Below are 72,089 nucleotides of genomic sequence, written 5' to 3' on the forward strand. Positions count from 1 at the left end.
GCACACTCTGAGCACACTCTGAGCACACTCTGAGCACACTCTGGCACTCCAGAGTGAATTTATGAACACACCCTACCTACGTTGCTTTAGAATTTTCACAAATGCCTTAGAATGTTTGGGAATTACATATACTAAGAATTTATGAAAACGTGAAAATGACAATATCGAAGTGCTTGCTTGTCAGAAAGTGTAATTGTCTTCCTGGTGGTGTACAGTATATGAACAGATTTTATTACGATTTCATGTTGGTATAATGCAGTCAGTTCCACTTTAATATTTAATTGAGAGGCAAGGGGAAGGGAATGGATGAAACAAAGCAATTATTTGATCTTTCACACCACTGGCCTTCAGTGTTGTTGGTGGTGGTGAAGAATCTGCCTACTGAGCTCTAGGGATACGTATAGGTCCCAAAATAATACAAAGAGTGTGACATCCCAGCCACATCTGTGGCTCTACCCAACAGACATTAAAAATGCCACTCCGCATCTTCACCAAGTGAGATCAGGAACCGGCAGTTACAGTATCTCCCAATGTTAATCCAATAAATGAATCAAGGAGTTTGTTAAAGCTTTCAGTTGACACGTTGGTAACCAAGTCATTTTTGGAAAGTGAGTCTATTTCAGGATCTGAGTCACAAATTGTTAACAGAAATGTAATTATACCTTAGTTAGCAGCTACAGTCTGTGCACTTAACTGAACCTACAATAGGGATGATTGATCTGGAAAACCCCTTCCAAATGGGGTATCCCCAGTCCCAAGAGAACCATTCCTTTACAACCACAAGCACTTCTGGAAACCATCACATATTCCACTGCTTTTCTTTTTTCCATGTCACGCCACAGTGGCAGCAGCATACTGCTCAACTTCATTCATACTGGTGTGAATTGGGAAAGGCCTGCTCAGTAACTCCCTCCTTGGCCCCTTTCCCCACTGCGCCACGCCAGGCCGCCACCCACACACTCAGAGAACTGTCTCATGTATTTGCTGAGAGCACCACATGAGTATGAAAACGACCTGGGAAGTTACTTTTTCTCTTCATGGTTTGCTATCATGAAATCAAACAGTAACGCGATCTCTGTCAGTCACAAGGGGTATATCTCTAGTCTAAGTTCAAGATGAATCTATCTGTCTGGCAATGACTTGTTGGCATTTTGGTGTCTGGGATAGACAATAAGAGTCATGGCCTTTTGAGTCATGTCTCCTCATTTTAGTACAAAGCTATTAAAGCATGACTGTCATGCCTTGGTCTTAGTATTTTGTGTTTTCTTTAATTATTTGTTCAGGCCAGGGTGTGACATGGGTTTATTGTGTTGTCGTATTGGGGTTTTTGTAGGCATTGGGATTGTGGCTGATTAGGGGTGTGTCTAGCATAGGCTTGGCTGCCTGAGGCGGTTCTCAATCAGAGTCAGGTGATTCTCGTTGTCTCTGATTGGGAACCATATTTAGGTAGCCTGGGTTTCACTGTGTTTTCGTGGGTGATTGTTCCTGTCTCTGTGTAGTGTTCACCAGATAACCTAATTACAGCCTTTCTCGTTTCGTTTGTTGTTTTTGTATTTATTTAGTTATTTCATGTATCGCTATTTTTTCATTAAAGAACATGAGTAACCACCATGCTGCATTTTGGTCCGACTCTCCTTCAACAGACGAACGCCGTTACAATGACCAGTTAAATTGTACCATTCTCATTTCTTCATGACAAATATAATATATCTTGGACATTCTGACTCTGCTGTGTCTCCATTGTGACTGTATACAGTATTCATATTCTGAAATATGTAACTTTTTGGGCGACCCGACCAAATTCAGATAGAAATATCAGTTATAGATCTGTCATTCTCATTGAAAGGAAGTCTAAGAAGCAGTCTATGTGTGCTATTTCTATGCTTCTATACTTACGTTTTGTTTTTGTGTTACTTTCGTGTTTGTATACCAGCTTCAAAAAGCTGAAAATACAATATTTCTGCTTATTAAAAATATATTTCACCTCGGTTTAGGTCGTAAAATGATTGCTTGTTTTGTCACATAAACAGAAATTAGGCAAACTATTAGAATTTTAGCAACCAGGAAATGGAACCTTAAACAAGGGTGTAGATCATGCTTCAATCTTTCTCCACCAGCAGCTTTCTAGTCCAGCGGCTAATCGTAACATTTGAGGGGAATTGTGACTTTTGTGATAGAGGCACCAAATTGTACACACAGCTAGGACAAGTCCTTAGAAGTGTTTTTAGCTATAGTGCACATTTTTATATTACCCCCTTGGTGGCCGTTTATAATATGGCTGCCAACCATGGGGCCAAATTGGGCAGGTGTCACGTGGCCGTATCAGCATAAATAATAAAATAATAGGTACATACAGCCCAATGATGGCTTAAATTGTTTAAGGGGGGTCTGGAGAGCAGTGTTGTAGTACTCGAGTCCTGTCTCAAACCCCATATTGACTGTTTACCCCGTCTTGACTCGGCCTTGTTTGAAAGTTGCACACTCCCTAGTAGTAAGGGGAGACCGGGGGAAGTTGTAACATATTTTGTATTTTTATCTTTTTAGAGACCCATTTGGGTTAGTGATGATTCCTAGAGTGGCTATTTGACCTCAGAATGCATTTTTTCACTATTTTGAATGTCTAATGAATCCATATGTGGTTCTGAAATATGAACACAGAAATACTGAACATTTTGAACTCTTATAGTGGTGATTTGACACAATTATTGTCATGTCTTGTGGGTTCCAAAACCATGTCTTTATAAAAATTCAATAATGATGAGATGGGAGACAGTAAGTTCAACCACTTATCTGGAATGTGATCTTGTCAACACACATTATGATGCTCTGCGTATACAACTACGGTAAGTATGGGGGTGCAAATGGTACAACTCTAATACACAACAACTCCTCCCCTCCTACATGAACTGTCAGTCTGTTTTACAAGTGCAAGCATCCAGGTGCCTGCCTATCTCTCGTAGATTAGTACAATAAAGTATGAAACTGTTTGCACTCACTACTGTAAGAGCGCCTGCTAAATAACTAAAATGTAATCACAACCTGACTCTCAACAGCAATATCTTTGGACTGTGACGTTGACACAGGTGTTGGCATGTGAGTATTTATTAGGATCCCTATTAGCCGACGCCAATGGTAGCTAGCCAAGCTAGTCTTACTGGGGTCCGTCACACAATGTAAAATACATTACAGATATAATACTTCACAATTTACATACAAAAACGTGTGTGTGTGTGTGTGTGTGTGTGTGTATCGATCAGTTACACATACATGTCAGTACATACACACAACAAGTAGGTCACATGGGGGAGAGGTGTTGCTTTATTTTTTTAAGCCAGGTTTGCTGTTCACTTGCGCTATATAAGACGGAAGGAGTTCCATGCACTCCTGACTCTGTATAATACTATACCTTTCCTTAAATTTGTTTTCTACCTGAAAAGACCACTGGTGGCATGTCTGGTGGGGTAAGTGTGTGTATCAGTGCTGTGTGTTGACTATGAAAACTATTTGGAATTTACAACACATTAATGTTTCTTAAGATACAAGAAGTGACACAGTCAGTCTTTCCTAAACACTTAGCCAAAAGAAATGTGCATGCATAGTATTAATATTAGCCCTCTGACTACAATGAAAAGCAAGACGTGCGGCTCTGTTCTGGGCCAGCTGCAGCTTAAAACTAGGTCTTTCTTTGCAGCACTTGACCATATGACTGGTCAATAATCAAGATAAGATAGAGCCTCTTTATTACGGACAAACCGCTCCCGTCTTTACAACCATTGAATCTATTTGTTTTGACCATGACATTTTACAATCTAAGTTAACTCCAAGTAATTTAATGTCCTCAACTTGTTCAACCACCGGCCCAGCCCGATAGTGGTCAAGTTCCTGAGGTTCAAGGACAAGGTAGCTGTTCTGGAAGGAGCCAAGAACTTGACATCAATGTATATCTTCCTCAACGAGGACTATCCTGAAGCTGTGCGCCAGAAGAGGAAAGAACTGATCCCAGTCATGAAACCTGTCAGAGCGTGTGGGGACATTGCGTACATCCGCTATGACAGGCTCATTGTCCATCCTCCCTCCCAGAAGCCTGGAAGGGATGAGAGAGCCAAGAGAGTCAATATTATGTCTATCTCTGATAAGCTACCCAGGAAAGGGCTGAAACTAGCCCATATTAATACAGTCAGCATACAGTTGAAGTCAGAAGTTTACATACACCTTAGCCAAATACATTTAAACTCTGTTTTTCACAATTACTGACATTTAATCCTAGAAAAGATTACCTGTCTTAGGTCAGTTAGGATCACCAATTTATTTTAAGAATGTGAAATGCCAGAATTATAGTAGAGAATTATTTATTTCAGCTTTTATTTCTTTCATCACATTCCCAGTGGGTCAGAAGTTGTGGGGCAGTATTTTCATTTTTGGAAAAAAACGTTCCCGTTTTAAACGGGATATTTTGTCAGGAAAATATGCTAGAATATGCATATAATTGACAGCTTTGGATAGAAAACACTCTAACGTTTCCAAAACTGTAAAGATATTGTCTGTGAGTATAACAGAACTGATGTTGCAGGCGAAAGCCTGAGAAAAATCCAATCCGGAAGTGCCCCAAGTTTTGAAAGCGCTGCGTTCCAATGACTCCCTATTCAGCTGTGAATGTACTATCAACGAGCTTACTACGTATTCCCCAAGGTGTCTACAGCATTGTGACGTAGTTTTACACATTTCTGTTGAAGAATAGCCATAGGCGGCCACATTGCGTAAGTGGTCAGTCACATGGTGGCTCCGAGAGAGATTCTCGAGTAAAATAACATATTTAGTGAAAACATCCTAGTAAAAAACGAATTGTCCCTCTGGATATATTATCGAATAGATATTAGAAAAACACCTTGAGGATGGATTCTAAACAACGTTTGCCATGTTTCTGTCGATATTATGGAGCTAATTTGGAATATTTTTGTTGTGGTGACCGCAATTTCGGGTGATTTCTCAGCCAAACGTGAAGAACAAACGGAGCTATTTCGCCTACAAAAATAATATTTTGGGAAAAAATGGACTTTGGCGGTCTACCTGGGAGTCTCGTGAGTGAAAACATCCGAAGTTCATCAAAGGTAAACTTTTTAATTTGATTGCTTTTCTGATTTCCGTGACAAGGTTGCCTGCTGCTAGCAAGGCATAATGCTATGCTAGGCTATGATAAACTTACACAAATGCTTGTCTAGCTTTGGCTGTAAAGTATATTTTGAAAATCTGAGATGACAGGGTGATTAACAAAAGGCTAAGCTGTGTTCCAATATGTTTCACTTGTGATTTTCATGAATAGGAATATTTTCTAGGAAGATTCATGTCCGTTGCGTTCTGCTAATTAGTGTCAGATGATGACAACGGTCCCATTCACGGGATGGGGTGTCACTACAGGTTAAATGGTTTAACTTGGGTCAAACATTTCGGGTAGCCTTCCACAAGCTTCCCACAATAAATTGGGTGAATTTTGGCCCATTCGTCTTGACAGAGCTGGTGTAACTGAGTCCGGTTTGTAGGCCTCCTTGCTCGCACATGCTTTTTCAGTTCTGCCCACACATTTTCTATAGGATTGAGGTCAGGGCTTTGTGATGGCCACTCCAGTACCTTCACTTTGTTGTCCTTAAGCCATATCACAATTCCAGTCGGTCAGATGTTTACATACACTAATTTGACTGTGCCTTTTAAACAGCTTGGAAAATTCCAGAAAAGGATGTCATGGCTTTAGAAGCTTCTGATAGGCTAATTGATATCCTGTGAGTCAATTGGAGGTGTACTTGTGGATGTATTTCAAGGCCTACCTTCAAACTCAGTGCCTCTTTGCTTGACATCATGGGAAAATCAAAAGAAATCAGCCAAGACCGTTGTAGACCTCCACAAGTCTGGTTCATCCTTGGGAGCAATTTCTAAATGCCTGAAGGGGCCACATTCATCTGTACAAACAATTGTACGCAAGTATAAACATCATGGGACCACGCAGCTGTCATACCGCTCAGGAAGGAGAAGTATTCTGTCTCCTAGAGATGAACGTACTTTGGTATGAAAGGTGAAAATCAATCCCAGAACAACAGCAAAAGACCTGGTGAAGATGCTGGAGGAAACGGGTACAAAAGCATCTCAATTTTTTTTAAATTCACACATGTAATATGATGTACTCCCTGATCACCCAATAACTGCGTGGCCATGCACGCCTCCAACTCAATCATCAAGTTTGCAGATGACACTACAGTGGAAGGCTTGATTACCAATTATGACGAGACTGCCTACAGGGAGGTGAGGGCCCTCGGAGTGTGGTGTCAGGAAAATAACCTCACACTCAATATCAACAAAACAAAGGAGATGATCGTGGACTTCAGGAAACGGTAGAGGGAGCATTCCCCCTATCCACATCGATGGGACAGTAGTGGAGAAGGTGGAAAGTTGTAGGTTCCTCGGCTTACACATCACGTACAAACTGAAATGGTCCACCCACACAGACAGCGTGGTGAAGAGCGCCTCTTCAACCTCTTCAACCTCTTATTCATTCCTTTACACTTGCGTGTGTATAAGGTAGTTGTTGTGAAATTGTTAGATTACTTGTTAGATATTACTGCACGGTCGGAACTAGAAGCACAAGCATTTCGCTACACTCGCATTAACATCTGCTAACCAGGTGTATGTGACCAATATAAGTTGATTTGATTTTGATGATATTACGCATAATTTTAATCAGTAGACTTCAGGGAACACCTAATATAACTTGTAGTGTTTACATGTAAAATATTGGAACTAGAGATTAAGAAAATTACTGTAATTTTGGGCACTTTGTCTGCACTTTTCTACTACGTTTTTGAAGAATACATATACACCCCCCTACATGTTTATTTGGACAGTGAAGCTACAGTAAAACCTTTAATTTGGCTCTATACTCAAAAGATCAACGTTTCATATAAGGCGACAATACAGAATATCCACTTTATTTGAGGGCATTTTCATCTGTTTTCCCGTTTAGAAACGAAAGCATCCCCCCGTTGTTGCATAGGTTGCATAAGTTTTGGGACAAGTTAACTTATATGTATGTTAAATTAGTCAAACATTTAGTATTTGGTCCCATATTCCTAGCACGCAATGATTACATCAAGCTTGACTATACACATTTGTTGAATGCATTTGCAGTTTGTTTTGATTGTGTTTCAGATGATGTTGTGCCCAATAGATATTAGTGGCAAATAATGTGTCATTTTGTGTCATTTTGGAGTAACTTTTATTGTAAATATTAATCAAATAATATGTTTTGCGGATAAGGACTAGTGAGAAAGGCAGATAGAGGCTCAATGATCATACCCCCAAGAAATGCTAACCTCTCGCCAATACCAATAGGTTTGGGAGGTTTGGGGGGGTTATGATATTTATGCCTCTGTAAATTTCTCACTCGTCATTTTTCACGATTAATTCATGATTATCCATAATCACAGTAGCATCCACATTCATGTAGAAGTGTTCAGAAACTAAATAGTAAAACAAATACAGTGTATATTAAAATACCCTCAAAATAAACGGTCATGTTCTGTACTGTCGCCTCATGAATTTGATCTCAAATCCAAAATGCCGGAGTATAGAACTAAAAGTTGCATCTTCATTGTCCAAATAAATACGTAGGGGAATGTATGTATGTATGTATGTATGTAGCATATTCAGACCATTTAATTGTGTTCTCCAGACCCCATCAAGCATTTTAAGCCGTCATTGGGCTGTATATACCAATTATGTATGGGGATATGGCCATGTGACTCCTGTCCAACCTGGCCAAATGAAGCTGGTTGGCAGCCATATTTGGAAATGACCGCCAGGGTGGTAATGGACAAAATCTGGGATGGTACTATAGCCAAAAATGCTTCTTTAGACATTCCCTATCTATGTGTGAAATGTGGTGCCTCTATCAAAATAGCAACCAAAAAATGAATTGCTTAACCTCTGGCCTTTTGACATGGGAGTGGCAGCATCGTATGACCAATGAACACACCCTGTGGAAAAAGCAGAACCGGCTGCAGTTCAGTGCCCCAAAAAGATCTCCCTCCCTTTTGCCCATCACTGCCTCTCTTATTTCATTCTCCCCTCTCTCTCTTTAACGTGTCTCTGTCTTCCTCTCTTTCTAGCTGACCCTTTAGCTGCAATGTAGGAATTTGTTCCTTCTGACCCCATATCCCATGGTGGAAACATGACGAGACATAAGAACTGAGCAAGAAGTCGTCGGCAAGAAGCACAGCTTTCTATCGAATAATATCAGAGTAACACTGGAAGGATGGCCATGACCTGTCCCGTTAATTTATTTCTCGACTGACTTCTTCTCTCTATGCCCATTTCATACTCTTCTCTCCTCTCTATTTATTGCTACACATATCTATTCAACAGTCCACTCGCGTATTTCACAAGAGATGTGACAATGCAAGGTCATTTCGATTTCTGGAGGTTTCTGTTTGGTTTGTCAATACACCCAGAAAACCTCATATGATTAATTTTCCCACATTGCTTTATATGGTTAAAACATTTATTAGGTGAAGAGCAGGAAACTTCAGACGTGTGTAGATGGAACGTGCAGCTGTTAGGTAAGGAATACATCTACATAGTCACACATGCCTGAGTCAATGGCGCTTCCTTGAAATGAGAGGTGTAAACATGGGTTTCCAGGGAAATGGGTAAGTTGTGATTGACTCAGTGGTCAACATTAGATACAGTATCGAACCCTTTGCAAGAAGAGACATTTTATCTTGTCTAATCACTGGCGAACAGGGAGGAAAAACCAAGTGGATACGCACTGTGCGGCTAAATAGTAATACAAGTGCCAAGGGTCTAAGGCTGTATCTTACTTCATGTCATAGATAGTTACACATTCAACAGCCACTGTGCAGGGCAGCATTGTTTTCTTAAACTTCAGTAGGGGGCAGAAGAGGGTAGGTGTTCTGTGAACAGGTAGGCTTCAAGGTATAGTAGGTAAAGAACAGGTAAGCACAATGACGGGGTCTCTCTAGTCTCCGCCCTTTTTTCTTTGCACTCGTTTCCTCACGTGGTTTTCTTTGTAGAGGCCTCACATGGGTTTCTTGTTTCAAAGCAGACTTTTTTTTGACATTATGCGAGTGTTGCAGTGGTCTCAGGCACTGCATCTCAGTTGAAGAGGCTGTATCACATCTGGCTGTGATTGGGAGTCCCATAGGGCAGCACACAATTGGCCCTGCATTGTCTGGGTTTGGCCGGGGTAGGCCGTCATTGTAAATAAGAATTTGTTCTTTAACTGACTTGTATTTCATCACCTCCGCCTCATTATCAATACATGCTTAGTTAAATAAAGGTTAAATTTAAAAAATCAACAGGAAATTACAGACCTGTAAGCTCCCCCCACTATTGTACTCCTGTACCCTCTCTCTCAACTCAATTCAAGGGCTTTATGGGCATGGGAAACATATGTTAACATTGCCAAAGCAAGTGAAGTAAATAACAAACAAAAGTGAAATAAACAATTAAAAATGAACAGTAAACATTACACTCACAGAAGTTACAAAATAATAAAAACATTTCAAATGTCATATTGTGTCTATATACAGCGTTGTAACGATGTGCAAATACTTAAAGTACAAAAGGGAAAATAAATAAACATAAATATGGGTTGTATTTACAATGGTTTGTTCTTCGCCGGTTGCCCTTTTCTTGTGGCAACAGGTCACAAATATTGCTGCTGTGATGTCACACTGTGGGATTTCACCCAGTAGATATGGGAGTATATCAAAATTGGGTTTGTTTTCAAATTCTTTGTGGATCTGTGTAATCTGAGGGAAATATGTGTCTCTAATATGGTAATACATTTGGCAGGAGGTTAGGAAGTGCAGCTCAGTTTCCTCCTCATTTTGTGGACAGTGTGCACATAGGCAGACCTGGCTCTCAAGAGAAGACAGGCTATGAGAGCCTTTCTCAATAGCAAGGCAATGCTCACTGAGTCTGTACATAGTCAAAGTTTTCCTTAAGTTTGGGTCTAATTGTGTCTAATCTTTTGTTTTCTCATGATTTGGTTGGGTCTAATTGTGTTGCTGTCCTGGAGCTCTGTGGGGTCTGTTTGTGTTTGTGAACAGAGCCCCAGGACCAGCTTGCTTAGGGGATTCTTCTCCAGATAGGTGATGGCTTTGTTATGGAAGGTTTGGGAATCGCTTACTTTTAGGTGGTTGTAGAATTCAACAGCTCTTTTCTGGATTTTGATCATTAGAGTGTATCGGCCTAATTCTGCTCTGCATGCAATATTTGGTGTTTTAACACTGAGGATATTTTTGCAGAATTCTGCATGCAGAGTCTCAATTTGGTGTTTGTCCCATTTTGTGAATTATAACTGATTGAAGTTTTTTTTAGACGGATCCTAATTGGTATATCGAATTTTATGTTCCTTTTGATGGCATAGAAGGCCCTTCTTACCTTGTCTCTCAGCTCGTTCACAGCTTTGTGGAAGTTACCGGTGGCACTGATGTTAGGCCGAGGTATGTATAGTTTTTTGTGTGCTCTAGGGCTAGATGTCTAGATGGAATTTCTATTTGTGGTCCTGGTAACTGGACCTTTTTTGGAACACTATTATTTTTGTCTTACTGAGATTTACTGTCAGGGCCCAGGACTGACAGAATCTGTTCAGAAGATCTAGATGCTGCTGTAGGCCCTCCTTGGTTGGTGACAGAAGCACCAGATCATCAGCAAACAGTAGACATTTGACTTCAGATTCTAGTAGGGTGAGGCAGGGTGCTGCAGACTTTTCTAGTGCCTTCGCCAATTCGTTGGTATATATGTTAGAGGCTGGGGTTTAAGCTGCATCCCTGTCTCACCCCACGGCCCTGTGGAAAGAAATGTCCTGTAGCTCTCTCTCTCTCTCTCTCTCTCTCTGTCTCTCTGTCTCTGTGTGTGTTAATAACCTGCACCATTTGCCTTGTTTTACTCTTTCAGTGCCTCCTCTCTCTTGCTCCGTGACCCCAGATTCTGAGGTTAGCCAGGAGGCCTCTGCTGTCAGATAGACCAGTCAGTCCTGCTAGTTAACCCCTCCTTTCCTCGATCTGGAATCCCTGAATATTTTCTGGATACAAAACAAATGCTAATTAAAATACACTTGAATGTAACAGAACAATAGGCCTCCATGAGAACAATCTGGGGCAGCGGGTAGTCTAGTGGTTAGAGCGTCGTTAGGTCAGTAACCGAAAGGTTGCTGGATCGAATCCCTGAGTTGACAAGGTAAAAATCGGTTGTTCTGAACAAGGCAATGTTTCCTGGTAGGCCGTCATTGTAAATAAGAATTTGTTCTTAACTGACTTGCCTAGTTAAATAAAGGTTCAAAATAAAAATAAGTTACACAAATCAGGTTGTCAGTTGTCTTTATAGGAGTATATAATTTTTCTGACAACCACAAGTACTTGAGTTTATATGGTTTTGAAGATAGATTCAGCTCATTGTTCTCAGGGCAGGGTAGGGTGCATCAACACACCAACCCAGGTGCGACGACACCACAGTGGTAGGCCTGATCACTGACAATGATGAGACAGCCTATAGGGAGGAGGTCAAAGACCTGACAGTGTGGTGCCAGGACAACAACTTCTCCCTCAATGTGATCAAGACAAAGGAGATGATCATGGACTACAGGAAAAGGAGGGCCGAGCACGTCCACATTCTCATCGACAGCACTGTAGTGGAGCGAGTTGATAGCTTCAAGTTCTTTGGTGTCCACATCACCAACAACCTATTATGGTCCAAACTCACCAAGGCAGTCATGAAGAGGGCACAACAATGCCTATTCCTCCTCCGGAGACTGAAAAGATTTGGCATGGGTCCTCAGATCCTCAAAACGTTCTATAGCTTCACCATTGAGAGCATCCTGAATGGTTGCATCACTGCCTGGTATGCCAACCGTTTTGCCTCCGACCGCTACACAGGGTAGTGCCTACGGCCCAGTACATTACTGGGGCCAAGCTTCCTGCCATCCAGGACCTCTATACCAGGCGGTGTCAGAGGAAGGCTCTAAAAATTGCCAAAGATTCCAGCCACCGTAGTCATAGACTGTTCTAGCTGCTACCACACGTCAAGCGGTACCGGAGCGCCAAGTCTATGTCCTAAAGGCTTTTTAACAGCTTCTACCCCCAAGCCTTAAGACTGCTGAAGAGCTAATCAAATGGCTACTCAGACTACTTGCATTGACCCCCCTCTCTTTTGATGCTGCTGCTACTCGCTGTTTATTATGTATGCATAGTCACTTTACCCCTACCTACATGTACATATTACCTCAACTACCTCGACTAACCTGTTCCCAACACATTGACTCGGTACCCCCTGTATATAGCCTCGTTATTGTTATTTTGATGTTGCTCTTTTATTTTTTTACTTTAGTTTATCTAGTAAATCTTTTCTTAACTCTTATCTTTCTTAAAACTGCATTGTTGGTTAAGGGCTTGCATTTTCTGTTGACCCATCATTTACTGAAGTACCATTTTATGACATAGTATATGACTATGAATACTAGTTCCCCACTTGGGTCAATTGACATAATCGTGCTAGGCAGGAAAACAAGGTGTCCTGAATCTCATGTTAACATATCCAAATATCCTAATTTCACCATACAAAGACCTAGAGTACTAGTCCTCTGCACAATGCTTGTCATACGTTCTCAATGTAATCAAATAAAAGAACAACTTATCTGAACCCATTGGAAAACTGGCAAAACAGTGTTCGTTCCAAGCACCATGCAGGGATACAGGTCACCCCACAGCCGGACATTGATAAATGCTCTAAATATCAACAGGGAAAAAACCTAAAAGAGCCCCATGTTCTGAGGATTTACTTTGTGACCACTTCTTAAGATCCGTGTGTAAACATGGACTCCAGCTGACCTATCCATCAGCTGATTTTACAGACAACTAGATCTAACTGACCAGAAGGACAGGATATGTGTGAATATTGAGTTGGGAAGAAACTTATTACATTTCTTATCTGGGTTTGGCCTGTTTTGGGTGTTACGCAATCAGAGCAGATGCAGATGTGGGACACACAACACACATTTGTCCCCAGATAGAGTCTGGACTGGGTAACACAATAAACTTGCTCTCCTCTCTCCCTTGAGGCCCCTCCCACACACAGGCCAAGTCTCTTCATAATTCACTCCAAATGCCTGACAAAATGATTGTGCAGGGAGTGTTCCTTCTCTGAGAATAACCAAAGCAGCTCACTATCAGAACAGTGTGGGAGTGCTGAGTGAAAGAACAATGAGATAAGAATTCAGCATTCAGCATTCTTTAACATTCAACTGGGCGTAACAAGATAGTGTGTTTGAAGAATTAATATTCTCATTCTCTCAGGCACATTTAACACAAGGTCACAGGTGAGGTAGACTGTAGCGGATAAAATGTCTCATTTTACAGAGTCGGCGAGAGCTGGATTATGGGTTGTGGACAGAAGAAGTGAGGAATTGAACACCTCACATGTTTTTTCCTGAAGCCTATTAATCTTTATTCCTGCTGCATCTGTTCCACAGCAACGCTGCTCGTTCGTTACTGCCCTCTAACTCCACCTCTCCAACCCCTCACCCCCTCTCCTCCTCTCTGTATGCCCGTTTCAGTGCATTCCTATCCCCTGCCATCATCCCTGCAAGCTTTTCACACAGACCTAAAGCTCCCCAGTCTTCCCTGCTGTAAAACAGGCCTGGACAAAGGGCTCTGGTGTTGCTGGACTCCTGGCCCATGCTAGCTTGATCCACGGGGGAAAAAATGGGGTTGGCAACACGCGCAACACAGGGAAAATATTTGCCCAAGTGCATTGCACGTGTGCTGACTTTCCTCACCTGTTTCTTTGTTTTACACAGCCCCTTGTTTCTGGTTACGGGCTCTTTTTGGCAAGTTTATAAGCAGCCAGGCAGCACATAATAAGTCTAGCACTACAGATCCAGAAATTGAGGGCTAGAACTAAAATGTTCAAATGTTGCTTTCTTAAACAGAAGCAGCCTTTGGGGAATGAGTCAGACCATTTAATTTCCCTTCCGTGAGTGCCTCCTGTTTTGCTTCGCTATTGTGTTTTACTTTATTACCTTTGGCTCATGGCAATGTCCAAAACTTCATTTCTGCTAAGGTGCTGAGTAGATACATACTTCTCAGGGCAAGGAGGATGAAATTGAGGTACAGTCTACAGTCCACCCAAAGGTTTCTGTCAACATTATGGATCTCATTCTAACTGACACACCTTCATGTCACGTTAAAAGTGTTCTGGCAAATGTTGAAAAGCATCTTTGTTAGTTTGCATAGATAAGACACTTTTATGTATTTTTTTGTTGTTGTTTTGTAATTAAGCGTGCAATTAGAGATCAGCTTTTGAGTGCTCCCATGCCAAGAAGTTGCCAGTAAGAACGGCACACTTCAAAAATAACTTCTCTGTCCTCTACAAAGGCTATGTGCATGTACAGTACACACAGACAGGGTTGTCACCATTTTAACTTCTCAAGTTGGTAGACATTCAACAGAAATGTCTAGTTTTGTCCACTCTCTCACCTCCTTAAGGAACATGGTTCACACTTCAGACCTGATGATTGATATGCATGTTTGCTGCTTTGGCCTGCCTACCTATAGGGGATGTAAGAGCCCCTCCCACACATATCAGCGAAACTCTCCCGAGGGACACTCCCAAGGCAATACAGAACTGAATTTCTATTTACTCACTCATAAACAGATCTTCAAACAGATTAATGCATTGCACCTCTATAGTGTCTAGATAAACAATGCTATTCCATTTTGTGCATGTCATTTAAATAGTAGCCAATAGCCATACATCCCAAATCATGACTATTATGTGAGTAGTAAGTAGCAGCCATGGCACACCCCACTCTATCACTAACCAAACCTCATTAGAGGTTTGAACAAAGAGTGTGCTCTGAGACCCTCAATCTACACCTAAACATTAGAGCTGCACAATGTAAATACTGCAATCAAGCTGCACTACACATGGTGTTGTACTCGTGCAAACACACAGACACACTTGAGCACAGATGAGAACCCAGAGCAAAGCTCAAACAGGGCCACATACTATCTTCATACAAAAATGCAAGGAGGAAAACATACAGACCTGATGCCAATGGACATAAAAACCTAGATGCAATCACACAAACATGCATAGACACCAACAGGATCAGACACACATAGCATGTGCATGTATACACAGACAGGCATGCACACAGCACACAGGCACACACACCTAGAAAAACACCCTCCTGCAGGCATAAGCACCACTCCTACACGCTTGTACACATGATCGTGAATAAGATAAGAGGCTTATGATAACACATTATGGGGTAAGACATGACAAGGCTTTACAGAATACCACTGTCAGTCTGTGGCTGAAGGCTGTCTGCAGCTAAGGTAACAGGAAAGGTCTAGCTACGGTACTAGAAATGACACATGTTTTAGTTCAGAGAGCTAACCCCAAGCCCTGCTTTGTATGTGACAGAGAATCAACAATATCTACATGTTGAAAAGATCTAAATGGATCTCTTTAAATTCAACAGTCAGCTTAGATCAGACCCCTGGGCACTATAATTTGGGCCAACTTGCAGGAAGCTAGAAAATGCCTGTTTGAGTAAAACTATCCACTATGGTTTGGCAAGTAAACTATTCATTACCCTTGTATATAAATATATACAGTACCACTCGAAAGTTTGGACACAACTACTCATTCAATTATTTTTCTTTATTTTTACTATTTTCGACATTGTGGGATAATATTGAAGACATCAAAACTATGTAATAACACATATGGAATCAAGTAGTAACCAAAAATGTGTTAAACAAATCAAAATATATTTGAGAATTTTCAAAGTACTCACCCTTTGCCTTGATGACAGCTTTGCACACTCTAGGTATTCTCTCAACCAGCTTCATGAGGATCTCAACCAGCTTCATGAGGAATGCTTTTCCAACAGTCTTGAAGGAGTTCCCACATATGCTGAACACTTGTTGGCTGCTTTTCCTTCACTCTGCAGCCCAACTCATCCCAAACCATCTGAATTGGGTTAAGGTCAGGTGATTGTGAAGGCCAGGTCATCTGATGCAGCACTCGATCACTCTCCTTCTTGGTCAAATTGCTCTTACACAGCCTGGAGGTGTGTTGGGTCATTGTCCTATTGAAAAACAAATGATGCTGTGTATTTATATGTATATATATATATATATATATATGTATGTCGGAGGGCCTGTTTTCCAGACCTCTGGCAGTCTCTATGGGGGTGCCGCAGGATTCAATTCTCGGGCTGACTCTCTTCTCTGTATACATCAATGATGTCCCTCTTGCTGCTGGTGATTCTCTGATACACCTCTACGCAGACGACACCATTCTGTATACTTCTGGCCCTTCTTGGACAATGTGATAACTAACCTCCAGACGAGCTTCAATGCCATACAACTCTCCTTCCATGGCCTCCAACTGCTCTAAAATGTAAGTAAAACTAAATGCATGCTCTTCAACCAATCGCTGCCCACACCTGCCCACCTGTCCAGCATCACTACTCTGGACGGCTCTGACTTAGAATATGTGGACAACTTAAAATACCTGGGTGCCTGGTTAGACTGTAAACTCTCCTTCCAGACTCACATTAAGCATCTCCAATCCAAAATAAAATCTAGAATCGGCTTCCTATTAGCAACAAAGCATCCTTCACTCATGCTACCAAACATCCCCTCGTAAAACTGACTATCCTACCTATCCTTGACTTCGGGGATGTCATTTACAAAATAGCCTCCAACACTCCACTCAACAAATTGGATGCAGTCTGTCACAGTGCCATCCGTTTTGTCACCAAAGCCCCATATACTACCCACCACTACCCACCATATACTACCCAGTGTATGCTCTCGTTGGCTGGCCCTCGCTTCATATTCGTTGCCAAACCCACTGGCTCCAGGTCTTTGCTAGGTAAATCCCCGCCTTATGTCAGCTCACTGGTCACCATAGCAGCACCCATCTGTAGCACGCGCTCCAGCAGGTATATCTCACTGATCACCCCCAAAGCCAATTCTTCATTTGGCCACCTTTCCTTCCAGTTCTCTGCTGCCAATGACTGGAACTAACTGCAAAAATCATTGAAGCTGGAGACTCATATCTCCCTCACAAACTTTAAGCACCAGCTGTCCGAGCAGCTCTCAGATCACCGCACCTGTACATAGCCCATCTGTAATTAGCCCATCCAACTACCTTATCCCCCATACTGTTATTTATTTGATTTATTTTGTTAATTTGCACCCCAGTATCTCTACTTGCACACTCATCTTCTGCACATTTATCACTCCAGTGTTTAACTGCTATATTGTAATTATTTTGCCACTATGGCCTATTTATTGCCTTACCTCCCTTATCCTACCTTATTTGCACACACTGTATTTAGACCTTTTCTATTGTTTTATTGACTGCATGTTTGTTTATTCCATATGTAACTCTGTGTTGTTGTTTGTGTCGCACTGCTTTGCTTTATCTTGGCCAGGTCGCAGTTGTAAATGAGAACTTGTTCTCAACTATCCTTCCTGGTTAAATAAAGGTGAAATAAAATAAAAATGTCAAGCTCATGAGGTCACATATTATACTTATAATTTAGCTGGAAAGCATACATCCCATCTAACATCACCTCCCTGCTTTATTTACGCAAACTACAATGTAAAACACGGACAAATATGCAGTGCATTCATTTCAACATTGAGACAAAATGTATTCTGATCAATTTCTGTTGTCTATAATTATTACATTGAACTGTAAAATACATGCTGTTAATCTCTCTGGAATGTGATTCTGAGCATTTTACAGGGACATCAGCTTCAAGACATGATTTACTGGATTACAATGTATAATTATAATCATGTCTTCTAGATGTACCTATTGGCAACCATATGTTGACTGTGCCTCACAGACAGAAAGTGTGACTAGTAACGACCAAAGGCTAAAGACACAGCCACTCAACTGTCACCCACAGATTCAATATGGGATTGTGGTGAGACAATCTCGATGGGTGACAAGAGTGTATGTCTTTGTTTGTATGTGTGTAAGTACACACAGTGTTGTGAAACACTCATTCCGGAAACCTGTAATCTGAACCTGCACATTTTACAACAACTATATGGTAGGGTATGTCTCATAGTCAGGGTCTTAGGATGAGTAGGTGTGTGTGTGGGTGGGTTGGAAGCAATGAAGGTAGTGGGGAAGCCAGAGACAGAGAAATATCACCTCCCATGTCTATATATCAAGGTGCCAAGGGATTCGGCAACTGTCCTTCATCATGATAGGTGCAATGTGTGAGTCATGTCTGTAGAAGATATCTCACGGTAGCTACTGTACCCTATGATTACTTCACAGACTGGCTGTTTTTATGAATGAATCTCTCACACGTCTGTGAGCATCACCACTATGAGTAATGGACCAGCTCAGCGATGAGAAAAGGTGCAACTATCAAGACTGATAGGACATGTTAGAGTCCTGTTGAAAACATTATTGTACCTCTTTGATACCAGGCTGGTCTCAGAGGCATACGAAACATACTTTACGTATCATGTAGCATTTCAGCTAACCCTTCCCCCTAACCCTACTTCTAAAATGTAACACAATTCACCTAACCTGCTACCTAAATTCACCTAATCTTTGTCATTTTAGTTCTCCTAACCTTTTACGTAAATTATCCTAACATTTGCCGTTAGTTCCCCTGAGCTCCAACGTAAATACACCCTGCAGTTCTCCTTTGTTGTTACAGCGCAACAAGCAACCTGGTCTCAAAGAAAGACATATAATACTATACGTCCACCAAGATTTATATTAGTTATATCAGCCAATTCATATACTGTTGTGCGAACGGGTAAGAAGTATGACACTATATGTCCTATAATCCATATGCTATTGTATGATCGCTATTCTATTCATAATGTAACCGAACGTAAAGTAATTTATCATACTAAATGGAGTGTCACAGATTTACATACAGAATAATACGAATTGCCCTAAGACAACGTTGTTGATACACACACATATGCACACTCGCCAGCAGTGCACCTGCCCCCATTCACAACCCCAGACACATACACACCCAACTTCCAAAGTGGTCTGTCAGTGCATAGTGATTTAAAGAAAGTTGGAGGGATCGGTCAAATACTCTTTATGCTATCCAAGGCTGAAGCCAAAGTCATCCACTATGCTTTTCTTTTCAATGTCCCACAGGCTTCTGGAAGTAAAACTTCAACATTTGATGTTCTCTGGCGAGAATTACATTTCCATTTATTTAACATAGAACTTATCCTCCTAACTTCAAATGAGGTTACTTTAACCACAGTAATGCAATAAGCTGTATTGAAAGTCAGTGATAAATCCTTACAGTTTATGGATAAACCACATCTGTTCACCTTAATGTTCTCGAAGAGCCCTCCTCACGATGACTAATAAGCATGTTGCTCATTTTGTGAGAATCCTTGTATACATTTTGGAAGAAAATACACTACCAGTGGAAAAGTGGTTTATAAAATTGACAATATGAGTCAATTTTGTGATTGTATAACATTGAACGTTTTCCACATCTTGAGGGCCTTGATGTAGGTTTTACTTGAACACTCTTCCTTAAAGGTCCAATACAGCAGTTTTCAATCTCAACATCAAATTATTCCTGGGTTACAATTAAGTAGCTTACTGTGATTGTAATAGAAAACAACGGTCAAAAAGAAACAAAAATAGTTTCTTGGCAAAGAGCAGTTTCTCAAGCAATAATTTTGCTAGCAAAGCAGAACGTTTTGGAACTCTTTCTTATTGGTCTATTGACTGACTAATTTACCACCTGGTGATGTCACTAACTCCATCCCACAAAAACAGGCAGAAATGTCAGTCTTTTCAAACAGAAATGTGTGTTATTTCATAGTTTTGATGTCTTCACTATTATTCTACAATGTAGAAAATAGTAAAATAAAGAAAAATCCTTGAATGAGTAGGTGTGTCCATACTTTTCACTGGTACTGTATGTATGTATATAAATATATATATATATATATATATTAATATTATTTTACAAAATAAAAAATCTACATACAAACAACTACATACAGACGCACACATACATCCACAACATCACCCCTGCCAAGACCCACCTGCTCACACAGCCACTCTCCACCACATGGCCTCAAACGGCACCATTTTCATTTCTGTCAACCACACACATTCAACATTGAGGTGATAAAGCATTTTACATTTTCATTGTGTTAATGTTAGAGGATTGGTTGACTTCCAATTTTTATGTGTACTTTTTCAAGCTGATTGTTGAGAAAAGTATCCTCTAACCCATCAGGTATCTATCTCACTGCACCCTCATGTGCCATGTTTTGAAATATTCAGACAGATGGATTAAAAGTACATCTATCATATAGGTTTTGTAGGATTTTATCACCCCAATCAGATGCCAAAAGAGCCCCACAGTGGAGGTGTCATAATAACCATAAAATAAAACCTAGCGGTCAAACAGGGAACTGGTTCCAATAGTTTTTCCCCCATTAATTTTTCCCATAGAGAATTTTAGAAACACTTAAAATAAGGACTGTGTTTCATGTAGGCTAACCCTGGCATGATGTTTTGATTACCATGTAAATCTCTGTTGGACAAGGTGACAATTATCAATACATAATTGTCAAGCACTCCTTTCATCTTTTCATTTTTTATGCATCTCACGAATGTTCTTTTTTGTGATCCGAACACCAAAGGTAGATTCTTCTGTCCATTACACTTTTTTCCAAACTTCCTCTGTCCAGTGTCTGCTCTTTTGCCCGTCTTAATATTTTCTTTTTATTTGCCAATCTGAGATATGGCTTTTTCTTTGCAACTCTGCCTAGAAGGCCAGCATCCTGGAGCCGCCTTTTCACTTTTGATGTTGAGACTGGTGTTTTGCGGGTACTATTTAATGAAGCTGCCAGCTGCCAGTTGAGCTTTCTCAAACTAGACACTCTAATGTACTTATCCTCTTGCTCAGTTGTGCACCGTGGCTTCCCACTCCTCTGTCTATTCTGGTTAGAGCCAGTTTGAGCTGTTCTGTGAAGGGAGTAGTACACAGTTTGTTCGAGATCTTCAATTTCTTGGCAATTTCTCACATGGAATAGCCTTCATTTCTCAGGACAAGAATAAACTGATGAGTTACAGATTAAAGTTCTTTGTATCTGGCCATTTTGAGCCTGTAATCGAACCCACAAATGCTGATGCTCCAGATACTCAACTAGTCTAAAGAAGGCCAGTTTTATTGCTTCTTTAATCAGAACAACATTTTTCAGCTGTGCTAACATAATTGCAAAAGGGTTTTCTAATGATCAATTAGCCCTTTAAAATTATAAACTTGAATTAGCTAACACAACGTACCATTGGAACACAGGAGTGATGGTTGCTGATAATGGGCCAATGTACACCTATGTAGATATTCCATTAAAAATATGCCGTTTCCAGCTATAATAGTCATTTACAACATTAACAATGTCTACACTGTATTTCTGATCAATTTAATGTTATTTTAGTAGACAAAAAATATGCTTTTCTTTCAAAAACAAGGACATTTCTAAGTGGCCCCAAACTTTTAAACAGTAGTGTATTTGCCTTACTATAGGCAAGTCAATCCCTTTTTCATGATATCTGGTAGATCCCTAGTAGAAAAATCCTATCAGATTTTGGAACCAGTCTGGATTCTTGTATTGGAATCGCATATGATCCTATAAAAATAAATCCTATAGGATAGAATCCAATAGAAAAATCAGATTTTGTAACCAGTCCTATTGAACTCTTACTGAATTCTATGTCTGTGCAGCTCTGAGATGATGATTTGTGGTCTGAACTACTTCTTGTTTTTGCATCAGGAGGTTGGAATACAACTTTCACATTTGAGATAATGTTTTTATTATGTGTTGAAATTGATTGATGATAATGAAGAGTTGGTTAATTACCTTTGTAGAGCTCCATGATTTGTTGCCAGATGTAAAAAAAAAAAAAAAAATGATAACAGACACAAACTAAATCAATGAGTCTGATTAAGGACAGGGAATAGGAAGTGGACTACAATTCATACTTCTTTAATATTTTACTACATAAACCTGATGGCTAGAAAATCACAAACTGTAGACTACAGGTGTGTTTAGTCTAATGGGAAGGGGAGGTGTTCCTGCATAGAAAGTGTGTCAGGAGGATGTACTGTCAATATTTACATTTGTTGGTGAACTACAATTTTTGTATTTGCAGGCATTTCCTTGCTGCATGCATTTGTATGTCTTTGAATGAGTTTGCACTGTTCAAATCGTCAAGCAAACTTTAGTCACAAATGATGCACTATGCATGCAGTTTTGCGGTATATCCTCACAAGTGATTACACATTGTATGGCTATACTTATCCCAGTATCCATGGCAACATCCCTCAACTTTCCATGGCAAGAGTATGGCAAGAGTATCTGGCAAAGTCATCAGTGATATGTGGTAACACTGTTGCCATAACGACAGTGGGTGTGGCAGCGAAGGCAGTGAGAGGAAAAGCCCTTAGAAAAGGATCACTGCAGGACAGCACAGAGTTTCATGAAAGTGAAAGAAAGATCCTCAAAGACCAGCAGAAATTGCAGCAAACAAAAGCCCCACACACATCTTTCACATAAAGAGTCTGTTTTCACTGAACAGAAAATGCTCCCGTATGGGAGAGAGAAAGAGAATGTTTTAGCAAAACTGGAGTCAAAAACCCATTTTGCAGGCCATGTTCAATCGGGCTCAGCGCTGTAGGACCATGCTTTTCCATTGATACACATGTTATTTATTTCCTTAACTTGAGGTTGGGAATGTGGTTAACCTTATGTCTCCAAACAGGATCTAAGAACCAGACAAATGGGTGAAAGTGCAGTAAGAAAAGGGTATGTGCAATTTTAGAGACGGGGTCGCATTTCAGCAGTTTGAAGTATGGTGCAGAGCAATTGCTTTACAATGGCCTTACAACTCTTAGGTCATGCACATGTATTGTCAGCGATGGCTACTTGAGTACCAACAATAAACATAACAATAATTGAACAATAGTTTAACAACAGTCGAACAAAACATAAACACCATATTGACATCAATCTATTATGGTTGTGTTTGCACATTGAAAGTTGCCTGGGTTTTGCTTGGAACTGATATTTCACCACAGTGCATCTGATGTCCTCAATAAAGAAAAATGTTTGTGAAAGCACCACAACTGAATAAATCCTTATAAATTTGTCAACACCTATTTTGCTCATATTTATGGTAATGAAATTCAATCTCCACCCCCTTATTCTAAAACAATTCATTGGATTAAAGCACTTATGACCTGAGGGAGTTGCACAAGTTCCACAACATACACAGACACAGACACAGACACAGACACACCCAGACCTAGACACACCCTTTCTGGGTCCTCTGTGGGGGTCAAAGGTTGAGAGAGATATTTCTTACTGCCCTTTTACCCAGAGCTGACTGCATACAAAGCTTGAATGCCCACATGATCTCTCTGTAAAGTGGTCTGTATGTAAAACGACCACTTTACATGATTTCAAATGAGATGATTCTTCAGTAATCTCGGTTAGCCAGAAGTCAAATATGCTTGCGAAAGATTGTCATTTCCTCTTTAACTTCTGGGTGGAATGCCATTAACAATTGTGATTACCTTTGTGCAAAGGAAGGAAGTGAAGTCTCCTTCCTCGCAAATGGAAACTCTCGGACAAACCCTTGGAAACCGTTTATCATCTGCACAATGGCTTGAAAATAACTGCACCAGTTTAAGCACTGCCTTCACCCAATCCCGATTCATCCAAATAATCAATGGCAAAAACGAAAAACTAGCAACTACAGCTGCTCGTAATCACATAATTCTACATGAGCCTTGACAGATTCTTGCCGTGTCATCTGTCCACGAGAATCAATCCCCGAGAGATGAACTCTTCAGTAAGCCTGTAGTTAGGAGGTTATCTAATAGATACCAGCCTAAGACGACTGAGGTAAACACAGTTGATGAAGTAATCATCATAGTGTGCGCACTGCACGGGGAGGGACAGAGATTCTTCAGACTGTAGAAAAGAGATCCTCTGTGTTGTTCCCTGGTGTACAGATTAGAAAGGAGTGGTCATAAATACTTCACTGACACTTTTGAGGCCAAATAAGGTGAAAGGTGATTAGATCAGGTGATAAATTGATTATTACAAACTGGGTGGTTAGAGCCCTGAATGCTGATTGGCTGACAGCCGTGGTATATCAGAACGTATAACATGGGTATGACAAATCATGTATTTTTACTGCTCTAATTACGTTGATAACGAGTTTATAATAGCAATAAGGCACCTCGGGGGTTTGTGGTGTATGGCCAATATACCACTGCTAAGGGCTGTGTCCAGGCACTCCATGATCTGTCGTGCTAAGAACAGCCCTCAGCCGTGGTACATTGGCCATATTCCACACCCCCTCGTGCCTTATTGCTTAAGTAGAGCACGCTCTGATGCAAGTTTGGAATGAATAGGTCAACTGTTTTGAAAGCAATAGGGTCAACTGATAACCACATCCCATGCTAATCTGAAAAGGTAGTAAGTGCCCAAAAATAAATTGTAAGGTGCTTCAATGAATATATTTCAAGATTTGTATATGGCTCTTGCATTGACAACAGTGTGTCGATATTGTCACTCACATGCACATATTGTTCATGGTATGTAAAACGGTTTAACAGTCTGTGGACATTCCAGTCACACAGCTCACACACTTGGATCTATTTCAAGAGAGTGAGGGAGTCCATAATGTATTTCTCAAGGTTTCCATGGCAATGACAAGGGCAAGGGCAAGGGATTCGTTGGCGGGAAGAGAGGGAATGGAGGGTTTGGCTCAAGGAGTCGTGACTCACTCTGAGACTGGAGAGGAAAGGTGAGGTGAGAGAGGAAACAGTGCCAAAGTATTGTGTATGATCACAAATGATTTATTACCACAAATGGTCACACCCAACAGAAACCTCTGTAAAAACAGTCAAATTCTAGCCTCTCTCTTGACATAACATACAGTGCCTTCGGAAAGTATTTAGACCCCTTGACTTTTTCCACATTTTGTTACCTGCCTACATGCCTTATTCTAAAATAAATAAAAAACTAATCTTAAGCAATCTACACAATAACCCATAATGACGAAGGGAAAACAGTTTTTAGAAATTTTGGAAACTTTACTTATTTCAAAATCAAATCAAATGTATTTATATAGCCCTTCTTACATCAGTTGATATCTCAAAGTGCTGTACAGAAACCCAGCCTAAAACCCCAAACAGCAAGCAATGCAGGTGTAGAAGCACGGTGGCTAGGAAAAACTCCCTAGAAAGGCCAAAACCTAGGAAGAAACCTAAAGAGGAACCAGGCTATGAGGGGTGGCCAGTCCTCTTCTGGCTATGTCGGGTGGAGATTATAACAGAACATGGCCAAGATGTTCAAATGTTCATAAATGACCAGCATGGTCAAATAATAATAAGCACAGTAGTTGTCGAGGGTGCAGCAAGTCAGCACCTCAGGAGTAAATGTCAGTTGGCTTTTCATAGCCGATCATTAAGAGTATCTCTACCGCTCCTGCTATCTCTAGAGAGTTGAAAACAGCAGGTCTGGGACAGGTAGCACGCCCGGTGAACAGGCCAGGGTTCCATAGCCGCAGGCAGGCAGATCAGTTGAAACTGGAGGAGAGCACGGCCAGGTGGACTGGGGACAGCAAGGAGTCATCATGCCAGGTATTCCTGAAGCATGGTCCTAGGGCTCAGGTCCTCCGAGAGAGAGAAAGAAAGAGGGAAAGAGAGAATTAGAGAGAGCATACTTAAATTCACACAGGACACCGGACAAGACAGGAGAAATACTCCAGATATAACAACCTGACCCTAGCCCCCCGACACATAAATTACTGCAGCAAAAATACTTGAGGCTGAGACCGGAGGGGTCAGGAGACACTGTGGCCCCATCCGATGATACCCCCGGACAGGGCCAAACAGGTAGGATATAACCCCACCTACTTTGCCAAAGCACAGCCCCCACACCACTAGAGGGATGTCTTCAACCACCAACTTACCATCCTGAGATAAGGCCGAGTATAGCCCACAAAGATCTCCGCCACGGCACAACCCAAGGGGGGCGCCAACCCAGACAGGAAGATCACGTCAGTGACTCAACCCACTCAAGTGACGTACCCCTCCCAGGGACGGCATGGGAGAACACCAGTAAGCCAGTGACTCAGCCCTTGAAAATAGGGTTAGAAGCAGAGAATCCCAGTGGAGAGAGGGGAACCGGCCAAGCAGAGACAGCAAGGGTGGTTTGTTGCTCCAGAGCCTTTCCGTTCACCTTCACACTCCTGGGCTAGACTACACTCAATCATATGACCCACTGAAGAGATGAGTCTTCATTAAAGACTTAAAGGTTGAGACCGAGTCTGCATCTCTCACATGGGTAGGCAGACCATTCTATAAAAATGGAGCTCTGCCTCCAGCTGTTTGCTTAGAAATTCTAGTGCGTGTAGGTATGTACGGCAGGACCAAATCTGAAAGATAGGTAGGAGCAAGCCTATGTAATGCTTTGTAGGTTAGCAGTAAAACCTTGAAATCAGCCCTTGCTTTAACAGGAAGCCAGTGTAGGGAGACTAGCACTGGAGTAATATGATCACATTTTTAGTCAGGATTCTAGCAGCCGTATTTAGCACTAACTGAAGTTTATTTTGTGCTTTATCCCGGGTAGCCGGAAAGTAGAGCATTGCAGTAGTCTAACCTAGAAGTAACAAAAGCATGGATTAATTTTTCTGCATAATTTTTGGAAAGTTTGTGATTTTTGCAATGTTACGTATATGGAAAAAAGCTGTCCTTGAAACAGTCTTGATATGTTCGTCAAAAGAGAGATCAGGGTCCAGAGTAACGCCGAGGTCCTTCACAGTTTTTGAGACGACTGTTCAACCATCAAAGTTAATTGTCAGATTTAACAGAAGATCTCTTTGTTTATTGGGACCTAGAACAAGCATATCTGTTTTGTCTGAGTTTAAACATTGCAGCCATCCACTTCCTTATGTCTAAAACACAAGATTCTAGCGAGGGCAATTTTGGGGCTTCACCATGTTTCATTGAAATGTACAGCTGTGTGTCATCTGCATAGCAGTGAACATCATGTTTTTGAATGACATCCCCAAGAGGTAAAATATATAGTGAAAACAATAGTGGTCCTAAAACGGAACCTTGAGGAACACCGAAATTTACAGTTGATTTGTCAGAGGACAAACCATTCACAGAGACAAACTGATATCTTTCCAACAGATAAGATCTAAACCAGGCCAGAACTTGTCCGTGTAGACCAATTTGGGTTTCCAATCTCTCCAAAAGAATGTGGTGATCGATGGTATCAAAAGCAGCACTAAGGTCTAGGAGCACGAGGACAGGTGCAGAGCCTCGGTCTGACGCCATTAAAAGGTCCTTTACCACCTTCACAAGTGCAGTCTCAGTGCTATGATGGGGTCTAAAACCAGACTGAATCATTTCGTATACATTGTTAGTCTTCAGGAAGGCAGTGAGTTGCTGCGCAACAGCATTTTCAATTTTTTTTGAGAGGAATGGAAGATTTGATATAGGTTTAGTTTTTTATATTTTCTGGGTCAAGGTTTGGCTTTTTCAAGAGAGGCTTTATTACTGCCACTTTTAATGAGTTTGGTACACATCCAGAGAGCCGTTTGGATAGAGAGCCGTTTATTATGTTCAACATAGCAGGGCCAAGAACAGGAAGCAGCTATTTCAGTAGTTTAGTTGGAATAGCTTGAAGGTTTAGAGGCCATGATTATTTTCATCATTGTGTCAAGAGATATAGTACTAAAACACTTGAGTGTCTCTCTTGATCCTAGGTCCTGGCAGAGTTGTGCAGACTCAGGACAACTGTGGCTTTGGAGGAATACGCAGATTTAAAGAGTCCGTAATTTCCTTTCTAATGATCATGATCTTTTCCTCAAAGAAGTTCATGAATTTATTACTGCTGCAGTGAAAGCCATCCTCTCTTGGGGAATGCTGCTTTTTAGTTAGCTTTGCGACAGTATCAAAAATACATTTTGGATTGTTCTTATTTTCCTCAATTAAGTTGGAAAAATAAGATGATCGAGCAGCAGTGAGGGCTCATCGATACTGCACGGTACTGTCTTTCCAAGCTAGTCGGAAGACTTCCAGTGTGGTGTGGCGCCATTTCCGTTCCAATTGTCTGGAAGCTTGCTTCAGAGCTCGGGTATTTTCTGTATTACCAGGGAGCTAGTTTCTTATGACAAATGTTTTTAGTTTTTAAATGACCAAAAATTAGAATATTATCTGCTAGGACTACAAGGTCCGATAGGAATTCAGGGAACTCAGTGAGGAACGCTGTATATGGCCTAGGAGGCCTGTAAACAGTAGCTATAAAAAGTGATTGGGTAGGCTGCATAGATTTCATGACTGGAAGCTCAAAAGACGAAAACGTCATTTTTTTCTGTTGAAATTTGCTATCGTAAATGTTAGCAACACCTCCGCCTTTGCTGGATGCACGGGGGGGGGGGATATGGTAAATTCATCAGGCTTGAGCCATGTTTCAGTCAGGCCAATCACATCAAGATTATGATCAGTGATTAGTTAATTGACTATAACTGCCTTTGAAGTGAGGGATCTAACATTAAGTAGCCCTATTTTGAGATGTGAGGTATCACAATCTCTTTCAATAATGGCAGGAATGGAAGAGGTCTTTATCCTAGTGAGATTGCTAAGGCGAACACCGCCATGTTTAGTTTTGCCCAACCTAGGTCGAGGCACAGACACGGTCTCAATGGGGATAGCTGAGCTGACTACACTGACTGTGCTAGTGGCAGACTCCACTAAGCTGGCACACTGGCTAACAGCTAGGATGGAGTCCGTCACCCCTCAGCAGGCCAGGCTTGGTCCTGTTTGTGGGTGAGTCCCAGAAAGAGGGACAATTATGTTTTGGGAGGGGCAGTTTTCAACCAGCGATTGAGTTGTGAGACTCTGCTGTAGAGCTCATCACTCCCCCTAACTGGGAGGGGGCCAGAGACAATTACTCGATGCTGACACATCTTTCTAGCTGATTTACACGCTGAAGCTATTTTGCGCTTGGTGACCTCTGTTTCATCCTAACATCGTTGGTGCCGACGTGGATAATAATATCTCTACACTCGCCAGTTTTAGCTTTAGCCAGCACCATCTTTAGATTAGCCAATGACTAGGGTTTTCAATTTGTCTGAGCTAATGGTGGGAAGCTTCGGCGTCCCAGACCCCGTAACGGGAGGAGTAGAGACAAATGAAGGCTCGGCCTCAGACTCAGACTTGCTGTTTAATGGGGAAAACCGGTGGAAAGTTTCTGTCGGCTGAATGAGCGACACCGGTTGAGCATTCCTACAGCATTTCCCTCTAGAAGCCATGAGAAAGTTGTCTGGCTGCGGGAATCGTGTGAGGGGATTTATACTAACATTACTATCTGTACTTACTGGTGGCACAGACACTGTTTCATCCTTTCCTACACTGAAATTACCCTTGCCTAACGATTGCGTCTGAAGCCGGGCTTGCAGCACAGCTATCCTCGCCGCAAGGTGATCGTTCTCCTGTATATTATGAGTACAGCGACTGCAACTAGAAGGCATCATGTTAATGTTACTACTTAGCTTCGGCTGTTGGAGGTCCTGATGAACCATGTCCAGATAAAGCGTCCGGAGTGAAAAAGTTGAATGAAATAAAAGTTGAGTGAGGGAAAACTAAAAATGATAAATGGTAATTAAAAAGTAAAAACCGTAAAGTTGTCAGGTAGCAAAGGAAGGTTGGCAACAAAACGAACAGCAACACGTAAACAAGTCTGCAAGTTGTGACCGGAAATTACTCCAGATTTATATAAGTATTCAGACCCTTTGCTTTGAGACTCGAAATTGAATTCCATTGATAATTTCCATTGATCATCCTTAAGATGTTTCTACAACTTGATTGGAGTCCACTTGTGGTAAATTCAATTGATTGTACATGATTTGGAAAGGCACACACCCGTCTATATAAGGTCCCACAGTTGACAGTGCATGTCAGAGCAAAAACCAAGCCATAAGGTCGAAGGAACTGTCCGTGGAGATCAGAGACAGGATTGTGTCAATGCACAGATCTGGGGAAGGGAACCAACACATTTCTGCAGTATTGAAGGTCCTCAAGAACACAGTGGCTTCCATCATTCTGGGATGGCAGGTAGCAGTGGTTAGAGAGTTGGGCCAGTAACCGAAAGTTTGCTAGTTTGAATCCCTGAACTGACTGGGTAAAATCTGTTGTTCTGCCCCTGAACAAGGCACTGTTCCTAGGCCATCATTGTAAATAAGAATTTGTTCTTAACAGACTTGCCTAGTTATATAAAGGTTAAATAAATAAATATAAATTCTTAAATGGAATAAGTTTGGAACAACCAAGACTCTTCCTGGTCGCCCGTCCAAACTGAGCCATCGGGGAGAAGGGCCTTGGTCAGGGAGGTGACCAAGAACCCGATGGTCACTCTGACAGAGCTCCAGAGTTCCTCTGTGGAGATAGGAGAAACTTCTAGAAGGGCAACCATCTCTGCAGCAATCCACAATTTAGGCCTTTATGGTAGAGTGACCAGACGGAAGCCACTCCTCAGTAAAAGGCACATGGCAGCTGGCTTGAAGCTTGCCAAAAGGCACCTAAAGACTCTCAGACCATGATAAACTTGTAGCGGTATTTATTAGAGAGGGTAAAGAAAGATTTTGTTCGGGCGGCAGGCAGGTATTAACCATGCCGAAAGGATAAGAGTAGAATAGAGAGAGTACCACTACCAGACACACACACATCAGCAGAAGAGACTGCCTAGAGGGTAGCCTGTTTACCAGATAGCCAGTGGAGAGAAAAGAGAATACACACCATATAAAACCCACATCACAACACAGGGGTAACCCAAACAAGAATACCTCATACAATAATACTAATACTAATAATGGCAGAGCAATTCCACAGCAACTTCATACAAGAACGAACCCAGTCATCAACATAGGATTTGCAATAATCTGTATTATTTTCTAGTGGATGAGTGCAGAGGGTATGAATGTGGGGGGTGTTCATCGACACAACAAAGGCCTTAAAAATGTCCACAGTCTTCACGGCCACATGTCATTAGTACACCCCACCTCAATACAGTTCACATAATATACAACTTGCAAGCAACCTACTAAAATGTCCCTCCAAACACTTCTGGCAGGGAAATAATAGTCCAGCTCTAATGAACTTCAATGGGAAGTGCATTTGAAAAATAGAGAGTCTGTTGCAGGGTAAAGCACTGGAATGAGAGGGAAGAGAAAGAGAAAAAGATAAGAGAGATCTTAGCTGTGGTCTTCAGGCGTGCAGGTGTACTGTCTGACTGTCCGATGGTTTGTTGGTTTGTATGTTAAAGCTTCGCAACAATGTTGCTACTAATCCATGCGATCCATAACAGGCGCGGTCCCAAACGAAAACAACCACGACCTAGAGCGATTACACCGATGATTGAGTTATATACTCTATAAACTACACACGCTGAAAACAAACAAAACTTCTGCAGCACAGCACACACAATCAAACTGTCGCGCCACCCAAGAGCCCCTCCCCAAAGAGCTGAACGAGCTCTCTTTATCTCCTCCTTCCTTACTGCTCATGCGCTCTTAAAGTGGCAGCGCACGGTGAAGGCTCCGAGCAGATTTCGCCACACTCCTCCCCCATGAAAAACAATGCCTGTAGAAACAGAGGATACAGGCTTTGACAGGTTCATGTTCCTGCTACACAAAACCAGGGAAGTCCTCCTCATCAGAGTCCTCCACGAAGAGGTCCTGCAGGTGTTGCTTTTGCCTGCGATCCAGCTCTTCTGCCGTAGGGTAGCAGGGCTTTAGGTCAACAACATGCACTGTCCTGACATCTTCCCCAGTGTCCTCCAAACAGACCAAGTAGTTCACTGGTCCCAACTGCTGCACTACACGGTATGGACCTTTCCATCTCGAAGCTAGCTTGGCAGTGAACTTCTTAGATGCCTTTGACAGATGATGTGAACGTACCCAGACACGAGACTGGGGTGGAAAACACACGTCTCGTCTATGTTTGTCATAGTTTCTCAGCTGTCGTTGTTTGGCTTTGGTTTTGCTGGCCTCCACTCTGGCTAGCAAGGTGTGGTGGTGTTGTATGGCATCAAATGCTGGGCAGTCAGGTGAAACATTCGAACTTTGCAAGACCCTGTCCATCGGACCTTTTAGTGGTCTTCCCAGGTGAAGTTCGGCGGGAGTGACCCCAGAAGTCTCCTGCACGGCAGAGTTCAGTGCAAAGCGAAATTCTGGAAGATGCTGATCCCACCTTGTGTGCTGATCCCCCACGAATGAAGCAATCATCCCCTTCAGGGTTCGGTTTACCCTCTCGGTCAGGTTGGTCTGAGGATGGTAGGCTGTGGTCAGCTTGGCAATTACACCCCAGTAGGTACAGAGCTCTTTGTATATTCCTGATATGAACTGCGGACCTCGGTCAGAGAGGATTTGGTCGGGAATTCCAAATCTGGTAAACACCTCCCTTCGCAGAATTAGAGCAATGGCTGATGCAGTAGCTTTGCGGAGGGGAAACAACTCCACCCAGTGTGTGTAGTAGTCCACTACCACCAATAAAAATTCATTCCGTGTCCCCGGCTGGGAGGAAAAGGTCCCATGAGGTCAATTCCCAACATTTCATTTGGATGGTTCACCACGGTCTGCTGCATTTTCCCAGCAGGTCTGCCAATGTCTGGTTTGTATTTCTGGCAGACTTCACACTGCTGTACAAACTTCCGGGTATCAACCCACATGCCTGGCCAGTAAACCACCTCTTGTAGTCTTCGATAAGTTTTAAAAACTCCAAGATGGCCACTCATGGGATTGGCATGATAAGCTTGGATTATCTGGTCACACAATGTAGAGGGAATGAAGACGCGATAATGGGTGCTGTGTATTCCATCTCCTCTTGGAGTTTTTCGATACAATTTATCCTGAATTATGCTATACTTATCATTGAAGCGACTCTTGGAGTCTTCTTCCGACAGACTCTTGTGGATCGCCATGATGGCAGCATCCTTCTGCTGTGCTCTCCATACACTCTCATCGTCCAGAGGAGGAATCATCCAGACATTTAGCGGTAGTATAAGTACTGCACAAGGGAGGACAAACATTGGCAGTCTCTGTAATCCGAGAAAGGGCATCTGGTACAACGTTCAGTTTTCCTTTGCGATACTCAATGATGAAGTCAAACTTCTGCAGTCTGATAGACCAGCGAATAAGACGGCTGTTGGTCTTGCCTGATGCCAGAACCCACTGCAGAGCAGCATGGTCTGTGACAACGGTGAAGATCTTTGCCTCCAAGTAGTAGCTCCATTTCTCCAAAGCCCAGACCACAGCGAGGCACTCCCTTTCAGTCGTTGAATAATTCCTCTCTGCTGAATTAAGGGTGCGACTTGCATAGGCAAGAACTTCTTCTGTTCCAAGTCCTGTTTGTTGAGCCAAGACTGCTCCAAGTCCTGTTTGACTGGCATCCGTGTACACAATGAAATGAGCATTCAGGTTAGGATGTCCAAGCACTGGAGGAGTAATTAGACTGTTTTTGAGTGTGTCAAATGCACCTTGGCATGCAGCGGTCCATTGGAATTTCACACCTTTCTTCTTAAGGTGGTTGAGGGGTTCGGCTACCTTTGAAAAGTCAGGCACAAACCTGTGGTACCATCCAGCCATACCCAGAAACCGCTGAACAGCCTTGAGGGATGTGGGAATTGGGAATTTCTGCACAGCTTCAACTTTGGCTGGATCTGCATGGATACCTTCAGCATTAACCACATGACCAAGGAACTTGAGTTCTGGCAGACAGAAACGACACTTCTTCAAGTTCAAGGTCAAACCTGCAGCCTTTAGTCTGTCGAAGACGGACTGAATGTCTTGCAGATGATCCGCAACAGAGGAGGAGTAGATTATGATGTCATCCAGATACACGAGACAATTTCTACCCCTCAGATCTCCCAGGACAGTCTCCATCAACCGTTGGAAGGTTGCTGGAGCATTCTTCAAACCAAAAGGCATGACTTTGAAGGAGTACAAACCAGCAGGGGTGACAAAAGCAGTCTTGTCCTGACTAGCGGGATCCATTGACACCTGCCAATAGCCACTGTTCAGATCCAGATTACTAAAGATGGATGCTCCTGCCAGAGATTCCAGTATGTCATTTATGTTTGGTAGAGGGTAGGCATCGCTTTCTGTTATGGCATTCGGCTTCCTGTAGTCCACACAGAATCGATATCCACCATCTTTCTTAGGAATCAGGACAACCGGAGAAGCCCATCCAGAAAAAGAAGGTTCCACAATTCCATTCTCCAACATGCTTTTGAGCTGTTCATTGAGAATTGCCAGTTTGGCGGGGGACAGCCTGTAGGGACGCTGCTTAATGGGGACCTCATGCCGGGTATAGATTTTGTGTTTGAAGACGGTTGTACGGCCGAGTGTAAGAGTACAAACCTCACTGTTCATGTCCAACATCTGGGAGAGCTGCCACCTTTCATCATCCGACAGACATGCCTGTTCCACCGCTTGCTTGATGTAGAAATCCGCATCAGGTTTGTTTTTGCTCTCGGATAGAAGGGGGGGTACGGCGGTAATCAGGGTGATAGTTTGGTTCTCAGACTTCACTGGTGGAACATGTTTTTGTCTTTGTCTCTTTATATTTTCTCTGTCTCTGACTTGACCTTGTCCGGACTCTGCATAATGTAGCAGGCTCCAACCTGAAATCAGTGCATTACCAGGTTGAAATGGATGAGGCTGGGAATAGTCAGAGTGTAGCCGATAGGAGGGTTCGGACATAGAGATGGTCAGTCCACTGAAGAACAGGAAGTCTAGGCCAAGGACTACAGCAAATGCAAGGCTTGAGTCTGCAAGTATTGCCACAGGAAGGTTAATAGTCTCACCATGCAGTTTTATTATTATACTAATCCAGCCCAAGGGAGTGGTAGGTTCTCCATTGGCCAAGTACAATGGTCCTTCCTCCCATGTTCGTAGCTCCTCATGAGGTAATGCCATGTTCTGCCACAGGGCCTCTTGCATCAGGGTGTAAGATGCCCCTGTGTCGATTATGGCCTTCCCTCTCCAGTTTCTAACACTCAGAGGAACCAATAGTTGTTGCGGAATAGGAATAAGACCGCTAGCTGTACTGTCTAAAAGCTTCATGGTGGGCATTAAGGCTGACCCAATTGTATGCAAGCCACCACGCCTGTCTAGACTTTCAGTCTTCGGTCCTTTCTGACCTTTTCCTGAATCCTGACGCTGGACATAGAGCGGGCAAGAATCTGGAGGATGTTGGACTTTACACCTCCAACACACAACTGGACATTTGTCCTGGATCTTGGGTACAAATATCTGAGACTGTTTAGCCCTAAGAGAGTTATGGGTATACTGGGATGAGGGAACGGGGTTTTTAGTTTGGAGGTGGTGCTTCCAGTCCTTCTCAAACTGAGTCCCAAGACGCACCAGATCATCCACATTTTCCACACGTTCTCGAAGTTGACTAGCAAGGCGGGGAACCATGTTCTTAAGAAGGAGTTTAACCATCTCCTGCTCAGTAATGTCAGCCTTCCATCTCCTACATAGAACTCGATAGGAGAAGGCAAAGTCCCGTATTGGCTCTGCTTCACCCTGGACTCTGTTACGAACACGTTCCGCCAGTTCATCCCCATAGTCCTCTGAGAGGAAGGCTAAGAGGAACATTTTTTGAAACTCCTCCCAGGTTGACACATGTTCACGGGCTATCTCCCACCAGTCTCTTGCTGTACCATGGAGAACACTGCAGAGGGTAGCAAGAACCTCCAAGTCAGTAAGGGGCCGGATAGAAAGAAAATCATTACACTTAGATAAGAAAAACAGTGGATCAACATCATCTTCTGGGCTGCCAAAAGTGGGGAAAAGTAGTTTGATAGGGAGGGAGCGCTCTAGAGGAGGCATGACAATGGCAGCGGGAGTTCTGTTGTTTAACAATATCTTCAGAGGGGTTTTTGTAGTACTACCTGTTCCTATTCCCTTACTGGCCAAGCCAGTGGCAGAGGTAAAACCTGAGGGAGGTGCAGAAGATTTGTCCAGAAGGGAAAAGCACTGCATTACCTCCTGGTGCAGCCCTTCCAGTTGAAGGTCTGTGGCCTTCTGTGCTTTTTCCATCTCATTAACGGTGTCCTTTTGAGTCTGTTCAATCAAAAATCGTAGTTCCGCTGTGAGAGAGTTCTTCATGTCCTCCATAACTTCCTTCAGATAAGAACACACTCCCTTCACAACAGAGGCTGACTCTTCTGCTCTCTGTTTTTGTTCGTCCTCAAGTAAGAGTATGACTTGATGATGGTTAGTTTCCATTTGTGTTTTGAACCGGTGCAGTTTTCCTTGAATATCCTGCTTCAGAGAATCTTGTAAATATTTCTGCCTCTGAACAATTTGTTGTTGGTTTTCCTCCATTTGACAGGGAAGGTAATCCAACCTCCGCTGCACATCTGTCTGATGAGCCTCCACACATTCACTGAGTTTGCGAATTGCATTCTCCTGCATTGTCAAACTATGATTGGTGTGTGTCCATTGATGTTCCAGTTGTCCAGTGATCACAGAGACACCTCTCCCAGTCTCTCTGGACAGGGTAACCGGAAGGGTTTGAGGGGAGGGTAATGGTGGAGATGTTATAGGTGAGCCAGAAGCCTGGGGATTAGGGGCAGTGCTATCCAACTCCATTAGTTCATCGAGTCCTTCCACAATGAAAGAATCCCGAGCATGATTACCGTCAGGTGTGTCCACATTGACACAGTATGGGGTTCCAACAAAAGACATGATTCAACCTTGTGTGGATGGTGTCATGGGTGTTTCTCTTCAAGTCCCTGTTCGGGTGCCAATTCTGTAGCGGTATTTATTAGAGAGGGTAAAGAAAGATTTTGTTCGGGCGCCAGGCAGGTATTAACCATGCCGAAAGGAAAAGAGTAGAATAGAGAGAGTACCACTACCAGACACACACACATCAGCAGAAGAGACTGCCTAGAGGGTAGCCTGTTTACCAGATAGCCAGTGGAGAGAAAAGAGAATACACACCATATAAAACCCACATCACAACACAGGGGTAACCCAAACAAGAATACCTCATACAATAATACTAATACTAATAATGGCAGAGCAATTCCACAGCAACTTCATACAAGAACGAACCCAGTCATCAACATAGGATTTGCAATAATCTGTATTATTTTCTAGTGGATGAGTGCAGAGGGTATGAATGTGGGGGGTGTTCATCGACACAACAAAGGCCTTAAAAATGTCCACAGTCTTCACGGCCACATGTCATTAGTACACCCCACCTCAATACAGTTCACATAATATACAACTTGCAAGCAACCTACTAAAATGTCCCTCCAAACACTTCTGGCAGGGAAATAATAGTCCAGCTCTAATGAACTTCAATGGGAAGTGCATTTGAAAAATAGAGAGTCTGTTGCAGGGTAAAGCACTGGAATGAGAGGGAAAGAGAAAGAGAAAAAGATAAGAGAGATCTTAGCTGTGGTCTTCAGGCGTGCAGGTGTACTGTCTGACTGTCCGATGGTTTGTTGGTTTGTATGTTAAAGCTTCGCAACAATGTTGCTACTAATCCATGCGATCCATAACGGGCGCGGTCCCAAACGAAAACAACCACGACCTAGAGCGATTACACCGATGATTGAGTTATATACTCTATAAACTACACACGCTGAAAACAAACAAAACTTCTGCAGCACAGCACACACAATCAAACTGTCGCGCCACCCAAGAGCCCCTCCCCAAAGAGCTGAACGAGCTCTCTTTATCTCCTCCTTCCTTACTGCTCATGCGCTCTTAAAGTGGCAGCGCATGGTGAAGGCTCCGAGCAGATTTCGCCACAAACTAAATTCTCTGGTCTGATGAAACCAAGATTGAACTCTTTGTCCTGAATGCCAAGTGTCACGTCTGTAGGAAACCAGGCACCATCTCTACAGTGAAGCACGGTGGTGGTAGCATCATGCTGTGGGGATGTTTTTCAGAGGCAGGAACTGGAAGACTAGTCGGGATCGAGGCAGACATGAACAGAGCAAAGTACAGAGAGATCCTTGATGAAAACCTGCTCCAGAGTGCTCAGGACCTCAGACTGGGGGCGAAGGTTCACCTTCCAACAGGACAACGACCCTAAGCTCACAGCGAAGACAACACGGGAGTGGCTTTGCGACAAGTCTCTGATTGTCCTTGAGTGCACCAGCCAGAGCCTGGACTTGAACCCGATCGAACATCTCTGGATGACCTGAAAATAGCTGTGCAACAACGCTCCCCATCCAACCTGACAGAGCTTGAGAGGATCTGCAGAGAAGAATGGGAAAACCTCCCAAAATAAAGGTGTGCCAAGCTTGTAGCGTCATACCCAAGAAGACTTGATGCTGTCAAAGGTGCTTCAACAAAGAACTGAGTAAAGGGTCTGAATACTTATGCAAATGTGATATTTCAGTTTCTTATTTGTAATACATTTGTAAAAATGTCTAAAAAACTATTTTTGCTTTGTCATTATGGGGTATTGTGTGTAGATTGATGAGGGGAAAAAAACTATTTGATCAATTTTAGAATAAGGCTGTAACATAACAAAATGTGGAAAATATCAAGGGGTCTGTACTTTCCGAAAGCTCTGCATATGCTGATTGATGTTGTACAGCTCAATAATACTCTTCCTGTAAAGATTACCCTACTCGTTATGGTAGGCCAAACAAATTGCTACTATAGCACTATACCTAGACTAAGGTCTATTTGCCTGCAACTTTTGTCAGTCTTCAGTAAATCACAACACAGTTAATTAACCATCATCATCTCATCACCATGATATTCTGACATGGTTTTCCGTAACATGTTGCCTCAGACACAGATAATGCATGCAGCCTCAGGCCTTACTCCATACTACTACAAGTCCCATTGGGGGAATTTGAATGAGAACCTAGCCGGTTGGTGCGGTTGTCCCAGTTTCCATTTTTTACTGGTTGTGCTGAGAGATTACTATTGCTGATTGAGAACATGATGGTTCAGAAAAGTATTATTTAACTAATAATAAAGTGTCTATGAGGTCAATTAATAAAAAAACGGTGTCTGTGATATGATATCAGGACATGGCCTATTGGCAGCAGTAATTCATACAAGTTCATTCATGTATGCAACCAGGTAATGAAACAAAGAGCAATAGTTCAGCTTGGCATCTTCATTCTATGAGATTTACTGACAAGCTTCTGAATCCTTGTCATGTGTCAAATTTGACTATTCAAAGCTAAAATTGAAGTCGGAGGTTTACATACACCTTAGCCAACTACATTTAAACTCCTTTTTTCACAATTTCTGACCTTTAATCCTAGAAAAAATTACCTGTCTTAGGTCAGTTAGGATCACCACTTTATTTTAAGAATGTGAAATGTCAGAATAATAGTAGAGAGAATTATTTATTTCTGCTTTTATTTCTTTCATCACATTCCCCGTGGGTCAGAAGTTTACCAATCCTTAATTAGTATTTGGTAGCATTGCCTTTAGGTCAAACGTTTCGGGTAGCCTTCTACAATCTTCCCAGAATGAGTTTTGGCCCATTCCTCCTGACAGAGCTGGTATAACTGAGTCAGGTTTGAAGGCCTCCTTGCTTGCACATGCTTTTTCAGTTCTGCCCACAAATGTTCTATAGGATTGAGGTCAGGGCTTTGTGATGTCCACTCCAATACCTTGACTTTCTTGTCCTTAAGCCGTTTTGCCACAACTTTGGAAGTATGCTTGGGTCATTGTCCATTAATTTTCCTACCCCATGATGCCATCTATTTTGTGAAGTACACCAGTCCCTCCTACAGCAAAGCACCCCCACAACATGATGCTGCCACCCCCGTGCTTCAACGGTTCGGATGGTGTTCTTCGGCTTGCAAGCCTCCCCCCTTTCTTCCAAACATAACGATGGCCCTTATGGCCAAACAGTTCTATTTCTATTTCTCCAAAAAGTAAGATCTTTGTGCCCATGTGCAGTTGCAAACCGTAGTCTGGCTTTTTTATGGCGGTTTTGGAGCAGTGGCTTCTTCCTTGCTGAGCGGCCTTTCAGGTTATGTCGATATTGAACTTGTTTTACTGTGGATAGAGATACTTTTGTACCTGTTTCCTCCAGCATCTTCACAAGGTCCTTTGCTGATGTTCTGGGATTGATTTGCACTTTTGATACCAAAGTACGTTAATCTCTAGGAGACAGAACGCGTCTCCTTCCTGAGCGGTATGACGGCTGTGTGGTCCCATGGTGTTTATACTTGGTGCTATTGTTTGAACAGATGAACGTGGTACCTTCAGGCGTTTGGAAATTGCTCCCAAGGACGAATCAGATTTGTGGAGGTCTACAATTTTTTTCTGAGGTCTTGGCTGGTTTCTTTTGATTTTCCCTTGATGTCAAGCAAAGAGGCACTGAGTTTGAAGGTAGGCCTTGAAATACATCCACAGGTACACCTACAATTGACTTGAATGATGTCAATTAGCCTATCAGAAGCTTCTAAAGCCATGACATAATTTTCTGGAATTTTCCATGCTGTTTAAAGGCACAGTCAACTTAGTGTATGTAAACTGACCCACTTGAATTGTGATACAGTGAATTATAAATGAAATAATCTGTCTTAACAATTGTTGGAAAAATGATCGACTTCCAACCGACTTGCCAAAACTATAGCTTGTTGACAAGAAATGTGTGGAGTGGTTGAAAAACGAGTTTTAATGACTCCAACCTAAGCGTATGTAAACTTCCGACTTCAACTGTATGCTGAGAGGTGACACTGTTCAACTACATGACAATTTGAATAAGCTGAGTGAGTGCTAAAAAAAGGTAAAACAAAGTTCATATGAGGCTGATTAACTTCATGACATTCAACATTCATTTCAGATATCTCTAACAGAGAAATATATATTAAGAAGGGTTCATAAGTCAGATGATACACTATTACTTATAGATCATTATGAATCTGTAGAAAATGGTTAGTAAGACATTGGTTGAAATTGTGTGGTTGAAGTTTTGATGCTTGGCAAATAGTGTAATAGTAAGAAATGTTTGTTTATTATTGATTCCTAAACTAAACTAATGATTAACAATCTACTTATAAAGCCTAGAAACCCTTACATTAATGTAAAGTGCTACCATCCAAACTTACTCAAGTACAATAATACCTGAAAGTACAACAACATAAATAGGTCAGAAAGTTTAGCAAGGAGCTGGGTAAGGACTGACATAAGGCTTCAGATCTGTTTACACAATAGCATGCTGAGGACATACTGCTCTCATATTTCACCACAGATGTCACATTCTAACAGTTATTCTAATGCCCCAGTCCCTATGCCGTACCTCCATCACGGAAAAAAACACCCCAAAATACCTACAAAATTGTGTTTTTCCTAACAGGCTCCAAAACCCAGGTTTTGGTTTCGTGGGCTTGTGTTAGAAACTAAAAGTGTTCTGTTACACTGCACAACTCCTCCCTCTCCTACCATTCACCCAGAGGCCTGGCCAATGAGAGTTAGCCATTGGCCCCTCCCACCAGGGAGGCTCTTAAAACCAGTGCTGTAGCTAATTCTCTGTCTATCCACTCAGGTCTCCCCAGTACTCCAGACAAGCTGCCTGCCATTCTATCTCCCCCTTATTGTCCTGCACTCACCAACCACTCAAGACCAGCCAGGATGTCGGTCAGGAAAACCACCAGCTACACCGTCAAGTCCTCTTCCTCCGGGGCAGCCCCACGCAGCTTTAGCAGCATGTCCTACTCTGGACCTAGCCAGGGGGTCTCTCGCCAGAGCTATAGCGCCCGCAGCTCCTATGGAGGGGCCAACAGAGGCATGGGAGGTGGGTTCGGGGCCGGTGGTGGAGGCGGTAGCTACATTTCCAGCTCCTCTGCCTATGGAGGTGGCATGGGCCTGGGGATGGGGATGGGGATGGGTGGCATCTCTCATGCCCCCATCACTGCTGTCCAAGTGAACAAGAGCCTGCTTGCCCCCCTTAACCTGGACATCGACCCCAACATCCAGATCGTCCGCACCCATGAGAAAGAACAGATCAAGGGCCTCAATAACCGCTTTGCCTCTTTCATTGATAAGGTCAGTCCTGGTAACCTGTCTGTCTGTCTTTCTGTACCTATGAAGATATCTGACAATGTAGTTTGCCTGGAGCTTGTAAACTGTCAGAAAATTTAAAAGGGAAGTAGAGACAGTCTTGTACTGTGGGATTGTATGAATCTATCTCTATTAGCCATTAGAATGCTGAGGTGTCTGTTGTGTAATGAACGTGGAACAGTGGAGAAGATCCATAGAAAAGTCCACATTGTGTAATGCTGGTACACGCCGTTAGAGCTCTGTTACATTATGGTATGGTTGATTACACGCACAAGCAAACTCATGAGTTTGGAAAAGGGAAGGAAATTTAGAAAAGTCTGATATTGAATAAAGCACAGATACAGTCAAACTAACTAAGTGTGATAATTTTCCCTGGGTTCTCAAGATTTCACATCTAATGGTTTGCAATAATTGTCCTTTTATAGTGATGAATAACAAAAGTGCAGCAGGGTGGGGTGGGGGAGAGAGTTTCTACAGAAGGGTGTGTCTGTCTCTGGTTAGAGTATAGCTCATAGCTAGTGATCTGGTTTACTTTGGGAATGGCTATCCTGACCCTGCAGAGGGGTGTATGTGACCCGCCCCTACCCTGGATGACATGACAAAAAAGGTCATACACCTGAAACACAGACAGGAGCATTTGGTCATCACCATCATTGCTATGCTTACATACATTTCACATTCCTAACAAGTCTTGGAACAATGGAGTGAAATTCATTGATAGGGTAGCTTATACTGATAGATGGAGGGCAACATCTGAACACGGTCAAACACCAATAGATAACATTTACAAGTGATAGCAATGTTTGCTTTCATTCATGCCTGGGGGGTGTTTTCTTTATGAGTTTTCTACTGGCCTATCAGTTTTCTACTGTCCCACATGTGTAGGCTGCTCCAATGGGTTAATATTTTATAAGGGCAGCTGGTTTCATGTTCTAGCTAACACTAGTGGATTGATTACATAAAAAGGAGCAAAACTAATCAGAAAGAGATTTCACCTCTGCATGTTTCCAAAGAAACAAAATAAAAATGTGCAAATAGACTCTTTTCTTATCGTGATAACAATTCCCTTTTATACTTATTTCTAAGTATTGACTCTTATCCAATACCAGTTGACACAGCCATTTTAAGAGAATTCCTGATCTCACCTGAGGCTCATTCATCAGCAATGTCCACTGACAGCCATCTATCTATTTTCTCACCCTATTGTTAGTGAGCCAACATGTCAGCCTGCATGCTCTCCCCTTCCCCCATTAACACCTACCTGTATACTACAGTCAAATATTTACATTCTAGCCATTTGGATGAAGCCCCGCCTATATCTTTGTCCTGTTCCTCTCTATTCTCCACTTCCCGACCTTGCCCTTTTATTAAAACAGGAAAACATGAAGGAAGCCTAATTCACCAGCTCTTTCCATCTGCCCCCTCTGCCTCCTGTCAGGATGCACGTCATAGCTTCCTTGGAAAAACAGCTTGCTATAGGTCTATCCTGAAAACAGAGTCAGCTGTCCGTACATGTTCCAAACACTAATTGAAGCAATAAACACCCTAATTTAACGAGGATGACATGATAGTAATGGATGAGTCATGTTAGCCCACCATAAAAGTTCCTAATGTCCTTTTATTCAAAAATGTGATTAATCTCTTTATTCTTTCATATAAAACAGAAAAAGTCCCAAAGGCAACAATATAATATGATAAACTTGTGATCAGTGTGCCTATCAAATGCATAAACATCTACCCCCTCTCTCTACACATAGGTACGCTTCCTGGAACAGCAGAACAAAATGCTGGAGACCAAGTGGGGTCTCCTCCAGGGACAGACCACCACCCGCTCCAACATTGATGCCATGTTTGAGGCCTACATCGCCAACCTGCGCAGACAGCTGGACAGCCTGGGTAACGACAAGATGAGGCTGGAGGCTGACCTGCACAACATGCAGGGTCTGGTCGAGGACTTCAAGAACAAGTGAGTAAGACTTGAAGAAGAAGTGACTACAAATGTTACTCCTTTTACCTAGCAGACCCTCAGCCACATTCTCAGCAAATGCTTTGATTAGGCTTCTGTCCCAGTGCATAGCACCACTGTAGAGATAAGGTCATGGAACGCATGTTAGTAAAGGGAGTTTCATGGAGTATTTGATTTAATCAGTAATACAGGACACACCAGTAATAGGTAATTTCAGTACTATGGATGGACAACACCCAACATTGTTTTCACATCATAGGGATTACTCCATTGAATAAGCGTTTCCTGGAGGGACCATTCTATTTCATATGTCTGGAGGTGAAAATCATTTAGATGACAGAGCTGGATGTCTTTCAGCTTCATGTCACACACTTGCATCATGGCGCACACATCAGTGTGTCAGTCCTGACAGACTGCTTATGTGCTCATATAATTTATGTCCTCAGGAGAAAAAGCACAAAGTCAAGAAACACCACACAAGTTTGGCATGGAGTCAAGATACCACAGTAGAAAACAATTCCCAGACGCATATTTGTTGTGGATGTAGCACTTATGCCCCCTAGTGTGAAAATTGTACATTACCTATGTAAAGATAATCACAATAGCCCAGCAGCATACCACCCTGCATACCACTGCTGGCTTACTTCTGAAGCTCAGGGTTGGTCCTGGTCAGTCCAGGGATGGGAGACCAGATAATGCTGAAAGTGGTGTTGGAGGGCCAGTAGGAGGCACTCTTTCCTCTGGTCTAAAAAATATCCCAATTCCCAGGGCAGTGATTGAGGGAAACTGGGGGTTGTTAAATGGGTCTCCTGACTCTCTGGGGTCATTAAAGATCCCATGGCACTTATCGTAAGAGTAGGGGTGTTAACCTCAGTGACCTGGCTAAATTCTCAATCTGGCACTCAAACCATCACGGTCAACTAATAGGTCAACTAATAATCCCCAGTTTACAATTGGCTCATTCATCCCCCTCCTCTCCGCTGTAGCTAATTCCACAGGTCGTTGCTGTAAATAAGAACGTGTTTCAGTCAACTTACCTGGTAAAATAAACAAATGTTTTTTAAAAACACATAATAAATAGTTACAATATAATTATGACATAGAAATATATAATGTAATCTTGAATATATGAATATCAGAAAAAGCTAACAATTGCTCTGTATCTTCTCAGGTATGAAGATGAGATCAACAAGCGTACAGAGTGTGAAAATGACTTTGTGCTCATTAAGAAGGTTAGTAACTTAAGTTTGGATCCCATTCGTTTTTCTGTCATTCTCTTATTGTCATCTTGCCATTTTACTAACATATTGATTGTGAATTACCCACTCAGGACGTGGATGAGGCGTACATGAACAAAGTTGAGCTGGAGGCTAAGCTGGAGAGCCTGACCGACGAAATTAACTTCCTGAGGCAGATCTATGAGGAGGTACGGCACTGAGCTCATCGCTTAGCTACATCAGTTGTTAATAAGACACTCATTCATTATAACCAGTTGTGTTGTCGGCGGCTTCTAACAACTGTTCTGATGTATTTGCGTATGGTTTATTTATTTCACTGAGTTATGGCATACGGATCTGCTTGGTATCTGGACTTTGGCGTCAAACTGATGGACTCAATCTGGGTGGGTTTTTATCTCTGGGGAAGGCAGACATCTGAAAGCCTTGTCTGCAATAGACCAAGTGTTTAATGGTCTCTCTCTTTTCTCTCTCTCTCCTTCTCCCTCTTCCCAGGAGCTGCGTGAGCTTCAGTGCCAGATTAAGGACACCTCAGTGGTGGTGGAAATGGACAACAGCCGTAACCTAGACATGGATGCCATCGTGGCTGAAGTGCGCGCCCAGTATGAGGACGTCGCCAACAAGAGCCGGGCCGAGGCGGAGACATGGTACAAGAGCAAGGTACAGTAATGGGCTTAAATATATATTTTCTCCCTTTGGCCTCTTGATTATGTTCAGGGCTGCTAATACCCTTTCAGTACACTGTAAGTGGTTCAAAGGAACATAAGTTGATGTCACATGGTTCTTCCACACTAACCATGTATTACCAACAAACCATCCACTTTCTCCTCTGTTGGATGTTTAGTATGAGGAGATGCAGACATCTGCCACCAGATATGGGGATGACCTGAGATCCACCAAGACAGAGATCTCCGACCTGAACCGTATGATCCAGAGGCTGCAGTCTGAGATTGACTCCGTCAAGGGACAGGTACACACTAAAGAATCTCTGTGCTAAGAATTAAATTGGTGGCATGTAGACCCACATGATATTGACAGAATAGAGTATTTTTCAACAGAATTATCAATTCGATAATAAGCAGAAGTAGCGACATGCTGCGTCTTTGTCTTCTGTTAGCGTGCTAACCTGGAGAACCAGATAGCCGAGGCTGAGGAACGCGGGGAGATGGCAGTGAAGGACGCCAAGCTCCGCATCAGAGACCTGGAGGATGCCCTACAGAGAGCCAAGCAGGACATGGCCCGCCAGATCAGGGAATACCAGGACCTGATGAACGTCAAACTGGCCCTGGACATTGAGATCGCCACCTACAGGAAACTGCTGGAAGGAGAGGAGGACAGGTGAGCCTTTTGACAAACATGGAAATGGGAAACATCAATTTGAAAGTACAGTGTAATCTTAATATAAGATAATGGACATTTATTACCAAAAACAAACATTTTCAAAATGGTCTTCTTTTCACCACCAGGCTAGCAACTGGTATCAAGTCCATCAACATAACCAAACAGAGCTGTAAGTACCTGCTTTCTTCAAATAAAACCCTGTGTTTTCTCCTTATGTGTTGTGGTGCATTCATAACATCTTGATATTCATATTTAGCCAGCCCCTACTCACCTGTTGTCTCTCTCTGTGTCACCTTACAGCTAGCTACAACTCCTTCCCCTCTGAGAGTGTTAACAGCAGCTACACTAGCGGCTACTCCAGTGGCTTCTCCGGCGGATACGGTGGTGGATACGGCAGTGGATACGGCGGTGGCAGCAGCTACAGCTCTGGTAGCGGCTATGGCGGCGGCAGCCGCTACGGCGGCGGCAGCGGCACCAGCGTCACCACCCAGAACAAGAAGAGTGTTGTCATCAAGATGATCGAAACCAAGGATGGCAAAGTTGTTTCCGAGTCCTCTGAAGTGGTCGATGATTGAGCGGCTGGATAATGCCCCCTTCTCTACTCTCTTGCTCACCATTCCACTACAGTGTAACAATTCAAGTCAAAGGTAAACAATGCTACATGAGAAGAAATATAAATGTGGCTGTTAAGCAATAAACATTTTTAATCCAACCAAAGATTTGAAAGGGACCAAATAATATTTTTCTTGTTCATACTGTATGTCTTTCGCCTTTTCTAATTCTGTACTAAAACAAAATGCCTGCAGTTTGCTACACCACAAGTCAATAAGCAAAACCATAAGTTGCAACTTGTAGTACATTCTGTCCAAACCTATGCAACCCTGTTAACTGTATAGAGGGCCATTATCTGAGTTCAGTTGCATGAAAAGGATGATAACGTTGTGTTCATGAGTAGTGTTGCTCAGAGTGTGTGTGAATGCAACAGTGCAAGCAGCTGTGTTTTTGGTCAACTAGTCTAAAATGTCTGCTAGGCTTAAGTAGAAGTGCATGTCTTCCCTGTCGTGTTCTATTGGACCCCAAAGAAGCTGCCCACAGTGTACTGTTGCCTGAGGTGCTGTTTTTGCTACCAAACAATTAAATGTGTTTACTGAAAACTGCTTGGATTGTCTGAGTCTTTCATCTTGATTCTGTATGCATATAGGTAGCCTAGTGGTTAGAGCATTGGATTAGTAACCGAAAGGTTACAAGATCAAATCCCCTAGCTGACAAGGTAAAAATCTGTCTTTCTGCCCCTAAACAAGGCAGTTAACCCACTGTTCCTAGTCCATCATTGACAATAAGAATTTGTTCTTAACCCGACTTGCCTAGTTAAATAAAAACATTTTTTAAATTTTGAATTCCAACATGGCAGCGATGATTGCATAATCTAGAATTATGAGCCTGTGTTCAACCCTGTCACCCAGAATTTCCCAACTTGGGTTGCACACATAAATGAGCATTCGATGTCATGAAGTCCGTGTAAAAACCAGAGATAGACCACTGCGCCACCCAGGAGGCCCCTAAGGCACTGCAGTGCTAGCTGTGCCACCAGAGAGTCTGGGTTTGAGCCCAGGCTCTGTCGCAGCTGGGCATGACGGGGAGGCCCATGGGGCAGCGCACAATTGGCCCAGGTTAGGGAGGGTTTGGCAGGCAGGGATATCCTTGTCTTATTGTGCATTAATGACTCCTGTGGCAGGCTGGGCACAGTGCACGCTCACCAGTGTTTCCTCTGACACATTGTTGTGGCTGGCTTCTAGGTTGGGTGTGCATTGGTTTGGTTGTGTTTCGGAGGATGCATGGCTCTCGACCTTCACCTCTTCCTAAGTCTGTGTGGGAGTTGCAGCGATGAGACAAGACTGTAACTACTACCAATTGGATACCATGAAATTGGGGAGAAAAAAGGAGTATACATTTTTTTTTAAACCTGAGACAATCAAAACCATGGGTAAATTGTGAAAAAGGGAAGAGACAGAGAAGCATCCAGTGGTAGTAAAGGAGAAGGGACACAAGTTGAAGGTGATATACACAGCACCCCAACAAATGACTCCACACCTCTACACAAGCCTTTTTTGGGCTGTGATAATATATTGCACACCATTCTACTGTACATAACACCAAAATAATCACCAGTGACGTGCAGTACAAGTTACACAGTGACAGACATGTCTGCAGTGATGACCCACTGGGCACACACTTGTTTCCATTTAATTTCTGTATGCATTAAGAAGCCTTTAGCCAAAATGTTCCAATAAACATTTTTTAAATATTCTCATTTCACCATTAGCAGCCTAGATATGCAATAATTGTATTTGCACTCAGAACACACAAACTTTGAGTGACTGTCAAAAATGTAATTTAAAGAAAGCATACAAATAACTGTCAAAATAAAGGAAACACCAACATAAAGTATCTGGGCCACCGTGAGCCAGAACAGCTTCAATGAACCTTGGCATAGATTCTACAAGTGTCTGGAACTCTATTGGAGGGATGGAGCACCATTATATTGGAGGGATGGAACACCATGAGACAGCCATGGCATATGGTTTACATATTTTCATGTTCATCAAACCATTCAGTGAACACTTGTGGTCTGTGGATGGGGGCATTGTTATCTTATCCGGGCATAGCCATGGTAAGCAAAACATGATGGCCTACCCAGCATTCTTATACATGACCCTAAGCATAATGTTATGTTAATTGCTTAATTAGCTCAGGAACCACACCTGTGTGGAAGCACCTGCTTTCAATTCACTTAATATCCCTCATTTACACAAATGTTTCTATTATTTTGGCAACTACCCTGTAGTTGAAGGCCTACTAAAGACAAAGCTCTCTCAATACGTCCTCTCAGCCAGTAGAGGGAGCAGTATAACATGTGGTGTACTCTGTGATAGAAGTCAGATTGAGTTATTTTTCACTGCTCACCAGGGGGCAGCATAGTATAACAAAATCTTCACTCCACCTCTTCACCCAACACCTTGATATGTTCCTTCATAGGCTGTTGACCACTCCCTTTTTCAGAATGCTGTGATTGAAGTGGTGTGATACTACATGTATAATACAAATGAATCAACATGTACTAAAATATGACATTATTATGACATTTCCCTTAGGTAGGCTGGCCTGATAGCAATGAGATACATGGCCAGCTAATGCAGCCTGAGTGCACATGTCAAGTTTTTACTATGCATAAAACATCAATTCTGGCATGCAGTGCTCCAACCTATATCTCTTATGAATTGTTAGATTCATGTAAAGAACCACATTCATGCTATAGTAGAAAACTGTTCAAGTGGTTCTTCTCAGTTGTGGGAAAGTATGTTTCTGGTTTCCCATTGGTTCTTGGGAAAGTCATACGTAATTTGAACATTAAAACTGAACACTCTTTAAACATTCTTAGAACGGAAGTGAAAATTTTGCCTGTTCTGGGAAAAATGTTAGGAGGCAGGGAGGTTCTGAAAACGTTTTACTATGTTTCCCTGAAAGTTTTCCTGGGACGATTTATTAACGTTCTGAGAACGGAAATTAACATTCTCTAAATGTTGTGAACAAAATGTAAAGGTTATTTGGAGGTTTTTGAATATCTCCTTTAAAACATTCACTGAATGTTTAAATAAGACTTTTAATAACACTGCTAGCTTAGGTTTAACTCTTTTGATCTCCAAGCACAGAAATTAGGACAAATTAGGACAAATGGAAATGAATTTGCTTCGGCATTAATCATGCAAAAACATTTATATTTTATTGTGGCACGGCATCAGTGAGTTTCAAACCAATGATCTTCTTTTCTCTGTCCATGTAACTAGTCCACTGCGCCACCAGGATGGAGCTAGCGTGACTCGTTAAAGCTGTTTATTTTTGTCTATTCCAACAGACTCCATTTTAAAGGAAACAAGATAAGGTGTGGCCAATCTGTGTGCGCAGCCAACACACTTCAACACACTTAACAAGACAGAGGATAGAGAGAGTTTTGTTGATGATGAGAACTGAATGTATATGTTTTAAAATAAAATTCTTAGAGCATTCTTTGAATGCTGCAGAAAACATTATGCGGAAGTATTGAAATTCCCAAAGAAGAACGTTGTTTCTTAACGCTCTCTGAACATTCTGAGAACATAATACAGAATGTTATGTGCTAGCTGGGTTGTATCTTGAATTTGCCTCCATGTCGCATCGACTCATAAAGCTTTAAAATCAAAACCTGCATGTCTCCTTTGGGGCCTCTTTGAGGCATCGTCACTTGAGACAGTTGATTACAAGGAGATAAACCGGATAACAAGACAAGATACTACCACGGGGCCACCTTCTAAGTGCACTAATCGAATTTGTCATTATAGTAGGGGGAGTACGAGTGCTGCTGCAGTCAGTATACTTACAGTACATTTTGGTAAGTGAAGGAATAAAGAGATGTGCTTTTTCCCCCTGCGGTTTGCAACCTGCAGTTCAAACAATAACATAGCAGTCACCCAGTAGTGTACAGGTGCCTGGAGAAGTGGGTGTACTCCAAATTATATATATTTTTATCCCAAACTAAGGAAAGGCACCCTGTGTGACAAATTATATGAGAAACAGCGACATACACACTCTGAATGACCTACAATAATAATTCCCATATTGGTCTTTCACAGTCAGGCCAACCCAAGCTGTACTGTGTAAATTGGCTAATAGTAGGCCAACTTTTGAAACACTGAAAGCTGTCAACTGAGTCAGAAATTCACACGTTTCCTCTTTCTTTTAGGTTTCAGTCCCACTTTATGAATAGAAAAAAAATACAAAATTGGATGTTCTAAGTGCATAACGATGCTAAACCACATCAGTAGACCAATTTTGAGGTTTGGGGAAGAAAAAAAAAGAAAAACTCTTTAAATTCAAGTGCACAGGCACCTAGCACTGTTGTTTGGTTAGGTTGTTCTGTTGCACATGAGATGGAGTTAGCTAAACTAACGGCCACTGGATAAATGCAAATAATCATGATACCATTATGCCAGGTAAGCATAGGATACTTTGTAGCTAGTTAGCATTTAACTGAGAAAGGTTTTCAGGAAAGCCTTTCCATCTACCATTATAATTTAAGCCTATCATTAGCATCTGTACATTTTTACTGTCCCTTAATTATTTGAAACCTGGACGTTTTACCTCATATTATGATATTATGAGGCATGTCTTACCTTGCTTCAACGTAGCATATAGCCAAAATCCCACTATAGAAACACTGAGGCAATTATTTTATAAATACTTCCTTCTATGCATTCTGCAGTTCTATTGGTTTTCGTTCAACATTTTTTCATTGTCTAAGAGCCAAAGGCATTATCCTTGTCATATTAGCAACCCATGATAGTGTTGCATCTTTAGATCTCCCCTCTTTCTAAATTTCTAACGGATATTTTCATCTCTGTCCATGAATCTAACCTCCAAACGAGGTTCAATGCCATACAACACTCCTTCCGTGGCCTCCAACTGCTCTTAAATGCTAGTAAAACCAAATGCATGCTTTTCAACCGTTCGCTGCCTGCACCCGCACGCCTGAATAGCATCACCACCCTGGATGGTTCCGACCTTGAATATGTGGACATCTATAAGTACCTAGGTGTCTGGCTAGACTGTAAACTCTCCTTCAAGACTCATATCAAACATCTCCAATCGAAAATCAAATCTAGAGTCGGCTTTCTATTCCGCAACAAAGCCTCCTTTACTCACGCCGCCAAACTTACCCTAGTAAAACTGACTATCCTACCGATCCTCGACTTCGGCGATGTCATCTACAAAATTGCTTCCAACATTCTACTCAGCAAACTGGATGCAGTTTATCACAGTGCCATCCGTTTTGTCACTAAAGCACCTTATACCACCCATCACTGCAAACTGTATGCTCTAGTCGGCTGGCCCTCGCTACATATTCGTCGCCAGACCCACTGGCTCCAGGTCATCTACAAGTCCATGCTAGGTAAAGCTCCGCCTTATCTCAGTTCACTGGTCACGATGGCAACACCCACCCGTAGCACGCGCTCCAGCAGGTGTATCTCACTGATCATCCCTAAAGCCAACACCTCATTTGGCCGCCTTTCGTTCCAGTTCTCTGCTGCCTGTGACTGGAACGAATTGCAAAAATCGCTGAAGTTGGAGACTTTTATCTCCCTCACCAACTTCAAACATCTGCTATCTGAGCAGCTAACCGATCGCTGCAGCTGTACATAGTCTATCGGTAAATAACCCACCCATTTTTACCTACCTCATCCCCATACTGTTTTAATTGATTTACTTTTCTGCTCTTTTGCACACCAATATCTCTACCTGTACATGACCATCTGATCATTTATCACTCCAGTGTTAATCTGCAAAATTGTAATTATTCGCCTACCTCCTCATGCCTTTTGCACACAATGTATATAGACTCTCTATTTTTTCTAATGTGTTATTGACTTGTTAATTGTTTACTCCATGTGTAACTCTGTGTTGTCTGTTTACACTGCTATGCTTTATCTTGGCCAGGTCGCAGTTGCAAATGAGAACTTGTTCTCAACTAGCCTACCTGGTTAAATAAAGGTGAAATAAAAAATAAATAAAAAAACAGCTCATTTTAAAATGGTGTTTTCCTGCTAATTGCATTTTGGAGCATTCATGCGTGGGCCTAATGCCTGTGTGCACATTGCTGCGCCTAAAATGTGAAGAAATAATAGTTTATCAACATTTTAAGCTAAACATTCTGATCTGTTCCATAAACCTTATTAATTGATATGCTGTATACCTCCACTACACTACTTTGATATCCATCGTGGGATGAAGAACTGAGTATGTGCAATGCCCACTGAAAAATACGTTGGTTAACAGCATATACAGTTGAATTCGGAGCTTTACATACACTTAGATTGGAGTCATTAAAACTTGTTTTTCAACCACTCCACAAAAGTCATTTTTTCCAACAATTGTTTACAGAGATTATTTCACTTATAATTCACTGTATCACAATTCCAGTGGGTCAGAAGTTTTACATACACTAAGTTGACTGTGCCTTTAAACAGCTTGGAAAATTCCAGAAAATTATGTCATGGCTTTAGAAGCTTCTGATAGGCCTGTGTACCTGTGAACATATTTCAAGGCCTACCTTCAAACTCAGTGCCTCTCTGCTTGACATCATGGGAAAATCAAAAGAAATCAGCCAAGACCTCAGAAAAAAATTGTAGACCTCCACAAGTCTGATTCATCCGTGGGCGCAATTTCCAAACCCCTGAAGGTACCACGTTCATCTGTACAAACAATAGTACGCAAGTATTAACACCATGGGATCACGAGGCCGTCATACCGTTCAGGAAGGAGATGCGTTCTGTCTCCTAGAGATGAACGTACTTTGGTGCAAAAAGTGCAAATCAATTCCAGAACAACAGCAAAGGACCTTGTGAAGATGTTGGAGAAAACAGGTACAAAAGTATCTATATCCACAGTAAAACGAGTCCTATATCGAAACAACCTGAAAGGCCGCTCAGCATATATCTTTATGTACATATTCTTCATCCCTTTACACTTGTGTGTATAAGGTAGTTGTTGTGAAATTGTTAGGTTAGATTACTTGTTGGTTATTACTGCATTATCGGAATTAGAAGCACAAGCATTTCACTACACTCTCATTAACATCTGCTAACCGTGTGTATGTGACAAATAAAACTTGATTTGATTTGAGCAAGGAAGACGCCACTGCTCCAAAACTGGCATAAAAAAAGCCAGACTACGGTTTGCAACTGCACATGGGGAGAAATATCGTACTTTTTGGAGAAATGTCCTCTGGTCTGATGAAACAAAAATAGAACTGTTTGGCCATAATGACCATCGTTATGTTTGGAGATAAAAGGGGGAGGCTTGCAAGCTGAGGAACACCATCCCAACCGTGGCAGCATCATGTTGTGGGGGTGCTTTGCTGCAGGAGGGACTGGTGCACTTCACAAAATAGATGGCAGCATGTGGAAGGAAAGTTATGTGGATATATTGAAGCAACATCTCAAGACATCAGTCAGGAAGTTAAAGCTTGGTCGCAAATGGGTTTTCCAAATGGACAATGACCCCCAAGCACACTTCCAAAGTTGTGGCAAAATGGCTTAAGGACAACACAGTCAAGGTATTGGATTGGCCATCACAAAGCACTGACCTCTACCCTATAGAACATTTGTGGGCAGAACTGAAAAAACGTGTGCGAGCAAGGAGGCCTACAAACCTGACTCAGTTACACCAGGTCTGCCAGGAGGAATGGGCCAAAATTCACCCAACTTTTTGTGGGAAGCTTGTAGAAGGCTACCCAAAACATCTGACCCAAGTGAAACAATTTAAAGGCAATGCTACCAAATACTAATTGAGTGTATGTAAAGGAACATTCTGACAGGAAATTAAGGAATACCCTGTGGCAGCATTCACTCTACACTAAGTGTACAAAATATTAGGAACATCTTCCTAATATTGAGTTGCACCCCCTTTTGCCCTCAGAACAGCCTCAATTCAGCAGGTCATGGACTCCATAAGGTGTCAAAAGCATTTAACGGGGATGCTAGCCATGCAGATTCCAAAGCTTCCCATAGTTATGTCAAGTTGCCTGGATGTCCTTTGGGTGGTGGACCATTCTTGATATACACGGGAAACTGTTGAGCATGAAAAACCCAGCAGCGTTGCAGTTCTTGACACACCAGTGCGCCTGGCACCTACTACCATACCCCATTCAAAGGCACTTAAATCTTTGGTCTTGCCCATTCACCTTCTGAATTATCCATGATAATGACACAAGGGAATGGCGGCCGTTTTACAGGCTCCTGAACAATTGTGCTACATTGTGTATTTTTTTATGCGCTGTCCTAAAACTTTTTGTACATAATGTTTCCGCCATCGTTTCCTGTGACCGAAAAGAGCTTCAGGACCTCAGAACAGCTATCATTAATCTCCATTTGGACTTCTACTTCAATGAGTCGAAGGCAAATGACAAATTATCGCGAACCAGGCCCAAATTCCAGACACTCGAAGAAGGAGGCTATGGCGCTATAGTGTCCGGTGTGTGGGATACCTGACGAGACTACAACGGAGAAGGGATAAATCCCCTCTACCCTCCATTCTATTGGCGAACATGCAATCACTGGAGAAAAAACTGGATTATCTCCATCCAAGACTATCCTATCAATGTGATCTGAAGATTTGAAATATCCTATGTTTCTCCGAGTCATGGCTGAACAAGGACATGGTAAATATAAATCTAGCTGTTTTGCTATACATCGGCAGGACAGAACGGCTGCTTTGGGAAAGCTCAGAAGAGGGGGTGTGTATTTTTTTGTTAAAAACCACCGGTACGCAATCTCTAATATTAAGGAAGTTTCTCGAGGTTCTGCTCGCCTGAGTTAGAATACATCATGATAAGTTGTAGACCACACTATTTACCAAAATAGATTTAATCTATATTTTTCGTAGCTGTCTATTTACCACCAGAAATCGATGCTGGCACTAAGAGCGCATTCAAAGAGCCATGTATGGTGCCATAAGCAAACAAGAAAATGCTCACCCAGAGTTGGCGCTCCTAATGGCCAGTGATTTTAATACAGGAAAACTGAAATCCATTTTTCCCCATTTCTACCAGCATGTCACCTGTGCAACTAGAGGCATAAAAACTATAGATCTCCTTTACTCCACACACAGAGATGTATACAAAGCTCTCCCTTGTCCTCCATTTACCAAATTTGACCACAACATTATCCTCCTGATTCCTGCTTACAAGCAAAAACTCTAACAGGAAGTAACAGTGCGTTCAATACGTCTGATGAAGCAGATGCTAAGCTACATGACTCTTTCTCTGGCACAGACTGGAATATGTTCTGGGTTTCATCTGATGGCATTGAGGAATTTACCACATCAGTCACCGGCTTCATTAATAAGTGCATCGATGACGTTGTCCCCACTGTACATTCATATCACAACAAGAAGCCAGGAAACATGAAAAATACACAGTGAGCTAAAGGCTAGAGCTGCTACTTTCAATGAGTGGGACACTAATCTGGACACTTATAAGAAATCCCACTATGCCCTCTGATGAACCGTCAAACAGGCAAAGTGTCAATACAGAACCAAGATCGAATCCTACTACACCGGCTCTGATGCTCGTTGGATGTGGCAGGGCATGTAAACTATAATGGATTACAAAGGGAAACCCAGCCGCATGCTGTCCATTGACGCAAGCTTACCAGACGAGCTAAATACCTTATATGTGTTCTTTCGAGGCTAGAAACACTTAACTGTGCATGAGTGCGACCTTTAAACAAGTTAACATTCACAAGGCCGCAGGGCAGGACAAATTATCAGGACGCGTACTCAGAGCATGCACGGACCAGCTGGCAAGTGTCTTCACTGACATTTTCAACCTCTCCCTGACCCAGTTTGTAATACCTACATGTTTCAAGCAGACCACCATAGTATCCGTGCCCAATAACACCAAGGTAACCTGTCTAAATGACTATCGCCCCGTAGCACTCATATCTGTAGCCATGAAATGCTTTGAAAGGCTGGTCATGGCTCAAATAAACACCATCATCCCATACACCCTGGTCCCACTCCAATTCACATACCACCCCAACAGATCCACAGATGACGCAACCTCTATTGCACTCCACACTACGTGAGAATGCAGTTCATTGACTACAGCTCAGCATTCAACACCATTGTGCCTTCCAAGCTCATCACTAAGCTAAGGACCCTGGGTTTAAACAACTCTCTCTGCTACTGGATCCTGGACTTCCTGATGGTGGAGAGTGTCGGCAACAACACATCTTCCCCACTTGCTCTCAACACTGGGGCCCCCTCAGGGGTGCGTGCTTTCTGTACAGCACTTTGAGATATCAGCTGATGTAAGAAGGACTATATAAATAAATTTGATTTGATCGTGTTTAGTCTACTCCTGTACTCCCTTTTCACTCACAACTGCTCATGACTTCAACGGCGTCATTAAGTTTGTAGACTACACAACGGTGGTAGGCCTGAACACTGACAACTATGAGACAGCCTATAGGGAGGAGGTCAGAGACAACAACCTCTCCCTCAACGGGGCTGTTGTGAAACAGATTGAGAACTTCAAGTTCCTCTGTGTCCACATCGCTAAGCAACTAATCACGGTCCACACACATCAACATGGTCGTGAAGAGGACACAACAACGCTTCTTCCCCCTCATGAGGCTGAAAATATTTTGCTTTTGGCCCTTGCTTTGGCCCCCCAAGGTTCTACAGCTCCACTATTTAGAAACTGTTTGGTATCCGACCGCAAGGTGCTACACAGGGTAGTGTGCGCGGCACAGTACATCACTCGGGCCAAGCTCCCTGCCATCCAGGACCTCTATACCAGGTGGTAAAAATGGTCAAAGACTTCAGCCACCCAAGTCATAGACTGTTCTCTCTGCTACCACATGGCAAGCGGTACTGATGCACCATGTCTGGAACCAATAGGCACCCTGAACAGCTTCTATCCCCAAGCTATAAGACTGCTAAATAGTTAGTTAAACACTGTAGTTAACCTAGAATATCTGCACTGACCCTTTTTGCACAAATCTCTTTTGACTCATCACATGCAGTACCCTGCTGTTACTGTTTATTATCTATCCCGTTGCCTAGTCACTGTACCCCTACCTAGATGTGTATATAGCCATGTTATCATTACCCAATGTGTATTTATTCCCTGTGTTATTATTTTTCCATTATTATGATTTACTTTTAACTATTCTATTTTTTTCTCTCTGCATTGTTGGGAAGGGACCTTAAGTAAGCATTTCACTCTTAGTCTACACCGGTTGTTTACGAAGCATTCGATAAATCAATTTAATTTGATTTGAATTGCACACGTACACAATGCATGTCTCAATTTTCAAGGCTTAAAAATCCGTCTTTAACCTTTCTCCTCCCCTTATCTACACTCAATAAGGGATCATAGCTTTCACCTGGATTCACCTAGTTAGTGTACAGTGGGGTAAAAAAGTATTTAGTCAGCCACCAATTGTGCAAGTTCTCCCACTTAAAAAGATTTCATCATAGGTAGACTTCAACTATGACAGACAAAATGAGAAAAAAAATCCAGAAAATCACATTGTAGGATTTTTAATGAATTTATTTGCAAATTATGGTGGAAAATAAGTATTTGGTCACCTACAAACAAGCAAGATTTCTGGCTCTCACAGACCTGTAATTCTTTAAGAGGCTCCTCTGTCCTCCACTCGTTACCTGTATTAATGGCACCTGTTTGAACTTGTTATCAGTATAAAAGACACCTGTCCACAACCTTAAACAGTCACACTCCAAACTCCACTATGGCCAAGGCCAAAGAGCTGTCAAAGGACACCAGAAACAAAATTGTAGACCTGCACCAGGCTGGGAAGACTGAATCTGCAATAGGTAAGCAGCTTGGTTTGAAGAAATCAACTGTGGGGGCAATTATTAGGAAATGGAAGACACTGATAATCTCCCTCGATCTGGGGCTCCACGCAAGATCTCACCCCGTGGGGTCAAAATGATCATAAGAACGGTGAGCAAAAATCCCAGAACCACACGGGGGGACCTAGTGAATGACCTGCAGAGAGCTGGGACCAAAGTAACAAAGCCTACCATCAGTAACACACTACGCCGCCAGGGACTCAAATCCTGCAGTGCCAGACGTGTCCCCCTGCTTAAGCCAGTACATGTCCAGGCCCGTCTGAAGTTTGCTAGAGAACATTTGGATGATCCAGAAGAAGATTGGGAGAATGTCATATGGTCAGATGAAACCAAAATAGAACTTTTTGGTAAAAAGTCAACTCGTTGTGTTTGGAGGACAAAGAATGCTGAGTTCCATCCAAAGAACACAATACCTACTGTGAAGCATGGGGGTGGAAACATCATGCTTTGGGGCTGTTTTTCTGCAAAGGGACCAGGACGACTGATCCGTGTAAAGGAAAGAATGAATGGGGCCATGTATCGTGAGATTTTGAGTGAAAACCTTCTTCCATCAGCAAAGGCATTGAAGATGAAACGTGGTTGGGTCTTTCAGCATGACAATGATCCCAAACACACCGCCCGGGCAACGAAGGAGTGGCTTCATAAGAAGCATTTCAAGGTCCTGGAGTGGCCTAGCCAGTCTCCAGATCTCAACCCCATAGAAAGTCTTTGGAGGGAGTTGAAAGTCTGTGTTGCCCAGCAACAGCCCCAAAACATCACTGCTCTAGAGGAGATCTGCATGGAGGAATGGGCCAAAATACCAGCAACAGTGTGTGAAAACCTTGTGAAGACTTACAGAAAACATTTGACCTCTGTCATTGCCAACAAAGGGTATATAACAAAGTATTGAGATAAACTTTTGTTATTGACTAAATACTTATTTTCCACCATAATTTGCAAATAAATTCATTAAAAATCCTGCAATGTGATTTTCTGGATTTTTCTTCTCATTTTGTCTGTCATAGTTGAAGTGTTGAAAATTATGATGATGAAAATTACCGGCCTCTCTCATCTTTTTAAGCGGGAGAACTTGCACAATTGGTGGCTGTCTAAATACTTTTTTTGCCCCACTGTATGTCATGGAAAGAGCAAATGTTCCTAATGTTTTGTACACTCAGTGTGTGTTATGCGGCTTGGAATTTATATTCGACAATACATGCACTTTGACTCAAGGCCCATCCCAGTTCTCACCCTCCAGGCTATTCAGCATTATACACACAAGAAAACATTACTACTACAATATCCAGATTATGGCCACCTGATCTCAGTTGTAGGAGAAACATTGATCATTCATCTGCCCTGATATATTCCTGTGCTCTGACTGATACCCTTGTTGCCATATGTAAAAAGTGGCACATACTGTCTTGGTAATGGACAGTCAATTGGTGAGAAATAAATATAATGAATTTGCTAATTCTGTCTGGTATGACAAATAACTGTAGGATTATGTCTCGACTCTAACACCAACATTAATGCCGATGGCATGACAGTGCTGCCTGATTACTGAACAATGAGAGAGCCTATAGGGAGGAAGTCAGAGACGACAACCTCTCCATCAATGTGATCAAGACAAAGGAGATGATTGTGGACTATAGGAAAAGGGGGCCCGAGCACCCCTCCATTCTCATTGATGGGGTTGTAGTGGAGCAGGTGTCCACACCTGGAGCAGGTGTCCACATCACCAACAAACTATCATGGTCCAAACACACCAAGACAGTCGTGAAGAGGGCACGACAAAGCCTATTCCCCCTCAGGAGACTGAAAAGATTTGACATGGGTCCTCAGATACTCAAAAAGTTCTACAGCTGCACCATGGAGAGCACTGGTTGCATCACTGCCTGGTAATGGCAACTGCTCGGCCTCCAACCGCAAGGCACTACAGAGGGTAATGCGTACGGCTCAGTACATCACTGGGGCCAAGCTTCCTGCCATCTTCTCTTTGGTCAATGTGAGAGTTCCACATGTTGTATCTGAAAGTGTTGACGTGCCAAATGGTGCTAACTGGAGAAATGTAATTACTATTCCTACTTTGTTTCCTTTTCCTAATAGGTATGATGTAATCCTGTTGTTCTGAAATCTCAAAGTAATCTGACTTGTATTGAAACTCAGGATGATTTTAAAAGCAGAAAAGCTAGTTGTTAGTAGGTAGTAGTTTATTATCGTTTATGGTTTTAGGAACAAGAGGAATTTTAAACATTTCAATCAACAGGCCTTTTTTGTGAACTTTATTTTAGTGACTTTGATTGTATTGCATCTATACCTGACCCAGAGTTGGCTCTGAACCACTTCTCAAATGTTTTCAATTGTATTGTAAATAAACATGCTCCCTTTAAAAAAAAAAAGATTTAAAACTCGGTCTTGCCCTTGGTTCAGTCCAGAGCTATCTGAAGTCATACACAACAGAGATGCTGCCTGGTCCAAAGCTAGATTCACAGACTCAGGCCCAGACTTGCAGCCTTTCATATGATTGAGAAATCTGCATGTAAAACTAGTTCAAAAAGCAAAATCAGATTACTATGTTAATACACTGAATGTACAGGGAACCCAGCTACATTTAGGAACGCTGTTAAATCACTGAAGGTTTGTGTCTCCCCTTCTCTTCCCCAATAAATTAATTTAGATTCTGGCCCTATTACTGAAAAAATTGATATCATTAGTGCATTTAATCACCATTGTATCTCTGCAGGCTTTATATTTGAATGTATTTCAAAGCCAGCTCTTGAAAAGAGTAGTTTGGATGTAGATGGTGAAAATCTATTGAATGATACTGAAAATGCTGTTCAGAGTTTAAAGAAGTCCTGGATGCTTTGTTAACATTAGACCAAAAAAAATCCAGAATCATTTGGAACCTGGTCTGCTTAAGTGCACCCCTTATTGCTGGCTCAGTAGTCCACATTTTTAATTTATCATTGTTTTTAGGAACTATTCCAAATGCATGTTCTGCCACTCCATAAGGGTGGGGATACAAATGATCTTGACAACTCTCGCCCCATTTCAAGATTAACTTGTTTAGCTTAGACTCTTGAATCCTTAGTTAATTATCAGGATAAGGTAAGACCCAGATGCAGACCGTGTCGAAGTAACAATGTTTATTACAGCAGCAGGGGCAAAGGTACAGGACGGCAGGCATGCTCAGATCCGGTAGAGGTTGGTAAATCCAGAGACGGGGCAAAGGTACAGAATGGCAGGCAGGCTCAGGGTCAGGCAGAGGGGTCAGGCGGACGGACGGGTTCAGGGTCAGGACAGGCAAGGGTCAAAAACCAGGAGCGCCAGAAAAAGATAGGCTGGGAAAAAACAGGAACTGACAGGACAAACGCTGGGAAGCTTGACAAACAAGACAACTGGCAACAGACAAACTGAAAACACAGGTATAAGTACACAGGGGATAATGGGGAAGATGGGTGACACCTGGAGGGGGTAGAGACAAGCACAAAGACAGGTGAAACAGATCAGGGTGTGACAGTATCCCCCCCCCCAGGTGTGTCACCTGGCATCCTACTTGGGTACATACCTGGTTGACCAGGGTGCCGGCGGTGGACGTCGGCAATGAGGGCTGGGTCCAGGATGTCTCTAGCGGGGACGCAGCACCTCTCCTCCAGGCCATAACCCTCCCAGTCAACCAGGGTACTGGAAACCCCTGCTCAGTGGTCGAACACTCAGGAGGCATCTCACCGTGCACGCCAGATGGCCATCAATGACACTGGGCGGAGGGGTGGGCCTGGAAACAGAAGACAGGTTCAGGGCAGAACGCTGGGACAGGACCGCCCCCACTCCTACATCCGACACATCGGCCTCCACCATGAACTGTCAGGAAGGGTCAGGATGGGAGCAGTGGTCAAGCGGTGTTTGTGGTCCCGGAAGCCCGGTCACCAGTAGGGGACCACGTGAACGGAACCTTGGGAGAAGTGAGTGCTGACAGGGGGGAAGCCAGGGTGCTGTAACCCCAGATGAAACAGCGATAGAAGTTGGCGAACCCCAGGAAACGTTGCAGCTGCACCCTGGACAAAGGCTGGGGCCAATCCACCACTGCTCTCACCTTCCCGGGATCCATCTGGACATTCCCAGCAGAGATGATGTACCCCAGAAAGGGGATGGTGGAGTGATGGAACTCACACTTTTCTGCCTTGACAAACAGCTGGTTCTCCAGGAGGCGTTGAAGAACCTGTCGGACGTGGACCACATGTTCTTGGGGGGAGCGGGAGAAGATGAGGATGTCATCAATATAGACGATGACGAACCGGTTTAACATGTCATGGAGAACACATCCAGGGAGAACGAAGGACGTATAAATCATGCAGCTAGGGAGTTCCCAATGTAGGTGTCCAAAGCCTTGGTCTCCGGTCCCGACAGCGAGTACAGTCATCCCCAGGGTGGGAGTGGTGCTAGGGGAGAAGGTCAATCCCGCAGTCATATGGTTGGTACAGTGGAAGCAAAGTGGCTCAAGCCTTGTAGAACACCTCCTGAAGGTTCTGGTACTCCGTGGGAATGGCGAAGAGGTCCTGGGCACCTTCCGAGCCCCCAGGAAGACGTCTCGGGGCAGGTTGCGCTGACATCAGACACTGGGCGTGGCAGAACGGACTCCAGCCCATGATGAGGGGATTGTGTCGCTGGAGCAAGGAGAATCCCAATACCACGGGAATCTGAGGAGACTTGATGAGTAGGATTTGAATAGTATCACTGTAATTGCCTGACACCCATAGGTTGATGGGAGTGATAATATGAGTGACCTGGCCTATAGAGTGCCCATCCAGTGCTCTAACATCCATGGGAGTGGAGAGAGGCTGAGTGGGGATGTTCAGCTCAGAAGCCAGGGTAGCGTCCAAAAAACTCTCATTGGAGTCAATGAGGACCCAGAGAGATTTAGACTGGCTACCCCACAGCAGAATGGCATGAACAGGGTTGTGAGCAAGGGAAGCAGGAAAGTTCTCCATATGGCCCACCAGAGTACTCGCTCCTACCAGTGAGCCTGATCTCTTAAAAAGGACAAGAGGACACAAAATGACAAAGAGTCCCGCAATACAGACAACTCTTCGTGTTGATCATGTATTGCCGTTCCACTGGCAATAGCCCAGCTCTACCTAGTTGCATAGGCTCATGAAGCGGTGACTCTGCCGTCTCCAGCGACTCTCAAGGAAGGTCGGGAGGCCTCGGGTTCTCTCGGCAACGGGATCGTCTGGGACTTCCGGGATGACTCGGAGGCAAGGTGGAATCGTTGGACATGCGAGCAAAGTCGAATTTCCTCTCCCTCCGTTATTCCTGTAGTCGCCCATTGATTCGGATGGTCAAAGCGATGAGGGAATTGATGTCCGTAGGTAACTCCCGAGCAGCAAGTTTGTCCTTGACCTCCTCCAAGATGCTGTGCAGGAACATATCGAACAGTGCTTCCTGGTTCTAAGCACTCCCCGCTGCCAAAGTGCGGAAATCCAGCGTATGCTGTAGTCAGCCACACTGTAGGAGTCCTGCCGAAGCTGGATTAGCTCCAGGGCAGCTTCTCTCCCGGAGAACGGGGTGTAAAGAACCTTATTCACCTCTCCCACAAACCCCTCCAGACTAATGCATATAGCCAGCTGCTGTTCCCATACAGCATTAGCCCAGGTGAGAGCCCTGCCGGACATCAGCGTGATGAGCTAGGCTACCTTGGAGCGATCCGAGGGGAAGGAGGAGGGATGAAGCTCAAAAATGAGGGCACACTGAGCTAGAAACACCATAGGTGTGGGGGGGAAACTACGGGGTTCTCGTGAAGATGGAGTGGCCGATGTGACGGCGCTGCTATCAGCTGGGTTACTGAGGGGCTGTGGGGTTTCCACCGTGGTCGGCTGCCTTCCAGACAACCCGTGGAATTTCTCCAGCAAACTGTTCAATGTCCGGTCATGGCGTTCAGCCAACGTTTGGATACCCTCCATAAGGCTACGAAGCAGTTTCTCGTGCCTCCCGATGGTGGCTCCACAGGAGGAGATGGCGTAGCGCAGCTGGCCTGGGTCTGCTGGGCCAGTCATGGCCAATTCATATTATCAGGATAAGGTAAGACCCAGATGGAGACCGTGTCGAAATAGCAATGTTGATTACAGCAGGAAGGCAGGCAGGCATGCTCAGGGTCAGGTCAGGCAGAGGTTGGTAAATCCAGAGACGGGGACAATGTACAGGATGGCAGGCAGGCTCAGGCAGAGTGGTAGCGTGTGGGCTCACAGTCAGGACAGCCAAGGGTCAAACCAGGACAAGAAAAGAGAGACTGGGGAAAAGCAGGAGCTGATACAAAAATGCTGGTTGACTTGACAAACAAGACGAACTGGCAACAGACAAACAGAGATCACCGGTTTAAATACACAGGGGATAATGGGGAAGATGGGCGAAACCTGGAGGGGGTTGAAGACAATCAAAAAGACAGGTGAAACAGATCAGGTGTGACATTAATGTACAACTTTGTTCCTTTTTATCTGATAATTGTGTTCTTAATAAAAAACAATCAGGGTTTAGGTCTGGGCATAGTATTACCACAGCAACCACGCTAGTTGTTAATGATCTTGTCAATGCCTTGGATGCTAAAAAGAGCTCTGCTGCCTTGTTTATATAGCTGTCAAAGGCTTTTGACACTGTTGATCATTCTGTTTTGCTGAAGAAATTAGGCCTGGGATAGAGTAGGCCTGGGATATACAGCCTGTTTATGGTTTCAGAATTATCTTAGCGACAGAACTCAGGCCATCTTGATAGATGGGGTTAAATCTGAATTTCCTGAAATTCAAAAGGGTGTTCCTCAGGGATCGATTTTGGGTCCATTATTTTATAAAAATGTGGATGGACCTCTCTGTCTGTAAGAAGAGAGCTGTAATTCTCTTTTATTTATTTACAAAGCAATCTTACAGATCTCCCTCTTATAATCTCCCTCTGTATGTAACATCATTAATTAAGATAAGAATCATAAGTTACCAAACCCGTTCACAGGAATGGATAACACTAGAGATCCCTTCAGTCTCCACAGATTTGGGAAAATCTGCATTTTGTTGTTTTGCACATAATTTGTGGAACAATATGCAGAGTTCTAGATGTGCTGGTGCCACTCAGGCAGTTTAAATGATTGATTGAGGACCTCTATGTAGTTGAATGTGATTGCTTTCAATAAATATGCTTATTTTAGTTAATTGTGCTGAATTATATTGTTTTATACACATACACTACCATTCAAAAGTGTGGAGTCACTTAGAAATGTCCTTGTTTTTGAAAGAAAAGCACATTATTGTCCATTTGTAACGATGTACGCTGAGAGTCATGAAGCAAGTTCAGTGATGGAGTCCAGGTGAGTGTCATTATGCGTGTAACGCTGGTGAAAGGTGTGTGCCCTAACAAGCAGCCGGAGAGGGAGCAGACGTGACACCATTAAAATAACATAAAATGTATTAGAAATACAGTGTGGATATTGTTAATGTTGTAAATGACTATTGTAGCTGAAAACAGCTGATTTTTGCATGGAATATCTACATAGGCATACAGAGGCCCATTATCAACAACCATCACTCCTGTTTTCCAATGGCACGTTGTGTTAGCTAATCCAAGTTTGTTATTTTAAAATGCTAATTGATCATTAGAAAACCCTTTTGCAACTAAGTTAGCACAGCTAAAAACTGGCCTTCTTCAGGCTAGTTGAGTATCTGGAGCATCAACATTTGTGTGTTCGATTACAGGCTCAAAATGACCAGAAACAAAGTACTTTCTTCTGAAACTCGTCAGTCTATTCTTGTTCTGAGAAATGAAGACTATTCCATGTGAGAAATTGCCATGAAACTGAAGATCTCGTACAACGCTGTGTACTACTCCCTTCACAGAACAGCGCAAACTGCAGTCAGTTGGTATTCTGTCTATAATGGAATGGCCAGCACAGTCACCGGAAGTTTTTGAAGGACACAATTACAAATCACAATTTATGAAGTCTTGACTATATTTCCTATTCATTTTTCAACTCATTTCATGTATGTCTTCATGGAAAACAAGGACATATCTAAGTGACCCCAAACTTTTGAACGGTAGTGTATGTTGTTTTAATATTCCGTTTTTATTGTAATGTGTACAGGGTTCTCTAGTAAAATAGATTTTTTTTATCTCAATGTGACTCCCCGTTTAAATAAAGGTTAAATACAATAATCCAGGACCTTAATACCAGGCGGTGTCAGTGGAAGGCCCTAAAAATGGTCAAAGACTCCAGCCACCCTTCATAGACTGTTCTCTCTGCTACCGCACGGCAAGCGGTACCAGAGTGCCAAATCTAGGTCCAAAAGGCTTCTTAACAGCTTTTAACCCCAAGCCACAAGACTCCTGAACAGCTAATCAAATGGCTACCCCCCACCTTTTCCAATGCTGCTACTCTTTGTTTATTATCTGTGCATAGTCACTTTGACTCTACGTAAATGTACATATTACCTCAATTACCTCGACTAACCGGTGCCTCCACACATTGACTCTGTACCGGTACCCCCTGCATATAGCCTTGCTAATGTTATTTTACTGCTGATCTTTAATTATTTGTTACTTTTATTTTAATTTTTCACTTAACTCTTATTTGTCTTAAAACTGCATTGTTGGTTATGGGCTTGTAAGTGAGCATTTCACTGTTAAGTCTACACATGTTGTATTCGGCGCATGTGACAAAAAACATTTGATCTGATTTAGTGCAGACATCAGCAGATTGTTAGACAAGTTGAATATTAAAGTCCACATTGAGGTAAATTACATAAGAAATGTGTGTTAGAATTGGTCAATTCAGTGTCTATTCCACATTGGTTGAATGTCATTTCACATTGAGAATCATGTGGAGACAAAGTTTATTCAACCAGTGTGTTCCCAGTGCTTTGTTCTGGCTGTCAGCTTAAAATATAAGAGCAGATAGACTGGCTCCATGCAAATAATGTACAGTTGATACCCCTAGCACAATGCAGGCTGGGACAAGGCAAACTAATCTCCTTCAACCTTTAAAAACCTCACATTTCACTTCAAAGGGTTCTAGGATGGGCTTCGCCGCTTGTCAGGGCTTGCCATCCTGGAAAAATATGTGATGGAGGTGTAGGCCTATCAATGAAGGGGGCGTATCAATGAGAGAGGCCCTATATTTCACACACAGAGTTGAAACTAAGTCCTAAATCTATCTGTGACCAGGGAGTGCGTGACATTCAGCCTCCCCACATCACAAGGCAACAGATTCACCGCAATGAAGTATTGTTTACCCTTTGACAGAGGGGCATATTTGAAAGCAGTTAATCAGCTGGCTGGAGTGTTTACGGACATATTCAATCTCTCCCTATCCCAGTCTGCTTGCTTCAAGATGTCTGCCATTGTTCCTGTACCCAAGAAAGCAAAGGTAACTGAAATAAATTACTAATGCCCTGTAGCACTCACTTCTGTCATCATGAATGAAGTGCTTTGAGAGGCTAGTTAAGGATCATATCACCTCTACCTCACCTGACCCTGACTTAAATTTGCTTACCGCCCCAAAAGATCCACAATCGACATCGCACTGCACACTACCCTATCCCATCTGGATAAGAGGAATACCTATGTAAGAATACTGTTCATTGACTATAGCTCAGCATTCAACACCATAGTACCCTCCAAGCTCATCATTAAGCTCAGGGCCCTGGGTCTGAACCCCACCCTGTGCAACTGGGTCCTGGACTTCCTGACAGGCAGCCCCCAGGTGGTGAAGGTGGGAAACAAGGGTGCGTGCTCAGCCCCCTCCTGTACTTCCTGTTCACCCATGACTGCCCTGGGATTTTGGTGCCAGGAAAATAACCTCTCACTCAATGTCAACAAAACAAAGGAGCTGATTGTGGAAAAAGCAGAGGGAGCACACCCCTATCTACATCGACGGGACCGCAGTGGACACGTCTCTGACAATCAGAAATAGTCCAGCCATACAGACGGTGTGGTGAAGAAGGTGCAACAGTGCAACCTCAAGAGGCTGAATAAACCCTCACAAACTTTTACAGATGCACAATTGAGAGCATCCTGTCGGTCTGTATCATCGCCTGGTACAACAACTGCACCACCCGCAACCGCAGGGCTCTCCAGCGGGTGGTGCGGTCTGCCCACCGCATCACCGGGGGCAAACTACCTGCCCTCCAGGACACTTACCGCACCCGATGTCACAGGAAGGCCAAAAATATCATCAAGGACAACAACCACCCGAGCCACTGCTCCTGCTATCATCCAGGAGGCGAGATCAGTACAGGTGCATCAAAGCTGGGACCGAGAGACTTAAAAACAGCTTCTATCTCAAGGACATCAGACTGTTACATTACTAGGCGGATTCCACCCGGTTAAGCAATCCTGCACGTTAGAGACTGCTGCCCTATATACATAGACTTGAAATCACTGGTGTCGTGTCTTTGGCTATGCCGGATTAAGTGATATGACATGCTATTCTATAAAATCATTTCTTCGTAATTAATATTACCTGATTGAGCTAATCATGTAAATGTAATTAACTAGAGAGTCGGGGCACCACAAAATAATATTTATAGAGCTGTTATCTTCTGAATAAACTCTTAAAGACCTAGTAATATTTTACATCAATAGCAGTCAATATTAATCCAGTCTTCAGTCTCATCTGAAAGTTGTAAATTCTTGGTTATCTGCCCGAACCCTGGCTAACAAGTTGAATCAGTAATACAAAATTGGGTTTAATTATTTATTTACTAAATAACTAATCACACAGAATTACACATACACATAATTAATCATAAATTGATTACAAATTACGTCATAAAGGAAAACGTCCCTAGCGGGTGGAACAGATATGACAGCTGGTTACACAAAAGAAAAGGGGCTGGATTTGAGTGAAAGAGCGAGAAGACTGAGGGACACACAGGGAGAAGCTGTGCTATATTAAATACAGTATCTTATACATTCTAAATTACCACTCATTTGGAAAAAGAAAATGCAATAAATATTTACTCTGAGCTGCGCTTCGGTAGGTTGGTGGTAGATGGAAGGCCGTGTTGCCCAACCGAGTCCTTTGTCCTTTGAAGAATGTCTCTGTAAATTGGATACGTTGTAGTAATATTGTTGTGTGGTAGACGGGATACTCTGTCTGTTCCTTCCTGACCTGCGTTTGCAGCTGCTGTTGCTAACTCAACGGCTAGGAGGTATAACTTCTGTAATGAATAAGTTTTCAAAGTTCATACCATTTGCAACCAAAGCTCACGCTGATGTTGGCTTCGTTCTGTAGTTATTATCTGAACCATTCTGACATCGGACCGTCGTCCTCACATCCTCGGAACAGGAGGTTATATTGTCGTCAAGGCTTTATATAGGAAGGGAGAGGAGGGCGTGTTTTTCATAGTTTACAACCTATGTCTCTTCACGAGGGCGGGCCACTTAGTCGGGCCTAATTCACTCATGAAAACACAATTTTAGAAGCTAAAATCACATTTCATCCAATCACGAATAATTTCATATTCAAACATTTAAATTGAACAACAATTCCAAGTGAATCCGATAACTCTGATGTGTAGACTTTCCACTGTAGAGTTTATGTCATCTTATCATTGATGAGAATGTCTCAGATGACAACCGAACTGACATCATATTCATTAAGTACCACCGCATATGTTCAATTGGTTGGATTACCAGAATATAGTTCATTTCCCCCCACCTTCTGATGTTCCCAGAATCTCTATGTTAACCAAGGGGTTTGCAAATGTAACATCAGTAGGGTAGAGAGAGGAAAAAGGGGGGAAGAGGTATTTATGACTGTCATAAACCTAACCCCCAGGCCAACATCATGACACTGGCCACTTTAATAATGGAACACTAGTCACTTTAATAATGTTTACATATTTTTGCTTTACTCATCTCATACTGTATGTATGTACTGTTTTCTATTCTACTGTATTTTAGTCTATGCCACTATGACATTACTCATCCTAATATTTATATATTCCTTAATTCCATTATTTTACTTTTAGGTTTGAGCTAGAAACACAATAATTTTGCTACACCCACAATAACATCTGCTAAACATTTGTATGTGACCAATAACATTTGATTTGATTTGTTCATACAGGTTTCACAATCTTGTGGATATACAGTACAGTATGTTGTGGGAGAAGCCAAAAGCGTCTTGTTGCTTCTGAGTGGACAATACTTTACTATACAGTACAGTATACCGTTCATATGTAACAGCTCAACCTTGTGTTATGGAATGAGGTCATGGAAAAAGGTCAGGTACAATGTCAGTCTGATTCATGTAAAATTCTCAATCTTCCTTTCCCCTCAAGAGGAAGCTTCTTACTGTAACCAGTGCCTGTAATCTGGTTCAGGTTATTAATCTACCAGGGTGTTAACAAACACTACAGGAGCAAGATTATCCACATATGTATCAATCACATTTTTACTAGTATTGTAGAACTTTGTTCTAAAGCTCTATCCGTACCAATTTGATGAAGTGATCACAATATAGTGGTTATATCCAGGAAACCCAAAGTTCCAACAGCTGGGCCTAAAATAATATATAAGAGATCATACATGTGGATGATGTAAAAAATATTTGTTGGTCTGATGTCATTAATGAGGAGCATCCAGACGCTGCACTTGATGAATTTATGAAATTGCTTCTTCCAATCCACCCTATTGATAAAAATGAACTTGTTCAGATACTGACTGTTAGAACTGTTAAGGATCCATGGATTGATGAGGAGTTGAAAAACTGTATGGTTGAAAGAGACAGGGCAAAGGGAGTGGCCTATAAGTCTGGCTGCACATCTGACTGGCTGACTTACTGCAAATTGAGAAATGATGTGACTAGACTCAACAAAAAGAAGAAGAAACTGTATTATGAAGCCAAAATC

At 42.6% G+C, this 72,089-nt stretch overlaps 1 protein-coding gene across 1 annotated transcript; it reads left to right on the forward strand.

The window, feature by feature from the left end:
* Positions 1 to 41,665: 41,665 nt before the first annotated feature.
* Positions 41,666 to 47,903, forward strand: LOC112221629 (keratin, type II cytoskeletal 8). Its single transcript, XM_024383805.2, has 9 exons — positions 41,666 to 42,189; positions 43,962 to 44,170; positions 45,342 to 45,402; positions 45,501 to 45,596; positions 45,901 to 46,065; positions 46,250 to 46,375; positions 46,523 to 46,743; positions 46,872 to 46,915; positions 47,047 to 47,903. The coding sequence occupies exons 1-9, from the start codon at positions 41,776 to 41,778 to the stop codon at positions 47,319 to 47,321; spliced, it is 1,611 nt and encodes a 536-aa protein (XP_024239573.1). The 5' UTR covers positions 41,666 to 41,775; the 3' UTR covers positions 47,322 to 47,903.
* The last annotated feature ends 24,186 nt before the right edge of the window (positions 47,904 to 72,089 follow it).

Source organism: Oncorhynchus tshawytscha, linkage group LG22 (genome assembly GCF_018296145.1).
Source record: "Oncorhynchus tshawytscha isolate Ot180627B linkage group LG22, Otsh_v2.0, whole genome shotgun sequence".
In the NCBI taxonomy this organism is placed as follows: Eukaryota; Metazoa; Chordata; class Actinopteri; order Salmoniformes; family Salmonidae; genus Oncorhynchus; species Oncorhynchus tshawytscha.

Excerpts from the sequence above, each read along its gene's own strand:
- LOC112221629 (XM_024383805.2), top strand. The coding sequence starts at position 41,776 with ATGTCGGTCAGGAAAACCACCAGCTACACCGTCAAGTCCTCTTCCTCC. Across the intron at positions 42,190-43,961 it reads TTGCCTCTTTCATTGATAAG|GTACGCTTCCTGGAACAGCA; the intron begins GTCAGTCCTGGT and ends CTCTACACATAG. Across the intron at positions 45,403-45,500 it reads ACTTTGTGCTCATTAAGAAG|GACGTGGATGAGGCGTACAT; the intron begins GTTAGTAACTTA and ends TTACCCACTCAG.